This window comes from Apteryx mantelli, chromosome 19 (genome assembly GCF_036417845.1).
Source record: "Apteryx mantelli isolate bAptMan1 chromosome 19, bAptMan1.hap1, whole genome shotgun sequence".
In the NCBI taxonomy this organism is placed as follows: Eukaryota; Metazoa; Chordata; class Aves; order Apterygiformes; family Apterygidae; genus Apteryx; species Apteryx mantelli.
Window position 1 is genome coordinate 1,470,204 of NC_089996.1, and position 71,753 is coordinate 1,541,956.

Genomic DNA, 71,753 nt, shown 5'->3' on the forward strand with positions numbered 1-71,753 from the left:
CTGGGCATGCAGACACACCCTACAATATTTATGCTGATGGGGGGGGTTTTGGTGGGATCTGACTTACTGTCTTCCCTCTCCTTTTCTAGGACATGCAGAGTGTCCTGCAGAGGTGATGTACCCTATTCCTCTTCCTATTTGGGGGGAGGGGAGGGAGGGGATAGGGAAGGAGCCGTTAGTAGTTGAAGATGCAATTGCTTGGTAGGAGTGCTCCTTTCCTCTGGGATTAATGCCATGCCAGTGTTTCAGTGCAGTGCTAGGAGACTGGCTGCATTGCACTGTAATAGAATGATCCCCCTGGAAGATAAAACCTGATATATTGGTGGTCAGTTCCATCCTTTGCCTTTTCTCAGACCAGGATAGTTATACTGACTCTGGGCCAAATCCCAACATATATGAACTGTCAGCTTCTTCCCCTTAATTTTTTCCTGTCATGGTTTCTAAGTGGGAATATAGACTTTTGGTAAGCTTCCAGCATTTCAACCTTAGCATAGCAATAATTCCTAGAAACAGCTGCTGTGTTTTGTACTAGGGAATGGCATCTTCTAGACACTGTGATTGATTTGATTGCTAGATGAGGTCACTTCTTTCCTTAGGTATGAAACACTTAAGAACCTGGAGCTACCTTCTGTCCCTCTTGAGCTGAAGAAGGCAATGGCCTGTTTCCCTAGGCCATTATTTCAGCTTAAGAAGATGCTGTAAAAGTGCACTGGTAGTCAAGCTATATAGAGACCTAGGTCTGGGACTTGAGTCCAGTCCTTGGCTCTGAAAAGTGTCTTCTGTTTGGCAGTGAATTCACCTGTATGTCTAGGCCTGGTTTAAAATGTTGAAGTGACTAGACTTGACTCTTCTCATTTAAATGGTTATCTTGTTGGTGAACCCAATGAACGGGCTTGAGGGCTCATTTGTGGGCCCCTTTGTGGAGAAAGCCCATTATATCAGCGCATGTGCTCAACAGCACCCCTGTCACTCTGCCAAAGTGCAGAAGTGACCCCTGGTCCCAGTATTGTTGGTGCCTGCCTGAATAAGGGGTCTAGAGTGGGGCGCTTGAGAGATGAAACAGATGATAGTGCAGACTATCAGAGGAAAGTAAGCAACTTCAGGAGAAAGGTGGCATAGCATAGAGCTAAGACAATTTGGGGTAGGGACTCAGAGAAGGCGATTCAAGCGTGTGGTATGGTGAGGAGATGGGGCGTGGAGGGTTGACAGATGCCCAGCTGCCTTGTGGTCAATGGGCAAATGGCTGTGTAATTGCTCTTCTCTAGCTGATTCTTCTGGGGTGAGGTGTGTGAATCCATTGCTCCCTCCCCCTTGGTTTTCCCTGCTTTCTCATAGTCTCTGCTCTGCCAAAGGAGATGTGTCTCCGGACCCTCAGACAGCTCATGCCAGTGTGGTGCTCTCGGAGAATCTCAAGAGTGTTTATTTCACTGACATCCCCCAGGAGCTGCCACACAGCTCTCGGCGTTTCACCACTTACCCCTGTGTGCTGGGATCATCTGCCTACTCATCAGGCTGCCACTACTGGGAGGCTGAAGTAGGAGACAAAACCCACTGGGCCCTGGGTGTCTGTTATGAGTCTGCCAGCTGCCATGCAGAGGACCCCAAGCAGGAGACGGGCTACTGAGGGTGCGTCGATGGAATGAAAAATACGTGGCCATGACCACCCCCTTCACCCCACTGCTGCTTAGTGTCTGTGAGTGTCTCTTAGAACTGTTGGTAAGTACAGACATGGTCCCTTCAACAGCGGGGATGTAATATCTCTGAATATTGATTTCAATCTTCTTTCTCTATATTGTCAGGAGGCAGACACCTGTGGTGCAGGATGAGCACAGAAGTAGTGTGCCCCTCTCTACAATCAACTTAGATGTTGCAGATGAAGTTAAATGGGTATGATGTACAAGGCAGCAGCTGAAGCACTTCCTTGAAGCCATCAAGTTAAATTTGACAAAATTTAGGCTCTTGCTTAAAATGCAATCTGTTTCAAGTGTGAAGAGAAATACTTGAATGAGCAGCTGGAATGCATGGAGCTCTCCATGGGGACAGGTGAGGGACCAGCTGAGAGCTCATGGGTCAGGACTGGGGGGCAGACCAGCATGGGTGACCATGTAATGGGTGTCTGCTGTAGACAATCCCTTCAGGAAGAAGAAATAGGTGAGGCATTCTTCAGAGAACTGGAATAAAGCTTATGTCCACAGGCCCTGGTCCTATGAGCTTCAGCCACCCTGATATTGGCTGGCTGGACAACAGAGTAGGGCACAAGAAATCCAGGGAGTTTATGGAGTGCATTGATGACAACTTTCTAACACAGGTGATCAAGGAGCTGAGGAGGAGAGGCACTCTGGATCTCATACATACAAACAAGGAAGGACTGATTGGAGATGTGGAAGTCGGGGGCAGTCTTAGCTGCAGCTGCACAAAATGGTGAGTTGAGGATCCTGTGAGGAGGGAGCAGAGGACAAAAAGCAGGATCAATACCCTGGGCTTCAGGGAAGAGGGGTCCAAGACAGCTGGCTGATATTCAAGGATCACCTCCTCCAAGCTCAAGAGTGGTCCATTCCAACAAGCAGGAAATCAAGCAAAGGTAGCAAGAGGCCTATGTGGATGAACAAGGAGCTCCTGGCTGACCTCAAACCTAAAAAGGAAGTGTACAGGAGAGATTCCCAAGGACTGCAAGAGAGCAAACGCCCCTGCTACCTTCAAGAAGGGCAAGGAGGAGGATTCAGGGAACTACAAGCCAGTCAGCCTCACCTCAGTCCCTAGGATGGTGATGGAGCAACTAATCCTGGACATCATTTCCAGACATGTGAAGGAAAGGTGATAGGCTGGAGGTAGACGGGATGACTTTATGAGGGGAAAACTCTGCTTAACAAAGCTGCCAGCCTGCTGTGAGCCATTCCCCCTGGCGCCCAGCCACACACTTTTACATCTATACACTCATTATTATCACAATTTCCTGGCTGTTTTTTTTTTTCTTGTTCTAGTTTTTGAATCCTAGCTTTGGATCTCAAAGCAAATAGAAAGCTCGGAAGGAGAGGAAAAGTCTTTTTATGCATGCCATACTGCTGTTGAGATTTGTTTAGGCCTCTTCTTTGCACTGTGCATGCTACTGCATTGTGTAACCCTGCAGACTGGTGCTTCCACCGAGGGTCGTCGGCCTTATACCTGAGGAGCCGTCACCGTGGGGTTTATGTAGGCAGCAGAGGGGCAAGTGTTTGTCTGGAGAAGGGCTTTGTTCAGCCCTCTCATGCCACACCAGGACTATGTTCCTGGAGTAACGCGATCAAAGCAATCTGATTTTGACTAATAGTGGGATTAATGAGCTTTGTCAGGTCTTGAGCTGTCCAGCTAAGGATGCTCGTTATGAGCCCAGGCCAATTACAGACTTAGCTGCTGCCTTTAGACATGGGGCTGAGAACAATCCTTTTTTCTTTCATGGCCATTTGTGTTTCAGACATAGAGACAAGATGCTCTGAGGTAGTTCTGTTGCAAGGGAATAATCCCTCACTGCAGCTCACATTGCAGGTGGGCTCCATCCTCCCTGCTAGGCTCCCTCAGAATGTTCTTTATTCTAAAATTAAATTAAAAACTGGGTTTCTAATGAAAACTTTGTCCCCTACTTTCCAGGTTCTGCAAAGGAGATGGAGTAGCAAGAAGAAATCTACAGCGTAGGAGGCCTGGGACAGCAGAAGAAGACAGGGAAACTTGTGAATTGGCCTTATCTTTGCCAGAAACCATTTCTGAGTTTACTGCCTTTGCTATGTAGACCAAATTGGTCAGTCAGCTGTGTATCATCCCAGCAAAAAACAGAGTAGTTCAAAACCAGCTCAGTCCAGGCAGTTTTAAAGCTGCAGCCCCACTAGTGCAATGCAGGCAGCTCTGTTTGACCCATCATCTTTAAATGAAATAGATCAGACCAGGGTCTCTGTGGGTTTTTGGAGATACAGCAAAAGCATTGTAGAGATCCTGCCAGTTTTCACAGGCTGCTTTTCCTTCAAGGCGGTCTCTCACTGTCCCTAGATTAGAGCAATAATAAAGTCTGACTGTAAGATGAGAGAGCTGCTAATTTCAAGGAGTGAAAGAACTTGAGATTTTAATGATGCACACTGGAGCCAATTTAAACACACTCGCAAACTCACTTGCCAAGTTGCATCATTGCAATTTGTCAGGCACAAGTTTCTTAACTATACCTACGGAGACCTTACTAAAATCACCCTAAGTCATTTCCTGGAAAGACAACCAATTATATTAAATTGCTTGCCTTGAGTCCTTAGACACAGGCTCCTTAAAGCTGTAACCTACCTGGAATTTGCATTTGGCTTCCTTGTTAAAGTCAGAGTGATTAGTTCAAATCAATACATGTAATAATCTGCATAGGGTTTCCTCAGAGAAAAGCAAAGGAAATCACAGACATTTCCCCTGGAGGAAAGGTAAAGCTTAAAAAAAGAAACTAGGAAATTACAGTTTCACAATTACAGATGAAGCAATTAAAAAAAAAAAAATCTGAAATTCCACAGTTTTGTTCTTATGGCTATGTTAGCATCTGTCGAATATTACTAGTCATCAGTTAATAAGTTTCAGCCTGACGTGCCTGTTTTCCACAGTCTCTCCATTTTGCCTCACCAGCACAAAATGTCTTCTTAAAGGCATACATCTTAATGCTGAGAGAAATCAAACTGGCAACTGAGGAATCCAGTGCTGAAGTCCATCACTTCCACAATTTATGAAACAGGTTGCCCGTTCCGGAAAAAAAAAAAAAGAAAAGAACTTTAATAATAAAATAATAGAAATCTGACAGTATACATAATCCAGCCCAACTTGTTCTCTCTCCTGCCACCTCTCTCAGGTTATTAGGCAGAGCAGAGGGGTTGCCTTGAGCAGCAGATTAGTAATGGCAGCAAAATTGCCAAGACCCCAACAGAGCAGAATCCTGGAAAATTTCAGTGGGGCATAAATGGAGGTGGTCACTGAAGGAGTGGGGCAGGGAAGGAAGAACAGCCCCCTCCCCAACCTGGCAATTGTGTCCTTGTTTTTTGCTGTATCCTTAGCAGCGGGTAGTAAATTTCAGCTCTTCAGGGCTGTCCCTGCACAACTCTGTGGCCTCCTTTGCAAGGCCATGGCTGAAGAAGGTAGAGTCCAGGGGGTGGGGGAACCTGGATGTGTTGGTGGCCGGACAGGCTACAGCCGGCACCGAGGGGGTCTGTGAAGTAAGTGCCAAGGTCTGGCTGAGCTCCTGGAGCAAGGGACTCAGCTGAGGAAGACTCCAGGGGCTGTTTGGGGAAAGAATGGTCCCGCTGTGGTGGCCTGGTTAGGTTGTGCGTGAGGACGCTGACTCTGGATGAAGGGAAGGCAGAGGAAGGGAGGAGAGGACTAAAAGGAGACATGGCTCAGCCTAGCAGGAGGAGAAGAAATGAGTAATTGGAGCAAGTGACAGAAGCGAGCGTGAGAAGCGCAGTTTAGGGCACTACCTAGATAAGCTCAAGCAGCTGGAAGTCCAGACTGGCACTCAGCCTAGCCTCCACAGGCAATGACACAGACTGTGAATGCTCGTAATGGCAAAACTGAGCTGAGGCCAGGGTTTACCTTGTTTCAAGCAATGACAGGCTGTGAGGCGATCAGAAATTGCAAAAAAGTCATTTGCGCATCCTCTGCAGACATGTCCCTCGTTTGTAGCTGGCTAACTCTGCTCCTAAATTCACTGTTTCCACCATTCTGCTTTTTCTCCCTGAAGTCCAGCTGAGCCCCTTCAGTTTTGGGCCATAGCTACCTGCTGCTATTTCAGTCTGCCCTCACCCCCATGCATATCTGAAGACCTCTTTCCCAAAAGCTGTTCCTGCGAGGTAATTACATACTGAGTTATTTCCAGCTGATAAACCTCGTGTGCTTAGAGATGCATGCGATGGACACACATGCAGAATTACCACTACCTTAATAGCCCCGGTATTCCTCCACGCATCCCACAGTGCCTCCATCTTCCCACAGGTCCCCTTCCCGCTTCCAGCACAACATCTCCCAAGGAAAAATAAATAAATAAATAAATAAATAAATAAATCATCTCTGTAAGTGCTCCTATTCCCAGGTTTTTAGCACTTCCTTTTAAACCAACTGCCCAGCTAGTCAGCTGGTATAGTTTGACTTTGATCCGTTGTTACATTTGAGATGGAGAAGTATTTCCAGTTTCCAAAGCATTTTTCATACCTACTTTCTCCTCTAGCTTCATTTAATTCAAAACACACTCTGTTATTACATATTATATGACTGTATCACAATGTTTTATGATATACATTCTGAAATACCTAATAATTTCTTTATTGAAATTAAATGATTCAAAATGATCAAAATGAAGCATTTTGATTTTTCTCAATTGAAATTTAGCATAATTGACCCAGAAGACATTTCAGTGTTTCAACATTGCTCTCTCATGCAAAAGGAAGATTAGAGAAGTAGGAATTCACCATTGAAGAGAAACACTATTTGCCCAAAGATGGGAGATCTTTGGAGAGCAGCCTCCACCAGGACTATCAATGACTCCCCCACTGCTTCTGACCTTCCTTCTCTTTCTGCAGGTGTGGGAGTGAGGGCAAATTTAAGATAGCATTTAAAATACCAGCAGGAAATTAGTGGAAATGGAAAATGTCCCACGTCCCTGTAAGATAAGTTTGCAAGAGAGAGATGATGAATTATCTTCTTGAACGGCCTGTCTCCTTCCTTTACTACAAAGGCAGCTTAGACAACTAGATTAGATTTAGTCACCTAACTTTTAAATAGCTTAACTGCAGGGAGATGAATCCCATCTGCTGTATAGACATGTGGCATGTGCTCAAGATCCATGATGGGTCTGGATCTACTGCACAGCTATGTCCAGGAGATGCATTTCACATTCTCTGAAATATCACACTGAGCTGCACCGTGTGCTGTTCTGACTGTCTTTATGTGCACGGTAAACTATGCACATCCTGAAATCTGGGATGCATGGAGTCTAATCACCATGACATGGAGAAAGCATGTATGAAATTGCACGTGCATGTGTTTAAAAAAAAAAAAAAAATCCTGCCCCAGAAATCCACCAGCCTTACCCTCCCGAGCCTGCAGTTCTGCGCCATGCCATCACACCGTATTTCCATATCACAGCAATGCAGGAGGCCAGGCTCCATGATTACTCTTTCAAATGCTCATAGGTGTGAAACACTTGGGGAAAACATACAGGAAGACTTCCTTACTGAGCTTTAGCTGTATGCAAGTGACCTATTTAAAGCTAATCAGGCTTCCTCTGTGTTCATCAGAGAGAAAGAAGTTAGCATCTTCACAGAGCGCTTCTTCCTTAGGGTGGGTTGAATCATCTCCAGGAGCTGCCTGTCTCTCTCGGTTGAGTACAGAGGGGGTTTAGATGACTAGATTAGATTCAGACAAAGCTTTTACATGCTTCCTGGTAGATGACATGAGCGTTTTCACCCACAGTCCTCCCTGATTTCTCCCTTTTATCTCTACTAAGAGATCTCAAACCACCTAGGCACCAGCATGAGGTACTTCAGTAGGATGCCTGAATTTAGGTGAGATGAACTGAATCCTAAGAGTCAGTTAGTCTAACGCAAACAGATAATGTAACTCCCTGTATTTCTCTTGTTGGCAGATGTTGAACTTTTGACGTATTTGGTGACATAATTAATACGTTCATAATGGATAATTTGCTGAAGGAGCACAGTAACTTAATTACTGCAAGGTGGAAGTTTCACAGTTATTCAGTTCACCTCACAGAAGAAAATCCTCTTGTCTTCCCTTTACTCTGCTTCCCAAAATACTTGTGCTGCCTCCCCAGCTATAATACTGGATTGTGTCACTTCCTCCTTTACCTATGGATGTCCCCTTGTATGACTTTTCATAATTAACTTGTGCAGGAGAATTATGACAATTTTCAGAAAAGTTTTTTAAAATATAGCGCCCTACTATGGCTAAAGAAAATCCAACAAATAAAATAGCCATCTTCAACTTACCGGAAAACATCAGCACCAGTGAATACACATTTATATATACTCAGGTTTGTGCCTTCGCCATCTGGTGGCAAAGCACAATCATAGCGTGTCCACAGAGCTGAGAAAGTTTTTGGACCCTATCTATTTGTTTGAAAATGGGGATTCGAAATAAGTAAGATGGTTGAGAAAGTTTCCATTTTTCAACGTTTATTGATAATATCATCAGTTATATATATACATCATTTGGAGATCTTCTATTCTGTAAATTTGTGATACTTATTGTTTACTGCTGCTACTTGTTTTAATGTATTATCTTGTATTGTATTGTACTGACCAACATTGCATTGCATCATATCTGAGTGTTGTGGCACAAAAATATCCGACATGCTCTTTTCAGCTAGTTGACTATGCATCTAGTCATAGGCTTGAGCAAAAGGCTGTCCCGGCTTATTCCAGTCATAGGTGGGCACATCATTGATTTATCTTACCCAAATTTAAACCTCTGCAGCAGATTTGAGTCCATCTGACCTCACCAATCTAATCTTCCTTTAAGGTTAATTTAAAAAAAAAAAAAAAAAAAAAAAAGCACTTCTTGGGCACCGTTCATCTTTTCTTAGAAGAGACGTCTTCATAGCCCGGGATCCATGAATCTTCTTTGTAAACTATGAAGAACAGGAGATGCAGAGCTTAGGTGAAGGCCATTACTTCTGAGATCATATATCTTACATCATAGACAGCCAAAGCACAGACAGCAAAAACCTCACATCTTGTCCTTCCAACTGGAGAATCCAAGTCAGTGAGTGTAATTATAACCCGGTTACTTTCTCATGTATCCTGAAATATTGGAGCTGAGAAAGATATCTGAGCCATATTACATACTAAGATCAAATTTTAAAAAAAAAGTACTTCTCTTTTTCTTTTTTCTAACTCTTACATTGCATAGGAGGGAATTTACTAGTTGCACTGGATAGTATGAAATTTGCATTTTCCTGGCCTTAGAAATTAGTGGTTGAAAGATCTATTTCCCATCTCTAGTTTCTTTGCTATGAAGGATGGCCATTCATTTTCTTACACCCACTGCTTAATCCTGCCTGCTATAACACTGGATTTCAACACAGGTGGAGTTGCTTGCTTTCTCAACTGGGAAGTAACATCTGGGTTCACTTTGGACGGTCTTGTATGATCCAAGCATAAGTTGCTATGTAATTGCTTGCAAGTCTTTTTTTTTTTTTTTCCCCCCCCAGTAAGGACTGGATTATTTACCAGATTTGCTTATAGACCCTTGATCTCCAGATGTCTATACACACATATGGAAGCTCCATTGTTAACCAGATGAAAGCCTGTTCAGATCTCCTTATTTTTCAGAGTGCGGGGTATTACCAAGAGTGGAATAAATCCAAATCTTCTCAACATTTTGGAAAGAGACCATCTCTGTTATACAAAACAGAAATAACAGAGATAAAGTCTGTTTCTATTTAAAAGTAGACTGAAATTTAGCAAAACATCATTTCAGGACAATGTGGAACTAGAATGTTACAGTCTAGGAATCCTAGAATAGCCTCATTTTCACACGTGTTCTTTGTGGCTTGTATGTCCAATTTATTGATAGAATTGATACAGCAGCAGCAGATTGTAGTGATGTATTCTTCCGTGCAAACAAATTGCAGCTACTTACCTTTGGTTTAATAAAGACATGATAAGTGAAAATGGATATGAATTTAACTCTTTTCATAGTCGTGGAGTTTAAGTGCAGCTGACATCTACTCTGGAATATCATTGTAATCCCATGCAGACAAATGCATTTGAAACCTTATTCTCCCCAAAGATGCTGACCATCCATTTCTGTCTTCACAGGTAACTCTGTATATCCTGCACACCTTCAAAAGTCAGCTCATGAATTCATACGTCCATGTACCTACTAGTCAGACAGTCAGTTTGTTATGAGTGTGAATGGAGCTTGGTTTGGTGCAGGAATGAGCAGAATTAATCAAAGAGTGTTTTCTATCAGACATTTGTCTAGTAGAATGCTATCAAGTTGACTGGAAACAGTTGGAATCCAACCAGTGGACTTTAATATCCTTTTCTGAATTAAACAAATATTAGTATCACAGTTATAAATATGGCAGTGAAGGAATAGTTGGTTTATTTGTAATAAATCTGGAGTAGCTCTACATGCATATGCCTGCTTATGGAATTCATCTCACCTAGAGATATACCTTTAAGCATGCCTTCATTTCTGTCTTCCATCTTAGTTTCTTCTCAATAGGGAGGGGGAGGAAAAAAAAAGTAACAGGTATTTTTACAGAATGGTTCATGTGAGTATCTTAGACATCTGCTACATGATGAGATGAGTGATGCCATAGAAGTGCCCATTTTTTCCTTCCTTTTCCCTGTTCAGGATGTGTAGAATGATAAGCTCAGGAGGCTGCAGCCAGGGCCTGTCCCTCTGGCCCTGAGCCAGGTGGGCAGAGAAGACCTAGAGATGGTAGCCGAGTTCAACCAAGAGTCCGGATGACCAGGAGAGTTCATGGTGATGAAGCAGGTATGAGGTCAAGCTGAGAAGTCAGCCTGCGGGTCAGAGTCAGGATCAGGCCTGGTGAGGGTAACCAGGGACAGAGACAGTCCAGTGCCTACTGGGCAGGCCCAAAGTGACAAGATAGGTCCAGGGTCAAGCTGGGAAGTCAGTCCACAGGGCAGGGTCCAGAGCAATGGAGTCTGCACGCTGAGCTGAGCTGAGCTGAGCTGAGCTGAGCTGAGCTGGAGATCAGTGCTCCTCTAGGGTAGCTCAGAGAGATACTGAAGGCCCAGGGTTGAGCTTAAATGGGGCTCCTGGGCCCATGGGCAGGAGGTGCAAGTGGATGCTTCAGGCGAGGATGATCAGGCCCATTAAGGCCTATTAGTGCCCTCAGACCCTGGAAACAGTAGTAATTGAAATGCTCACTAGCATATGTAATTTTGATTTAAGAATTCAAAGAACTGGGAAATGTTACTACCTCTTTAAGATTTGTCAGAGACTATTTCTTCTGTTTCCAGTCCCATTTAGCCTACTTCCCACTAACAGCTCTTGCACATTGATACCTATGTATTTCCCATTATTAGACTGTGACTTAGTGGCATTCATAGTGCTCCAGCTTCACACTGGAACAATCTAGGTGGATAATGTATGTTACAGCTGGTTTGGGATAACACAGACAAGTGATTACATTTCAGAACGGCATGTTGGATGAAATCAGTATTGTCCTCGTTGACCAAAGGAAGTAAGCTGTTCACCGCTAGCGGGAGCATATGATCATGATCGGTTTTTGCCAGTTGTTCTCCAGAGCATATCAAGACAAGATTGCTTACCTAATGTGAACAAATATCTGAGCAAAATGGCAGGAGAAAATTACACCACAGTAGCTGAGTTCCTCCTCCTAGATCTAATCAACAAGGCAGAAGCACAGCCCACTCTCATTGTAATGCTTTTAATTATTTACCTGATGACTGTAGTTGGAAGTCTGGGCTTGACCGCATTAATAAGGATTGTCTCCCCAAACCACCCTCCCAAAGCTCATGAAGGCAAATAAAAGTCTGTTTGCCTCCATAGTTTTGGAAGAGAGATTGATCACACCTGTCTCTGTCTCCCTTGAAAGGTCTATATTTATATCTATGAATTACAGGAAGAGTGTAGAGTGACCAGCTCAGGTTTATGGGATTATTTCAAGTCCACGTTAATGCAGCTTAATGCTGCCCTGAGTTCTGGTTTTGGATCACATTCCATCTGACTCAGGGAGCTGGCTCGTAGAGAACAAAAAGCCACTGGCTTCAGTAGAGAAAGACTTCAGTCACATGGCCATGGAAGTAGCACAGAGAAGGAAACGGAACCTGCTGTAACACTGCCTCAATACACAGAGTTATTAGACAAATGGGTGTAAGACCATTTTTCCCTATCCTTAGGAAGGACTGCAAGTAAAGGTGCCATAAAAAGCTACACTCCCTCTCACTGGGGGTCATCACTCAGAGCAACCCATTCTGCCCATCCTGAACCACTTAGAGCCCTTAATGTGTAAACGTAGAGTCTGAGGAAGAAATATGTTCCACTCTTCCATATCCATAGCTTTATCATTAAGACTGACAGGTGTTATTAAACAATAACCAGTCAGTTCCCAGAGCAACTCTGGCAGCATCTAGAAGTACAAATTTTCTGCAAGCAAATGTTTTCATGCTTCCTAGAATACCGTGGAGGTTTCAGATATTCCTGACTAAACTGTGAGAGAGGACTACAGCAAAGAAAGATAAATAACCCAGACAAGCAATACCTGTTGATCCACTTTTAACCCGGCTATCTCCTGAACACCACGGCTTTCACGTAGTCTAGGCGAGAACTCCGGAAGCCATTACATTGCCAGTCTAATCCGGTCTGGAAGAGGACTCGGTCCAATGCAAATACATTGCAGACCTCATGGTGCAGCCCAAAGAGACGAGCTTCCCTCACTCATCATCTTACACATGGCACTGCACATTCATTGTCCCAGGAGTCGCCCCCACTCCACAACACGAGCAGCCACTGTAAGCACAGTCTAACTAAGGCTACGTTACCTGGGACATTTCTGCCTGCCTAAGCCCCACTGATGACTTTCCCTGCTAGGGACAGTCAGAGCAGATCACTCTTCAGCTGAGTAACCCAATTCAGCTCTCTGCTCTGAAGGCCAACAGTTTGTCAAACAACCTCTAAGCCCTCGAAGTAGCACAAGTAAGCTAGCTTTTCTGGCAGGTAGAGATGTCCTTAAACTCACGCCAGAATCAGGGGAAGGGTCTTTGTTCATATGTCTCAAAGGCTCCTCAGCTTCCCAGAACAGCTGTCTTCATCATCTTATCGTAAAGCAATTTCAATAAGTGTCCAGTGATATTGCAAGAACAGAGAGAGGTTAATGGCAAACTGTTTACTAAAGCACGATATCTATGTCAACATCTTCCAATAGACCATTATTTTTCTTTTCTTCAAAAGAGTTAATTATTCAAGGACCTTAGAAGAAAAATATATGTGGGATTGGGTGCAAGTGCAAAGGCAGTGTTAAGGCAGAGGCACCAGAACTCTAAGCAAATCACCAGCGATTACCTACTTGAAGAATTTTCTATCTGCATTTGAAGAAAAATCTATCCTGATGGATAGACACATAATCTGAGCCTGGATGGTCCACAGATGAACAGGTTATCACAGCAAAATATATGCTCCACAGATGAGCAGGCTGCCTGAAACTAGATGGTCCATGAGACAAAGAGGTTATCTAACAAAGGACACGAGTCCAAGGGTGGATGTGTTATTAGAGACAACAGGAGTCTTCTGTGGAAAAACCAGCTGTGTATCAGGACTGTGCATTTTAATTTAGAGGAAGAATTATCAAGTTTGATCATAATTAATAACAGAGGTGGATTCACATTCAGATGGCATACTTAAACTCCACGGAGTTGCACTGCAGTTCTTCAGAATCAGATAAGCAGAACTGATTCCTCTGATATCTTACACTGTACTGCTATTTACGTGAATATGGTCTTGTTATTATTAAAAGAATTTATATTAAAGTTTGCAGTCTAAAGCTTTGTTAAGCTTTGTTTGTGAGTTGATAGGGACAGACAGGTTCACTGAATTTGCTAGGATACTTATGTCATCAGTTTCACTAGTAAAAAGTAGTAAGGGCAGGGAATGAGATGGGCATGTCCTATAATCAATGACAACAAAGACACCCTTAGAGGATGATTCCTTCTGCTTATCACACTTATCTTAAGATGGGATGAATTGTCCTCTAAAGGTGATATTGCTTCCTTTGTCTATAGGGGGAGCCTAGAATAGATGTTGACTGGACCCCTAACCACGGGTAGGGGAAATTAATTCACAGAAAGATTCTTCATTACAGTGCATCTGCTGAGACTCCTAATTAAGGCCTGGTGTCTTGCAGGAGATCTAATTTACAGACATTAAACTGCATTGAGAGTCATAAATACACCAAGTACTTCAGTAACACCATTTTTCTGAAGAAAGAATTCCAAAGCGGCAAGCTGAGTGTTAGAATATCACATTTCATATTGAAGTTGTTTCTCAGCGTGTCACTCCACTAATGTTTCACAACGCCCAGGCTGCAGGTCAGCTGCAACATATAGGGAAAAGAAGGAGCTGTTGCTCCAAAGGCAGTACTGAATTGCGTAGTTCTGCAGACATCGAAGCAAATAACATTTATCTGGGCATTTATCCGGAGCAGGGAGGGGCTCTACTGCAAGTCTGAAGTCCTAAAGTTTTTCTATTTAGATAAATCTTCTGATTTGTTTCAGTAAGATGTTTTTGAAGTGAACAAGGAAGCTACTCACTATTACGAAGGTACATGAAATGTTTGTAGCTTTTGAAATAAGAGTTTATTTCTGGGATCAATATGGCATAAAATATCTCGCACCTTCATGCAAGGAAGGTAGGCCTATTTCTTCATTTTAGAGATAAAAGAGATCATTTTCAATCTGCAGATGGAATCATAGAATAATTTAGGTTGGGAAGGATTTCTGGAGGTCATCAAGTCCAACCTCCTCCTCAAAGTGCTGAGTTACGAGTGCTGAGGGAGCTGGTGGACGTTATTGCTAAGCCACTCTCCATCATCTTTGAAAGGTTATGGAGAACAGGAGAGGTGCCTGAAGACTGGAAGAAAGCCAATGTCACCCCAGTCTTCAAAAAGGGCCAGAAGGAGGACCCAGGGAACTGCAGGCCAGTCAGCCTCACCCGCATCCCTGGAAAGGTGATGGAGCAGCTCATGCTGGAGGCCATCTCCAAGCATGTGGAGGACAAGAAGGTGATCAGGAGTAGTCAGCATGGCTTCACCAAGGGGAAATCATGCTTAACCAATCTGATTGATAGCCTTCTGTGATGGAGTGACTGGCTGGGTAGATGAGGGGAGAGCAGTGGATGTTGTCTACCTTGACTTGAGGAAGGCTTTCAACGCTGTCTCCCATAGCATCCTCATAGACAAGCTCAGGAAGTGTGGGATGGATGAGTGGACAGGGAGGTGGATTGAGAACTGGCTGAATGGCAGAGCTCAGAGAGTTGTGATCAGTGGCACAGAGTCTAGTTGGAGGCCTGTAGCTAGCGGTGTCCCCCAGGGGTCAGTACTGGGTCCAGTCTTGTTCAACTTCTTCATCAATGACCTGGATGAAGGCACAGAGTGCACCCTCAGCAAGTCTGCTGACGATCCAAAACTGGGAGGAGTGGCCGATACACCGGAGGGCTGTGCTGCCATTCAGAGAGATCTGGACAGGCTGGAGAGGTGGGCGGAGAGGAACCTCCTGAAGTTCAACAAAGGCAAGTGCAGGGTCCTGCACCTAGGGAGGAATAACCCCATGCACCAGGACAGGTTGGGGGTTGACCTGCTGGAAAGCAGCTCTGCGGAGAAGGACCTGGGAGTGCTGGTGGACACCAAGTTAAGCATGAGGCAGCAATGTGCCCTTGTGGCCAAGAAGGCCAATGGGATCCTGGTGTGCATGAGGAAGAGTGTTGCCAGCAGGTGGAGGGAGGTGATCCTCCCCCTCTCCTCAGCCCTGCTGAGGCCACACCTGGAGTCCTGTGTCCAGTTCTGGGCTCCCCAGTGCAAGAGGGATGTGGCACTACTGGAGCGAGTCCAGTGAAGGGCTACAAAGGTGATGAGGGGACTGGAGCATCTCTCTTATGAGGAAAGGCTGAGAGAGCTGGGCCTGTTTAGCCTGGAGAAGAGAAGGCTGAGAGGAGATCTTATTAACGTGTACACATATCTTAAAGGAGGGTGTCAAGAGGATGGAGCCAGACTCTTTTCAGCAGTGCCCAGCAACAGGATGCGAGGCAAGGGGCACAAACTGAAACACAGGCAGGTCCATCTGAACATGAGGAGAAACTTCTTCCCTGTGAGGGTGACACAGAGCACTGGCACAGGTTGCCCAGGGAGATTGTGGAGTCTCCTTCTCTGGAGATACTCAAAACCCGCCTGGACGCGATCCTGTGCAAGGTGCTGTAGGTGACGCTGCTTGAGCAGGGGGTTGGACTAGATGATCTCCAGAGGTCCCTGCCAGCCTCAGCCATGCTATGCCTCTGTGATTCCGGGAAGGAGAGCTGCTCCAGGCCTAAATCGCAACCATTCAAAGTCCTTCCGCAGTGCAGTTCGCCAGGTCAGTTGATAATTTTCCCGAGCTCAGCTACCAGCGGCGCTGGGGCTGCGGCCGCTTTTCCCTGGGCGACGGCGCAAGTGGCCGGGAGCCGCCGCGGCGCTGCCCTGTCGCCGGCGCCTGTCAAACGCGCGCTGCTCGGGGAGGGCCCGGGCCGGGGGCGCCGGGGATCCCTGGGCGGGTCCGGCCCGGGGTGACGCCGCCCGGCTCCGGCTCCGGCTCCTGCCCGCGTGGGGGCTGCCCGGGCCCTGCAGTGCCCCCGCGGCCACCAGGCAGCGCCGCCGTGCGCGGGCGAGCGGCGCTGAGGGGCGGCAGGTGCGCGGCGGCCCCGGAGCCCGAAGCGGCACCGCCCGGCCGGGCAGCAGCGGCAGCAGGAGCAGGCAGCGGCGGGCAGCAGGGTCCCGCGGAGGGCTGGGGCCGGGGGGGGCAGCCGGGGCACTAGCTCTGCCGCGGGGGCACCGGGAGAACCGGGCCGGCCCGCGTCTGTGAGCGGGGCAGAGGAGCCGGAGGCCCAGGACGCCCCTGCCGGGAGCTGGGAGCCGCGGCCGCCGGGAGCCGCGGGCCGAGGCCGGGACGCGCTGGGAGGGAATGGGGGAGCCGCGGGGCAGCGGCGGGGACCGGCCGGGGAGGGCAGCACCGGGGCCCTGCCCCGGGGAGGGCAGCTGCGAGCACTCCCGGGACGCGTCTTCCCTTCCCTTCCTGCCGCGGGAGCCGGGTGCGGCGGGGCCGCAGCTGCCGCGCCGCACCGGGACCAGGACCGAGCCTGCCGGAGCCGCCGCCGGGAGCAAGAGCCGCAGGAGCCGCGGCCGCGCCGGAGCTGCCGCTCGGGCCGAGGCCCTGGGCCAAAGCTGCCGGCTGCTGCCCAGCGCCGCGGGCTGGGGCCGCTCCGGTGCGGGGCCCCCGCGGGAGCGACATGGCCAGGAACCAGCCGCTGCCCCGGGCACAGGGGTGGCGCCGCGTCCCGCTGGGGCAGCCCCGGGCCCGGCGGCGGGGAAGGGGGGTCCGGCACCGAGCCGGCCGCTCGTGGCTATTGCCTGGTGCCGACTCCTGAGCTCAGGGATTTGGGATCAGTGGGGAGCAATTAGCTCAGGCGCATTGGATCAGTGTTGACTAAGGAGCTCATAACTGTTCCATGAATGTTGACCAAGTTGCTGCTGGACATTGACTCAGGACTTAGGAGCTTCTGAAGACTGAATCCAGGCTGACTAAAGAGCTTATGAATACTGAATGCTGTTGACCAAGGAGCTGATGTCTATGGAATCCAGAGTGACTAACCAGCTACTACTGATTCAAGAATTAGAAGCTAATTGATTAATTGTTATGGAAAGTGTTGACAAGGCCACAGATCAGTCACTATCACAGCTTGGAGATTGAGGTCATCAGTTAATAGTGGAACAGTACTGAACAAAGAGCTGCTGTGCACTGCATCAACGTTGAACTAATTAGTTAAGATATTGTTTAGGAAGCACTGAAAGTCTTGGATGAATGCTGAATAAATACTGGCCCTGGAAAGTGGTGTCTCCTGGCGTTTCCTCCCCCCAAAACTGCTTTTGCACCAGAAGCTATCTCAGATGGGAGGATCAGCCTGGTGCATGCCAGCCTCCCTGCCCTGGGGGCACTCATGGATGGACCCCCCTTTGGGGAGGGACCACACACCCTGCCCCTCCCCACTCCTTTGCCTCCCCCCCCACCCCATAAAAGGGCCCCCTCAGCCTCTGCTTTGGGGCTGGAAACAGCTGAACTCACCTCTGTTTCCAAGTCCCCAAAATGCAGCACTTGGTCTCTGTTTTCAACCCCCAAAACAGCCCCCTGAGCCTCCATTCCTGGCCCCAACAAGGCAGCACTTAATCCCTGCTTGGAGCTCAGACACGCAGGGCTCAGGCTCCCCGAGTAACAAAAGCTGCCCCCTAAGCCGCCATTTGTGGAGCCAGAAACGCAGCGCTTGGCCTCCGTTTTCCACCCCAAAAAGCAGCACTTGGCCTCTGATTCTGAGCTCAAAAACCCAGGACTGAGCTGTTTGGAGGGGCTGAAAACAGAGACCGACAAAGCCGCTGTTCTGGACCCCAAAAGGCAGCACTCACTCTTCGTTTCTGAGCACAAAAGCGCAGGGCTGCTTCTCCCTTTTCAGCCACAAACCAGCCCCCTCAGCCTCCGCTTCTGGCCCCTAAATGCAGGCCTAAGCCTCTGTCCCCAACCCCCAAGCAGCCCCCGAAGCCTCTGGGTGTGACCCCAAACCCAGGGCTTCAGCCTGCTGCTGAGCTCAGAAACACAGGCCTTGGGTACCTGCTCTGGGGCTCGAAGCCAGAGCCTGCGGCCCCACTGCCGGCCCCAAAACTCAGCCCCCCGGCTGCCTCCCCGAGGCTCCCGGTGCCCCCGGCCCCCCGCAGCCCCCACTTGCCCCTCAGCCCCTCCGCTCCCCCCAGGGTCCTTGGGGCCCCTCTCGTGCCCAGTCCCACCCCAGCGCCCCACTCCCCCCAGTGACCCTGCTATTCCCTGGTGTTCCCAGGCACCTCCCAGTGCCCCCAGGCACCTCCCAGTGGCCCCCACTCACCCCGGTCTCTCCCCTCCCCCCTGTCCCCGCTCCCCCAGGCCGCGTCCCCGGGCAGGGCAGGGCCGGGGGGCACCAAGGCCATGTCCTGGGGGGGGCAGGGCTGGGCCGGCGCAAGACCCCCCCAGAGCCCAGACACAGCTGGCACCCCCAGCCCAGGGAGCCCCCGTTTGCACCCAGCGTCCCCCTTGCCACCCTGCTGACGGCAAGGCGAGGAGCGCGGCCCTAGCGCAGCCCCACGTCAGCCTCTGCTCGGCTCCCCACGCTCCTCGAGCCCCGTGCACCTCTCCCCGGCGGCTCTCGGCTTCGGGCTGCACTCAGAGCGCAGGAAAGGCCGTCTCACCTCCGCAGGCGCTCCGCTGGCCACGTTGCCCACGCCTCTCACGGCCGTTTGCCCCACGCTCCTGACAGGGTCGCACGATCTCTCTGTTAAGGCCTCTAAGAGGGGCTTCAGGAGCTCGCTCTGCTCCACCACTTGCTCCTTCATCAGCTGCAATAAAGCCACGGGGCTGCCAGCATCCCGACGCCGTTCACGCCAGGCAAGACGCAGCACTAGCCGTGGCCCGGCGCTCCAGGGTCGAGAAGCCCCTCAGCCCCCGACGGGTTCCCCCACAGCCGGGGGCTTTCCCTCCGGGCCGGCCCGGCTGCAGCTGCAGGGCCGGGCAGCTGCCAAAAGCAGAGCCGCGCAGCGCCCGGGGAGGCCTCGCGCACGGCCCGCGCGGGGCGGCACCTCTTGGCAGGAAGCTGCACTTGGGCCCGGGGCCCCGCAGCTCTGCCGCGGCCCCCCGAGCTCAGCAGCGCATCCCGCCTGGGCTTGGGGTGCCTGGCAAAGGCGGCACCCAGCAAACACCCCTCCACCTGCCCTCCCCAGCAGCACCAGGCACGAGGGCCACGATGGGCTCGGCGGCACCAGCGACAAGCGCCAGCACGGGCCACTTGGCAGCGGCAAGAAGGGCCCTGGCAGAGCTCTGGCAAGGGCTCTGCAGGGGCTGGCGGGTGCCGCTCCCCAGAGGCTTCCTACAGAGCAGGAGCCAGTCGAGGCGCTCCAGCAACACTCGCTGCTGCCACCTTCCCCCAGAAAGGGACGCCCCGAGCAGCCGCTTCTTAGGGAACCCTCCGAGCCCTCCCTGCCCTGCTGCTGCCTCCCCTCAGCAGAGAAAGCCGTGGCCGCGAGCCGCAGGTTTGCCGAGCACCACTCCAGCCACGGGAAGAGGCTCTCCGCTAGGTGCTGCGGGACCAGCTCCGCGCCGAGCAGCACGCTGCGCACAAAGCACCAGCGGGCTTGTGACGTGCAGTCACGCAGGACGGCCACAGGCTGCGACTCCCAAATCCCCCCGCTCTGACGCAGACGCTGCTCTGCACCTCAGCAGAGCTCCCGGGCACGCAGCGAGCTCCCAGCAGCCCTTTCCCCGCGCACAGCCCCCGAGACAGGGCACGCCGCATCCCGGCGCTCTCACCTCGCCAGCAGACGCACAGTGTGCCGGCGGTGTGAGCCCGGGGCTCTGCCAGTGATGCCCACGCTCCCTGCTCCCGGAGCAGCCGCAGCCACCGCTCCTCCAGGCACTTCGCCAGCACCAGCTCTGAAGCCTCCGCAAAAAGCCTGGTGGAAAAGAAAAACCAGAGAAGTTGCCAGGCGCACAACTTTGGGGGAACATTTATCTCTAGCGAAGCTAAAACAGCTCAGCCGCTTGGCGAGGCGCTCGTTCACGCAGCCTAAACCCCGCTGAGGGAGAGGCAAAGTACCCCTGAAATGACACTCCGCAGTCGCCAAGGCTCAAGCTAACAGAAAACCGGCCCCTGCCGCTCCTCACCTGCCCGGCGTCTCCTTGCTCCCTGGCTCCCCGAGGGACAGCGCCATCTCCTCCCCCAGCGTCTCCCTGATCTGCCCCAGCAGGCAGGGAAGCAGGAAGGGAAGCAGGCGCTGCACCAGCGCCTCACTCCGCACCGCCGACACCACCTCACAGAGGGCCTGGGTGATCTACAAAGAAATTCAACCGAGAAGCACCGGGTGAAACAAGGCCTTTGCTCACCATCCACGTCCCCCCACCGGCCTGCGAGGCTTTCACTGGCTCCAGGTCTCACTGCGGCCACAGCCTTGCGGCCCGCCAGCAGCAAACTGTCCTGCCTCCCCACACCGCTAACGCTGCCGCTGCCCCGGCACAGCACCCTGCGAGGCTCCCCGGGCGCTCGCAAAGGGCACCAAACTCCCTCGCGCTCAAGCCCAAGCTGGAAAGCAGATGTGAAGCAGCACCAACGCCTCCGCCGCTGGCCGTATCACGCAAGGCTCCCGCGCTGCCCAGCTCCCAAGCACAGCACTCGCTCCTCTGGCTGCTCTTTCCAGCTGCCCTGAACTTTTCAGGTAAGTGCACCAGCGTGCAGCCCCCCAGGGCGCTGCTCCCCAGGTTCCTCCGCAGCTCCGCTGTGTCGCTGCAAGGGAACAGATGCTCGCCCGGGAGCCCGCATCCTCGTGCACCTGCGACGTCCTCGCGAGAGGCCAAACGCTCTCCTCGTCTGCAGCAACAGGGTTGCTGAGGCCCGGGCGGGCACGGGGACACGAGCCCCCGAGCCGGCAGCGCTCAGCCTTTCCTGGGGAAAACCCACCTGCTGCCCAGCGGGACCCCCCCCACGCAGGGGTGCCCTGGGGCCGGCTCTCGCTGCTGAGGGAAGGGCCAGTGCGCAGACCTGTCCGCGCGCAGGCGCTTCTCGAGGAGGCTGTCAAGCACCAGCCGTTGGCGAGAGCGGGCCAGGAGCAACAACGCCCGCAGCACAACCCGCCACGGGGGGCTCTGCCGGGTGCTCCGCAGGCACGTGGAAAGGATGCTCACCATTTCGGGCACCTGGAAGGAGGAAGGCAACAAAGAACGGCTTGCTGCATCCCTTCCCTGTCCTTCTTCGGGGCCAACAGCCAACAACAGAGAACAACCAAAGGCAAATGGAGAAAACGCCTCTCTCACCTCCGCCTGCAGTAGTTGCTCTCCGCACTCCCCCAGGAACGGGAGCATCCACCGCCCAGCGACCCGCGCACACACGGGCCTGGCACACAGCAGGCTCTCCGCAGTGGGCCTCAGGAAGTCTGTGGCCTGGCCTCGGGGGGAATGTTTGCAAACAAGCTGGGGAGAAAGCAGAAATGGAAGAGACCACGTCACAGGTTGCTCAGAAGCAGAACTCACGTCCTGACAACAGCGCTCACACACGCGCGCAAATCACGGCATCTGCTCCTTTTGCCGTGGGCCAAAAGGACAGACTTGTCTCCAGCTCCCTGCTCCGTGCTCACGTCACGCATCCCCATGCGACAGCTCACTTGCAGAACTGCGCGAGACCCTGCAGGGAGCAGGGAGACGGGCAGGAGCCCTGCACCGGGCCCCCACCCCGCTTTGCAGGGCCCAGTTACCTTTGCGATGCTGGCACAGGTCACCGGCAGAGACTCGGCGGTGGCAGCATTCAGCCGCTCGTGCAGGGACCCAATCCCTTCAGCTGCCGCTTCCGTGGTCTCGGCTGCAGCTAGCAGAGAGGGGAGTCATGTTCACAGGCAGCAAACCTCCGGCCCCGCGCGCAGATAAAGCGGGACCCGAGGGAGGGCGGCGAAGGCCACGGCAAAGCCAGGGCCGCCCAACACGGCGCAGCGGGTTTGCGAGCCAGGCGAGGGGCCGGCCGTGGAGGGCGCTGGTCCCTGCCACCGGGGACCACATCCTGCCCTCAGGCAGCAGCGGGCACCGGCCCTGCATGCTCTCCTCACCTCCAAATTGCAGCAGGCGGCCGAGGCAGGTCGCTGCCTGCCGGCGGGACGCGGCTGGCACGGCGCTTGTCAGAGGCCCCAGCAGCGCTGCCAGGGAGCCCAACTGCTCGCGGGCATGGCCTCGCTGTGGGAGCAAGAGGCAGCCAAAAAGGTTACTAGCAGCCCCTGCAGCCGCTTGCCCTCTCCTGGCTGCACCCCCCACCCCGAGCCGCAGCCAGGCAGGGGGCAAACAAGGGGCTGCCCCGCAGCCCAGGACACCCCAAACCCAGCGCTCGCCCGGGCGCAGCTCCCTGCTGGGGCCACGGCCAGCGCGGAGGGGGCCAGGCAACGCGGGCGCCCTGCTCACCCTGCGCTCGCAGGCCTCTTCGTGAGCACCCAGCAGCTGGACGCACACCCACCCGCAGGGCCCTCTCCCGCTCGCACGCCTGCACCGAGGCGAGCCAGCACCGCAGCACCCGGCCACGGGCGCACCTGCCTCACCACGGGCCTCTTTCTGCCCGGCGCCCCTCGCCAGCCCCCTCCCTTCCCGGCCCTGCCGCCTCCACAGCCCCAGGCTCTCCAGGCCCCCCAGCCCTGGCCCAGGAGCCCTTCCCCACGGGCACCTCCCCGCTCGGGGCTCTCGCCGCGGCGCCCTGCACTTGGGCAGTGCCCCTCGCTCACGGCTGCGCCTACGCAGAAGCTGCGGTGCGTCCAGGCAGCTCCGCACGACACTGTGAGCTGCCTGCAAGGAAGCTGCTGCCCATGGGAAAAGCTTGGCTGCAAAACTAGGGCGAGGGCACCTCAAACTGGCACCCTTTCACTCGCTGCCAATTTGGGGTGTTGCACCTGCTTACAGGGAAGCTCCTCTCCTCGGAGCAGCCCCGCGGGCAGGATCCCCACGGCTCTGGCCGCCCCGCTCGGGCAGCGGCGACGCTTTCCCTGCCGCCCCACGGACGCTCGCCTGCACCGTGTCCTCGAAGCAGGCAGGGGCTGCCTCTGCCTGCAGAAGGGCTCTCAGGAGCTGGCGCAGCGCTCGCAGGGACGGCGCCTGCACACCCTGACACCAGAAAGGGCGACTGAGGCCGGGCACCCCGCGGAGATGCCAACGCAGCCAGCCGCTGCCAGAGCGCGGGGCGCCCGGAGCTGGGCCCCCACCGAGGGGCAGCTGAGAAGGGCTGGCAGGTACCCGCGTGCGTGCGGCAGCCACCACCACATCCCCTTCCTCTTCCCTCTGCTCCGGGTGACGAAGGCACACAACGCCCTCGCAGCACTGAGCCAGGAGGCTGCGCTTTTCCTCCCTGCTCACACGGGGCTGCAGCTTGCTGCCAGCAGAAAAAAGGGACGGAAACCACAAAGAGGCCTTACTAGCGCTCTCCAGAGCGACTCAAAGGACCACTGCCGTTGTCCCCATCCACAGCCCCAAATCCAGTGCCCACAGCCCCAGCCACACCAGCCAGCTGCGCTGGGACTCGCAGCGACTCCCACAGCCCCACACAGACCCTACCTCAACTGCTCCACGGCCACCACGGCCTGGGGGCGCACCAGGGACTCTGGGGGCTCCTCCTCAATCACCTCCTGCAAGTCACAGGGACGCAGGCACAAAGCGGGCAGCGCGCAGGGCTGCGGGAGAGCCCTCCCACCTGACCCAGCCACGCGCTCTGCTGCCAGGTCCCACCGGCACCACCACCCCCACGGCTCCCACCAAGGCCCCGCAGGACGAGGCGGCACCTCCCTGGCGCCCGGACGCACCGCGCTCACCCGCCACGGCCCTGAGCACCAGCACCCAAGTGCCCTGCCAGCTAGGGAGGCAGCTCAGGGTGCTCGGGACCTCGCGCACGGCCCCACGACACCAGCGCGCCCCTGCGCAAACCCGCCCCAGGCACAGCCCAAAGCTCCCCTGCGCAGTGGCCCTGGCTCCGGGCGCTCACCAGCACCGTCTGCAGCAGCTCCACTCGCAGCTCAGCTCAAACCCGGAGCAGGTGGCCACAGCCCGGACGGCCAGGCTGAGCTCAGCGATGCTCTGCACCACGGAGAGCTTCAGCTCTGTGTCCTGAGGCCAGGGGACAAAAACATGCTTGGAGCTCGGCCAAGGGCGGAAAGAGCAGCGCGGCTGGGGGCAATCTGCCTCCAAGCACAGCACCAGCAGCACACTGCGCCCTCCAGCAACCCAGCGCACCCCAGCTCGGCACCTGCGCCCCAGCCAGCAAACCTCCTCTCCCCTCCCGCAAAGGAGCCTCCCGCGGCCAGGGAAGCAGCTGCCCCGGCTGCCGCCCGGAAAGACCCCGCCGACCCCGGCCCAGGGCAGCAGGGTGAGCAGCGCTGGCACGGCTGCAACAGCAAAGGGGTGCACGGGAAGGGCGAGGAGAGGCTGGAGCTGGCAGCACCTGGCCCGCTCTGCCCCACGCCCCAGCACCCGCCCAGCAGCCCTCTCAGCACAGCCGCAGGACGCTCCCCACCACATGGCTCTCAACAGGGGCAAGCAGCTGCTCCCTGGCGGCGCGCAGCGCCATCCTGCTCTAGACACCCACGAGCGCAGCCCGAGTCCTCGCCGGGTCGCTCTGCTGCGCATTTGCCGGAGAAGCACCAAGACGCCACCCCATGGCCCCGCTGCGCCCGGCACCCCCTGCGCTCCCCAGGCGGGAGCTGCCCCGCACCCCACCGGCGCCTCAGCTCCCCGTGCACCTCCCAGCACCTCCCCACGGCGCTGCTCGAGCTCCCGGCAGCTCGGCGCCGGCGGCCGGCACCCACCCCACAGGCGCGGAGCTCGCGCAGGCACGGGCCGAGGGCAGAGCCTCCCTCGCCCCCACCGCTGGCGCTTCACCAACACGGCGGCGGGCAAGCGAGCGCTGCAGCTGCCCCGGCTGGGCAGCTCCCACCCACCAGGCGCCAACCCCCTCCCGCCCTAAAACACCCCACGCGCCCCACCCCCGCCACGGCCCCTTTCAAGCACAGCGCTCAGGCGCTTCTTAACACGGGCGCAAACAAAACGCAGCAGCTGCCACCAGGCTGCCGCTGGGGCACAAGTGACAAGAGGCCAGAAGGAAAACAAACAGCGACACCCCAGGCCCTTTACCTGCTGCTGCTGCTGCTGCAAAGTCTCCGTGAACCCCTCGACCGAGGACAACGCCAGCTGGAAGCGGCTCTCAGCACAGCGAGACGCAACACAAGTCAGTGCCTGCGACGCACCAGAAAGGGGCAGTCGCTGCGGCCCCAACGCCCAGCCCTGGCCAGCTCCACTGCCCACGCAGGGAGCAAACCTTCTCCCAGGACAGGCGGGGAGAGCTGCCCAGCTGCCGCCTCAGCTCCCACCTCAGGCCCACGGTCCAGGCCTCGCTCTCGATGAGCTCCAGCGACGTTCGTGGGAACTAGGGCCAAGTGAGACGTGAAGCAAATGCTCCCCTGCCCTTGGCCAGGGCCGTCTGCGCATCCACACGGCCCCACAGACTGTCGGCGCAGAGCTCCCCTTTGTGGCAGCCCCTCTCCCCGCTCGCCCCTCTTGCAACCCGCCTCTCGCTCTTCCCCTAATGCAAAGCCCGAGGAAGCAAAAGCCCTCGCTCTCAGCCCAGCGAGTGCCACGGCAGGGCCCGGGCGTCTCCTTTGTGCTCCGACGCCCCAAAGCCTCAGGCCATCGCGCTGACAAGCGCTCGCCAACCTGCCACCATCGCCCTCCGCCAGCCTGGGCGGCTGAAGGCATCTTGCTGCCCCCTCCGCCCCCAGCCTCTCCCCCCCGCCGCCACTTCACCTGCCAGGTGCAGCAGCAGCAGGGGGATCTCTGCAGCCCACCTCGCCCCCATGGCTCCGGGGATCATGCCGGGCACTGGCCTCGGCACCAGCTCTCCCAGCCTCTCCCCTCGCCCTGGCCACAAAAGCTCTGTCCCCGGGGCCCCGCTACTCACCAGCAGGCGAGCCAGCAGCGCCTGGGCAGCGGGCAGAGCGCCCGCGGGCAGAAGGAAAGGCTGCGTGAGATGCTCAGCCCCACCGGACCCTGCCCGTGCCATGGCCCACGGCCCCACGCGGGGCTCAAGGGCACTCCAGCCGCACCGCCTCCGCACCAGCCCTGCCGGGCTCCTGTGGCTCAACAGCCGCCGCCGAAGGCAGCCCCGGCACAGCAGCAACCAGCCCCCGGGCCCCTGGCAAGAGCCGGGTGCAGCTCTGCCCCGCGCTGGCCCGGGCCTCCTGTGCAGGGTTGGCAGGGGACACAGGGACACACGTGGCCCCACTCCCACCCAGCCCCACACAGCACGCCGGCACTTTCTGCTCACCACCTTGCTCCTCAGACTCCAGGGTCTCGGGCACCTCCTCCTCTTCCTCGTGCTCTGCTCTCTCCTGTCTCTCAGCCAGCGCGCACAGACAGCGTGTGACAGTGTGCTCCTTCCCCCCCCCACTGATGTGCTCTCTCCCCCTCAACCTGACCTCCCTGTAAGCAGCACCTATGTAGGGGCTAGTTGAGTGTGCGCCAATTAAGGCCCATCTAGCATGCAAATACGACTGTGAGTCAATCATCCCCCCCCCCCCCCCATAAATAGGGGGCAGCCCAGAGCCCATGGAGCTCTCCTGAACAGCAGTGGGCTGCACTGCAGAACCTCCTCTTGAGCAGGGACACCTCTCACGGTCACTCCTCGAGGCTGAGAGATTCCTTACCCGCCACAGATCCTCGGGAAGTGATTAATAGCGTGCTGAACTTTTGCGAACTTTGTGAAACTTTGCTGAGTTATATCTCAGATTAATTGCACACATAACCCCTTAGACATAAACCGTTGACCAAGTCTGGGACTAGGACTGGATCCAGCTGCACCTAGGCTCCTCTCCAAAGGAGTTTAGAAAGCAAGGGGCTCCAGTCTGAACCTCGTGACTTGACGGCAGGGTCTCTGTTGTTGCACGCGCATCTGACCCTGTCCTTCATGCAGTAAATAACTGAGTGAACCTTGCCAATTGAACCTCGTTAAATCATTCTTATTTACGATTGAACTTTGTTAAGTCGCTGTCTTACTGCAATAAACGTAGTGCTGCTTCCCTCTTACGAGTGAAGTGCATCACTCCTTTCACAACACCGTCCCAGCCAGGCCACAAAACCGGGCACACGGGAAGCAGAGAGACCTGGGCCAGAGCCTGAAGAAAAATCCAGCGCGCTCCCACTAGCGCACAGGGGCCATTGCTCCAGCACAGAGGCCCCGCGAGCCAGGAGCGGCTCGCGCCACTGCTCACACCAGCGCCAGGGCATTCGGCCGCCTAGAAAGCCTCGCTGGCACCCAGGGGCCCCATGGCAGCAGCACAAAAGCTGCCAGGTCACACAGGCTGCCAAACTGCCCTCCAGCTCCCCGGCCAGCCCACAACACAACCCTTTCTCAAATGTAGCAGGACTAATTCATCCCGATGCCATGGAAGAAAAGCCGGGGCCAGAGGCAAGGCAACATCATCGCCTTTCTCTTCCGCATTTCGGAGCTGCGTTTCTGGAGGCCCCAGAAGCCCTTCTGATAGACCCGGGGTCCCTGGGCTCAGCCCTGCACAAAGGCAAAGCAAAGCTGGGCCCTGGCCCACCCTGCTGCAGCCTCCGCACACATGGGGAGACGCAGGAGGATGCGCACACCGAGCACGGGGCTCCCTGGAGACCCCAACGCGGGAAGGCCGTGCATGGCGCTGCTTGGGACCAGACAGCCATGGAGCTGCTTTCCAGGGATGGGGGGGTTTCCCTGGGAACGTGGTCCTGCGGGAATCGCCACTGCAGGCAGAGCGGGGCTGGCCACAAGCAGCCGCTGGGGACGGACGGCGGCAGGCCAAGCTGCCAGCGAGGGCTGCAGCTTCTGCCCAAATCAGGCTGCCCGGGGACCCCATCACCTGACCCTTTTGCCTGTCGCCACCCAGCAATGCAGCCCACAGCGCCGCTGGCCCAGGCGCCTTTCTGAGCAACCTCCTGGGGGCTCCCAGACACGGACCTGCTCGGGGACTCATGCCACCCCCATCAAGGGACTCTTTTGGCTTTAAATGGATGAGGCAGCATGGCTTTGACACCATCTGCCTGCTCGCTGGCTTCACTCAGGGGGCTCCCAAAGCGGCACACGGGGCAGGCAGACCTACAAGCACAGGCAGGGGCAGTTCTCAGGGCCTCGACAAGCAGCCTCAAAAGAGGACAAGCTGACAAGGACTAAGCTGCTCTCAAGCTTTTTGCGCTGGGAGCAGGAAGAGCTGGGAGTTCATCTCTGAAACTAAACACGCAGCCAAACCAGGAGATCGCAGTGGTGCACGTGCCACATGGAAAATCCAGTTAAGGGGCATCTTTGGAGGTCCCAAATCGCATGGCAGAGGTATACTGCAAGAGCACTGATGAAGCGACCCAAAGAAGGGGCAGGGGGCAGATGCGCTTCACACACAGCAGGCTTGCTGCGGGATTTGGACCCTCACCACCACCAGCTTTACTCGAGCCTCTAGCTAGGACCCATCCCAAGCAAAGCAGGCTCCAGTCTCATTGCCCACGTCCACCCACAACTCAGGCTAAAACCAGCGCCCCTGCAGCGCCAGCCCCAAACCCAGCCACAGCCAGCGCAGTCGCAGCTCTGCAGCTAGCGCCCTTGGCTGCTGCACTGCACAGCTGTCACACTGCCTTGATGCTGGCTAAGAACTCGTACAGAGGGGAACTGGAGGGAAGAGACACCCCCACTGGGCAGCCCTTTCAGGGGACCGAGCCCTCCTTTGGGCTTTCCTAGTTACAAAGCATGCAGTGGTTGGAGACAAAATCCACTGCTGGTCGGCTGAGGGCGTCTGCTTGGACAATGAGATTTTGAACAGGAAGGCATCGGCCACTTTAGGCCCTCTCCTAAGAATAGCCTTGCCCAGCCCAAAAGGGCCCCTCTTCTCAACTGGGTCCCTCTTCCAAAGAGCTTCAAGCAAACCATCAGCGACCCAGCAACTGCCAGCTCCCACCTCACCCCCGCAGCAAACACGGCTGCGCACAAAAGCCCTAAACACAAATGGCAAAGGAGAACAGGGCAGGGAAAGCGCACGAGGGACCCAACTCAGAGCAAGGTCCTTCCCAGCACGGCAAAATTGAAGATGCTTCCGTCCTCCGGAGCACCGTAGGCAGAAATGGCAGCAGACCTGCTTCTGTGCAGCCGGATTAAATCCTTCAAGCAGCAACCTGGGGAGAAGGCTGGGCCTCGAGTGTCAGACCCACACTAAGCAGGGGGGGCTCCGCTTTGGGAAGCCACAGGGCCTAACGCAGGATTGTTGCCGCTCCGTCACCGGACACAGCCCCTCTGCCCCCCATTTCCTTCCTTTAGGGGTACACGCACAGAAGAAAGGCCCTTTCTTTTACTCCCACAAGTCACATGAAAGCAAGCCTTGGGTTTTACAGCAAGGCCCAAGCAAGGCATGAAGAGGAAGGGACTTCTCAAATAAAAGGGCAACTCCCTGTCTCCAGGTCGGCAGAAACGCCTGCGAGCACTAACAGCCTGATCAAGGAGGGCAAGCAGGCGCCTCGGGACCGAGCGAGCAAGGAAACGCAACGCTTCCCTTGCCTTGACGCTCAAGCTCGCCGAGGAGGAAGGAGGGAGGCCAGACCCCACGGCGTCCAGCTGACCACGGCACAGCGCCAAAAGGGGCTGCAGGAAGAAAGCTTTGGGCAGGGCAGCACCCTGGCACACCGCACATATCCTGCCCTGCATGGCACTGCCCACCACTTCTCCACAGCCATTGCCGCACAGTTATAGTTAAGGACAAAGCTGCGGGGCTGCCTGCTCCCCCCGTATGCACCAGCCACCCAGCCATCAACACGTGGCAAGCACTGCTCTCCAGGCTCGCTCCTGGCAGCGGGGAAGCGCAGCCGGAGCGCGTTACCTTGGGACACCATCACTCCCCAGGGCACACTCTTCCCTGCAGGGCACCTGACCCCAAACTAGCTCTGCAGTGAGCGCAGACGCTGCGGCTGGGGCAGCACTCATGCTGCAGCAGAGTTTTGTGGCTCTGGCACGGACGTGGCTCTGCTCAGCACCCGGACACCGCCGGGCAGGACTCACACAGCGCAAGTGGCTGGGCACAGAGCTCCTCGCCGGCTGCAGCCCCACACAAAGTGCCCCGGCCTCAGACCACCCCACAACAGACCCCTCAGCGCTGGGCTCCTCACAGCGCCTGATCCCAGACCCGCAGCCTGGGGCCCCAGGGAAGAGGCCCTGCTCTGCCCACTTAGGCTGCCTGCGCTTGCACCGGCTCATTACTACTTTCAAATGCCCGGCCCATCACCAGCTGTTAAAGCAACTTGCCCAAAACCTCTGTGCAGCCTAAACTAGACACTGCTTTGGGGAAAACTCCTTGGGCCTGGCTTAGAGAGGCTGCCTTTATTCCAGCAGCTGATCCTGGGCGCTACCTACACAAGCCCTCACCCTTTCCACTGCGCTTGCAGCTTCTTCAGCCTTTCAGCCTTCTCAACCCTTTTTTGCCCTTTCCACTGAGAAGCCCCTAATGGAATCACGCTATAGCAAGAGGACTCACTCTGCGCAGAGAGCAAGAAGGGTTTGTCCTTGATTCCAACAGTCAAGAAACCTTTTCCTCAAAAGCTGCGCATCCACTGCAAAGGAGATTCACGGGGCCCCAAACTACGGTCAGGAAGTGCTGCTGTATCCAAGTGACTTTCCTTACTACCATCCACACCCAGCTCCGTTTGCTTTAAGGTTATCACTGCCCCTGCAGCAATTTAGTGATCTAGAGGGAAGGCATTGAGTTACGGGTAATCTGAAGGTTGGGCATTCTGCAGTGAATTTATTGTGGGTTTTGTGGTTTTTTTTTTAATTTCAAGTTTTATATGCCAGACATGCACAGAATCTCCCTTTAGGCTCAAGCAGATACAAAACAGCTCTGTTGCAGTTTTCACAGTGCCAAGCTCATACATTCCTCCCATAGCATGACCAAATCAAGAGTTGTCCTTTAAGAGAGAGAGAGAAAGAGAGAGAGAGAAATGAATCACTCCCCTATTCAGAACCAGGAGGAGGTAAAAAAAAATACCCCAAAGCTTGGGGGGAGGGGGGACAAAACCCCACCCAGCCCACGAAGATATTCTGGTACTAACCCTGCTGGGGCAGCTGCTAACGCAACTGCTTGCCAACCAAAGGGCATTAGCCCAACCAGCGTGTCAGCACAGTTGACCCAGGAAGGCTCGTGCATGCACAGCATGGCGCGCGCAGTGATTCCCTTTGCCTGTATTGACCTGACAGGGGGTTGGTAACTCTGCTTTGCCTCAACTGCTGCAAAAACAACAAACCTTTTCCGAAAGCCAGGCGGAGAGCTGATGGCATTGGAGCAGCTCAGTCTCAGGGGAGAAATCCAGCAATACCTGACCAAAAGAAAACTGGAAGCACAGGCTCAGTGTCGCTGCCCACATCCCCCCTTCAAAATGCACCTCCCCCTCCCTACCCCCGGCTGTATCCATTCCTGCCCTCCCATGCCACCCCCATCCTCATCCCACCCACATCCACCCACTAGTCTTCCCCTAAAAGGGGGAAAAAACAAACACAAACACACACACTGCTTGCTGGTTCACACAACCTCAGGTTTCTCAGGAGGCCTGACACAAACTGGACAAGGCAGCAAGGCTGAGCTCTTCCCAAGCACTGTCTGACCTTGGGGACTCAGCAGGACCAAGCCTTTGGGGGGGACCTTGCAGCAGCAGCAAGGACAGGGGAAAAACACTCGAGCGTCTTGGACAAGGAGGAGTTTGAGACCTACACAGGACAGTTACAGCCTAATATTCCTCACTCTAACTTGTAAGGGAGGGAAACAAGCCTTTGCTTTGAAGAAGAGAGGAAGAACCAGACTTGGCGCTTGCTCTGCAGCTCTGCAGGGGATGGGCTGAGCCTGTCCCTGCAGAGCACAGGGCTGGGAGCAGGCTGTGCAGCCAAGACATTCAGAGGCCTGTCTCCTCCCTGCTGCTGCCTGAGCCGTCCGTGGTGGCTGCTCTCACCCGGCTGCCCTCGTCCTTGCTCTGCGCCAGGGCCATGGAGGTGAGGAGCTCTCTGGCACAGGCCTTCTCTCTCGCGAGGTGTTACGGCGCCCGGCACAAAGGGGCCCTGGATTTCACTACAGCCTCTTTGAGCAAAGGCAGGAAATGTTAGTGTGTCCTTTCTTTCCTTTCCTCTCTCCCAGGCTTTTTAAGGTCTTCCCATCCTCAGTGAGGGCTTTTACACACAGTCATTCACCCCTCAGGCTGTCAGCTCAGGGTTTTGGGGCGCTGAAAAAGTCAGAGGTTTCAAAGGGAGAGGAAAAGCCAGGGCAGTGAGCCCTTTTGGGTTTCTTCCTCCCCTGGGCTCAGGCTGGGCAGCTGATGGGTAGGACTTGACCAGGTTCCCCTCCAGGGGAGGGGAAAGGTGCCTGCTGAGTTGGAAGGCAACTCAGCCAGGCTTCTGGGGACCATCTTCTCAGCAAGGGAGAGGAATTGCTCATGGTGTTTCTACAGTCTCTTGTAGCTGAGCTGAAGAGCAGCTCAAAGGAGAAGCTCTTCATTCAGAGCAACATAGCCCCAACCTTCTCTGTACAATCTTGTCTGATCTGCTTTTTTATGGGAAAAGCAACTTCGTGACAGAGCAATACTCCAAGTTCATCAGGTTGTACCTTGAGACAGCTTTTCCTGGGTTCTTTTCTGTTCATCTTTGGACTTCTCCAGTTGCTTTTACTTTCATGGTCTTATCAACTTCTCAGTAGACAGATGTACACAGCACTTTGAACAGCAGTTCTTGAACTGATTTTCTATTGGGCAGCCTTCTTCAACATAATCACTACCTCCTTTTATACCCTCTTATTTGATTTATGGAAGCAGAGTACATAAAGCATATTTGGACACCTTGCACTTGCTTGGAGAACCTTTCCTTCAGCCAACAACATCAATGGTGAGGACCAGGATGCAAGATGGGGGGCAGTCCTGTGAGCCCATCATTGGGTGAAATGTGACCCATTGTGCCTGGAGTGATTTTTGGAGCAGGCATTCATGCCAGCTCTTCTCACAGTGGTTCTATTTTTCAAGTGCTTCTTGGTGTTTCTCCTGTTAATGGGAGAAGGATTTGCAGGAGCACAGAGAAGAGCCTGCTCTCCAGCAGGCAACTGAACTGCTCTGTGACCTTGCCTTCTTCACGGTCATATTTGGCCCTTGAGCAGCTGCCTCATAAATCTGTCTGCAGAGAACTTGCATCCTGTCCCCAGGCAGCCTTTGCGGCAGTGGAGGGGGAGGATATGTTCCCTTTGCACGGGTGCCACCAAAGGTCTGAATTCTTCACCCACCTGAGGGGCACTTTAAAGAGGGCCCGAGGTGACCGCGGGTTATGGTATTTGGCCTGCTCAGAGGGTGCGTGATTATTGGCAGTGGTGGCATCTGCCTGCTCCTTTGCGGGTTTAGCATCTGCCCCTGATTTACTGCCTTGTCCTCTCCTGCTTTTCCCCACTGCTGCCTGTGTCCTTGACCTCTGCCCAAGGGAGGCATGTGGCCGCTGCTTGCAATGCATGCTGGGACACCTCATCAGGGGGCTGCTAAGGTCCTACAGAGGCACATGCTCACCCAGAGGGGCCTCCCCTTGCTCTCTGCCTTCTTCAGGCCACTCCGCAAGCGCTCGTGCCCATCGCAGCCACAGTCCCTGGCACTGCAGTCTCAAGGCTGCCAAATGTCACCCCACTGCACTGCAGTTGCAGTTGTCTTTCAGTCAGTGGCAAGTCAAGGGCCACGGAGGACTGGTCAGGGCTGCTCCAACTCTGGGGGGTATCTAGGGTTAAGGCCAGCTCTGCGGCATGCTCCTCTTGCAAGGTTCTTGCACTCTGCTCCTGGGCAAGCCGGCGCATCCGTTGCTCCTGGGGGCAGGAGGCAGCCCTGCCTAGGTGGTTCTCAGCCTTCTTCTGAGGCCTCGTAGGGACAAGGTTACATGTCCACGTGCTCTGCAAATTGCTTGTGCATCCAATGAGCCCTTATCCCAGGCAGGTACATATTCAAGGATCCTGGCAGGGACACCAACCCATAAAGAGAATAGAGTTTGGTCAGTTGGACTCACCTGGAGAGTTGACCATGCAGGATGATGTGCACGCTTCATCTTGATGGCTCTGATCGAAATCCAGCCCAGGAAGCTGTTGCTCTCCGATACGTGACAGTGCATGCAGAAGGCTCTCGGACAGCATGTAGAGGGATGCCACGCAGGAACCTAGAGAAGGAGAGCACAGAAGCTAGCAGCATCCTCATGAGCACACAGAAACAACTCCAAGCTCCTCCAGAAGCACCAGCGTTCTAGGCCACTTTCTGCACGGCTCCCAAAATCCCAGGGGCAAGCCACCGCAGAAGGGCTAAAGGGCTAGTGCAAAGCAGCACAGCACCAGCTCCTGTTACTGCCATTGGTGGGAAACCACACTGGGGCACAGCAAAGGTGCCTCAGGCTGGCCTTGCCTGCAGCTGCGCTATCTAGGGCCTGGCAAAGCTCACTTACCAGCATGCCTTGCAGATCAACCACCTTGTAGATGAGTGGAAGGGCCCCACAAGCCCAGACACATTTTCCTACCTGCTCCTACTTCAGCTGGGCTTTTGCAGCTACTCCTCTCCTACTTCTCCACAGAAGCAACTCCCCTAACACTTCCAGCTATCACTCCCAAGAAGGAAAAACCCACATCCTATTTTTGACCTCTGCCAGGGGGTTCCCACAAGTTACTGGCTCAGAGGTCCCACTACAGTTAGTGCAGTCTTTGGCTTTCCTCCTAGCAAAGAGGAACAATTCTGAGCGGTAAACTTGTAGCGAATGAAGGCACAGACTCAAGAAGTGGTGCATCTTGAGACATTTATTGTTTGCTTCTGAGCATATTTATACTAAGTAGTTAGCTGCTTCAGCGGTTTTACAGATACACTTTGCTAAGCCAGTCATCAGGCTGATCATGTCACAGGTAGCCAGTCATTACACCGATCACGCACACGGCGATCATGCCTTGTACTTTGCTACTTGCTTCTCCTTTCCCACAGCTTGCTACTTGCAACTTTCCTCCCTTGTACCTTGTTACTTGCTTCTCTTTTCCCATACGCTTTGCTGCTTGTAACTTTCCACCAGTTTAACCCTGTCATGACCCTCCACATCTCCCCCTTCCTTTAATAATTGAAAGGCTAAGGCGGTATGAACTTGCAGGGTCATGACTTGCTTCATGCTCTGGTCAATCATTCTTTGTACACAATTCAATAAGCATGGCACACACATTAGTATTGCAACAAATACAAAAGCTATAATAAGTCCTAGAATCAGGATGCGTTTTAACCAAGGTCCTACAGCAAGCATATTCAACCAAACATTCCCCATACGTTTTTCCCATCGTCTTCTTGCAATTGTTTTGTTAACGCCTTCAATCTTGCAATGCTCATATGTGTTGACTCAGAATGATCACTCAGATTCATACAACACATTCCCTCAAAATCCTGACAGCCATGGCCTTGGGCCAATAGCAAAAAACCGATCGCAGCCCCATTCTGCAAGGTGGCATGTCTAACTGAATCTATGTCTGTTAACAGGGCGTTCAAAGCAGTACTAGTAGCATTTGCTTCCTCTGCAAGCCAGCATCCTAATTTGTTAAGTTGTGATAAAGCGGGAGCAGTTCCTACTCCTGCGAAAATACTACTCAAGACATGCTTAGTTGGGTCCCACAATTCTATGTCGCTACTACAGTCTGATGTAAAGCTGTGGGTGGACCGTTTTGTCCGAACACGGGCAGTTCCATCAATTAACAACTTTTCGGGATGGAACAACGTCAGAAGCCCAAAGGTACATGGGCCTCCCACTTAATAGGATACTGTTTTTGTCCTACCAGTTTAGCTCCAGATTTTAGAACAACCTTCACTGGTTTCGCCAATTTAGACCTACCTGGAATTCTGCTAGCCCATACAACTGGTAGTACTGCATCCTATTAAAAGCTATCCAGGCCACTTCTAACATTTTCCCCAGATCTCTCAAATCTGCTCCTTCTAATTTTTGAAGTTTCCTTCTTATGTCTGGAGCCGATTGTCCCATAAAAATTGAAGCTAGCTGCTGGGCTTCCTCTGGTTTCTCAGGATCCAGGTTGGTAGATTTTCTGGCAGTAACTTCTAATCATTCCATAAAAGCAGATGGGGATTCAGTCGGTTCTTGTCTGACCTCATTTATTTTGGACCAATTAACTGCTTTTGGCATACCATGTTTTACACTATACAATATCCATTTCTGATATCTTATTAGAAGTCCCTGGGGTCCTGGCAGGTTAGGATCCCACCCCGGGGGGTCTGTAGCAAGAAAATTCTGATCTAGTGTTCCCTGTAAATCCCCACCAGCAAGTGCTCCTTCCACTTGCTTCCGAGCAGTGTTTAATAACATCTTCTTTTCAGTATCATCTAGCAGGGTGTCTAATATTACCTGTAAATCATTCCAGTCTGGATCCTGAGTCCTAATTAGAGTTTCAAACACTTCTGCCACTTTCCCCAGATCTTCTCTATAGTTCCCTGCTATTTCCTTCCAGGACCTTAACTCCATTATACAGAAAGGCACTTGAACTGTTACAGGTCCGGTATTTCCAACCGCCTGCCAAAGGGCAGCCTGTAAAACTTCCCCCGCTTCCCCTTGTCGTCCTCTTGTTCTCCTCTCAATCGGGCTAAATCCTTCTGCCTCTTCAGCCTCCCCAACAACATCCTTGACATCTCCCCCACACTTATGTCGGGGGGGGCCACCAACAGCTCCAAATCCTCCGCCTCCTCCCGTTTACACTTTAAACACCTCTTTCCGATACTACAAGCAGAACAACACCTTTTCAACTTTTGACCCTTTCCCTCCTTCTCTAGTGCTAGTATCATCGGATCCCTTGGAATCATCCCACAATCTTTCTGCCATTCAGGGTGGTTTCTTAATGTGAAAAACAAATCTACATACATTACTTCATCCCATTTCCCCTCCCTCCAGCAAAACAACATTAATTGTAATATGGTATTGTAGTTCACACTTCCATTCTTAGGCCATTTTTCCTGATCTTCTAAACTATACATGATTACGATGATTACAGTATTCAATTAATTGTTCTCTTGGTAAGTGTACCTCCCGGCGGACCTGCCGCCTCTCTCCAATGCTTCAAAATACCTCCCAGGGGTGAATTCTTCCAAATCGCCCCCTCTTTCGACGCTTGGTTACCCATAACCACAAAATCCACAAAACAAAGTCCAATAACGTTCCAAATGTCAAATTGCCACACAAATCAAGCAATGCAGGACTCTAACCCGACCTTTTCAAGAAAGGAATGCCTTTACCTTTCCCAGGGGTCTTGTTCAGAGCTCTTCGGTCCGGGTATCGGAGGTTCTCCCCGAGAATCCCTCGGTGCCGGCTGGAGGTCCTGCAATCCCACAGATGCGTTGAGATTCAGAAGCAGGGTCCCATCTGGGGTGCCAAAGCTGTCACCGAAATCGGGAGGAAAAACTCCTTAACACCAATGTAGCATTAAGAAGCAGGCATTCTCTTTATTACGGCGCCGGGTACACGGGGGATAGCTCCACCCAACGTGCACACCGTGTGTCGCATCATCTAAAGTTTATATTGCTCTATCCTATGCATATGCATTAAATTTCCAGGAACGATTATACATATTCATTCTATTTCCTAGAACTAATTACTACATTTACATAATCATTATGCATGCGGTCTGAGTCTCTGGGGGTCTTCTGTGGGGGTCTCTGGTGGTGTCAGAAGAGGTGTCACTCAGTGTCTTGCCATGAACTTTGCTCTACTTTTCCATACATGGTCTCAACTTGGCCTGCTTCCTTGTTTGAGGAAAACTGTTTCAGTCCTAATCTTGCCTCCAACTGGCTTCTGCTGGTTTATCTGTACTTTCTCAGGATGTATCAGTCCCAGTGCACTGGTGTCCTTGGGCATGTTTGTCTGCGCCTCCTGTTGAGACTCCTTCTTGTCCGAGCTGGTAACAGTTCCCCTATGTAGCCAAATGCTTACAAACCGCGACATCTCCAGTCCCCACTTCCTCATATAGTCTCTGACCTACTTTCGCCCATTCATCGAGTTGAAACGTCCCATTAGCAGGGAAGTCAGGTACATTTCTCGTAATCCAGTCCAGGAGTGTTAGTAACTTTACCTCTGAAATGTCCCGATTGTGCCTGTCCAAAGTAGTCTACAATGCGTCAAGACTTTGTTTCTGTTCTAGGGATAACCTTCCCCCCATGATTCCCAACTGCTCACCTTCATTGAGGTGATGGATGCGCGCTCCTTGTAAGGCTTGGAGCCCTGGTTCAGTCTTGTTGTCCCGGTTCAGTCGGGTTTCGCTACCGGATCGACGTCGCCTTATTATGCAGAGCTGAGTCCCTATTCGGGCGCCATTTGGAGCAAATGAAGGCACAGACTCAAGAAGTGGTGCATCTTGAGACATTTATTGTTTGCTTCTGAGCATATTTATACTAAGTTAGCTGCTTCAGCGGTTTTACAGATACACTTTGCTAAGCCAGTCATCATGCTGACTACATCACAGGTAGCCAGTTATTACACTGATCACGCACGCACAATCATGCCTTGTACCTCGCTCCTTGCTTCTCCTTTCCCCTACGCTTTGCTACCTGTAACTCCTTGTACCTCGCTCCTTGCTTCTCCTTTCCCATACGCTTTGCTACCTGTAACTCCTTGTACCTCACTCCTTGCTTCTCCTCTCCCATACGCTTTGCTACCTGTAACTCCTTGTACCTCGCTCCTTGCTTCTCCTTTCCCATACGCTTTGCTGCTTGTAACTTTCCACCAGTTGAACCCTGTCATGACCCTCCCCAAAACTGAAGGGAAATACACTGCCTCCACAGAGCTGGCCCAGCAGCAGCAAAAACACTCCTTGTCAAGGGCCTGCAATACAGCTTGCACTCCAGCCTGGGCAATTCCTGCAGCACACCACTGAGGCTGCAAGGACTCCAGGCTGCACCTCCAAAGACCCGAGAGGAAGGAGGGCACTGCCAAAAAAGAGAAACTGCAAGCCTCTTGTCATGCCTAGAGGATTGCCCAGGGCTCAAACAGCTGAGGCTTTTCAGGGTACCTTTGGCACACAGCATTATAAATTGCCTCTCACTGCAGAGATTGCAAAGGGCTCCAACTCTGCAAAACTGCATCAACACCAGGAAGCTGCAGCAGTCCTGGCTCTGCTGAGCACCTTTCCCTCTTGCCATTATCCTGTGCCCTGCAGACACCACTTTGCCACCGCTGCGTATGACAAAGCACAGAACGCCCCCAGAAGCGACCAACACAGCAAAGCCATTGCCACCAAAGAGAAGGCAGGGCACAACCGAGGGCCCACGCGCTCTGCCACAGCAGTCTCAGGCTTTGGGTCCCAGCAAGCTGAGGCCTTTTACTAAGGAACACTTGCCATCAGTACAAACTGCATCTCTGGGCGCTGCCCCTCCTGGGCCTGAAAAGCAGAGCTGAGGCACATGCCCCCACCCTCCGAGATATCCCCAACTTCTTCAGAGCAGTCCTCTCTTGGCAAACACTGACCAGAAGTGGCCAAGCCCCAGGGAAAAGCTGCCGGGCAGCACCAAAGAAGTGTGCGGGACCATCTCCCAAGGGCTTTGGCCAAAGCAGCTAACCCCCTCTGGCACAAAGAGTCAGGGTCCATGCAGAGGACAAAAGGGAACCTTCAAAGAGAGAAGCACATCCCACGCAGGGGCAGGCGCGTCCCCCAAAGCACCAAAAGGCAGTCCTGCGAAAGAAGGACTCATTTCTGCTCGCCGATGCGCCGACAAAGCCGCCGATGCGCCGACAAAGCCGCCGTTCTTTCTCCTTCTGGAGGCAGAGAACCAAGATAGCTACGTAAGCAAATGACGAGGGCACTGCTCCGAGGCTGATTCTCACAATTGCATGCAGCTCCGTTTGCCCCACTGCACAGACATCACCCTCCCTTGCCAAGCTTCTGATCCCTCGGAGCTGCTGGGAAGGGGCCAGTTTGGAAGTGAGACTAAGTCCCAGTGCCCTGGGGTTTCTTCCTCCCCTGGGCTCAGGCTGGGCAGCTGATGGGTAGGGCTTGACTAGGTTCCCCTCTAGGGAAGGGGAAAGGTTCCTGCTGAGTTGAAAGGCAACTCAGCTGGCCTTTTGGGGACCATCTTCTCAGCAAGGGAGAGGAATTGCTGATGGTGCCTCAGCAGCCTTTTGTAGCTGAGCTGGGGAGCAGCTCAAAGGACAAGCTCTTCATTCAAAGCAACGTAGCCCCAACCTTCTCTGAAGGATTTTCAGGAGCACAGAGAAGAGCCTGCTCTCCAGCAGGCAACTGAACTGCTCTGTGACCTTGCCTTCTTCACGGTCATATTTGGCCCTTGAGCAGCTGCCTCATAAATCTGTCTGCAGAGAACTTGCATCCTGTCCCCAGGCAGCCTTTGCGGCAGTGGAGGGGGAGGATATGTTCCCTTTGCACGGGTGCCACCAAAGGTCTGAATTCTTCACCCACCTGAGGGGCACTTTAAAGAGGGCCCGAGGTGACCGCGGGTTATGGTATTTGGCCTGCTCAGAGGGTGCGTGATTATTGGCAGTGGTGGCATCTGCCTGCTCCTTTGCGGGTTTAGCATCTGCCCCTGATTTACTGCCTTGTCCTCTCCTGCTTTTCCCCACTGCTGCCTGTGTCCTTGACCTCTGCCCAAGGGAGGCATGTGGCCGCTGCTTGCAATGCATGCTGGGACACCTCATCAGGGGGCTGCTAAGGTCCTACAGAGGCACATGCTCACCCAGAGGGGCCTCCCCTTGCTCTCTGCCTTCTTCAGGCCACTCCGCAAGCGCTCGTGCCCATCGCAGCCACAGTCCCTGGCACTGCAGTCTCAAGGCTGCCAAATGTCACCCCACTGCACTGCAGTTGCAGTTGTCTTTCAGTCACTGGCAAGTCAAGGGCCACGGAGGACTGGTCAGGGCTGCTCCAACTCTGGGGGGTATCTAGGGTTAAGGCCAGCTCTGCGGCATGCTCCTCTTGCAAGGTTCTTGCACTCTGCTCCTGGGCAAGCCGGCGCATCCGTTGCTCCTGGGGGCAGGAGGCAGCCCTGCCTAGGTGGTTCTCAGCCTTCTTCTGAGGCCTCGTAGGGACAAGGTTACATGTCCACGTGCTCTGCAAATTGCTTGTGCATCCAATGAGCCCTTATCCCAGGCAGGTACATATTCAAGGATCCTGGCAGGGACACCAACCCATAAAGAGAATAGAGTTTGGTCAGTTGGACTCACCTGGAGAGTTGACCATGCAGGATGATGTGCACGCTTCATCTTGATGGCTCTGATCGAAATCCAGCCCAGGAAGCTGTTGCTCTCCGATACGTGACAGTGCATGCAGAAGGCTCTCGGACAGCACGTAGAGGGATGCCACACAGGAACCTAGAGAAGGAGAGCACAGAAGCTAGCAGCATCCTCATAAGCACACAGAAACAACTCCAAGCTCCTCCAAAAGCATGCTTTGCTACCTGTAACTCCTTGTACCTCGCTCCTTGCTTCTCCTTTCCCATGCGCTTTGCTACCTGTAACTCCTTGTACCTGCTCCTTGCTTCTCCTTTCCCATACGCTTTGCTACCTTTAACTCTTTGTACCTCGCTCCTTGCTTCTCCTTTCCCCTACGCTTTGCTACCTGTAACTCCTTGTACCTCGCTCCTTGCTTCTCCTTTCCCATACGCTTTGCTACCTGTAACTCCTTGTACCTCACTCCTTGCTTCTCCTCTCCCATACGCTTTGCTACCTGTAACTCCTTGTACCTCGCTCCTTGCTTCTCCTTTCCCATACGCTTTGCTGCTTGTAACTTTCCACCAGTTGAACCCTGTCATGACCCTCCCCAAAACTGAAGGGAAATACACTGCCTCCACAGAGCTGGCCCAGCAGCAGCAAAAACACTCCTTGTCAAGGGCCTGCAATACAGCTTGCACTCCAGCCTGGGCAATTCCTGCAGCACACCACTGAGGCTGCAAGGACTCCAGGCTGCACCTCCAAAGACCCGAGAGGAAGGAGGGCACTGCCAAAAAAGAGAAACTGCAAGCCTCTTGTCATGCCTAGAGGATTGCCCAGGGCTCAAACAGCTGAGGCTTTTCAGGGTACCTTTGGCACACAGCATTATAAATTGCCTCTCACTGCAGAGATTGCAAAGGGCTCCAACTCTGCAAAACTGCATCAACACCAGGAAGCTGCAGCAGTCCTGGCTCTGCTGAGCACCTTTCCCTCTTGCCATTATCCTGTGCCCTGCAGACACCACTTTGCCACCGCTGCGTATGACAAAGCACAGAACGCCCCCAGAAGCGACCAACACAGCAAAGCCATTGCCACCAAAGAGAAGGCAGGGCACAACCGAGGGCCCACGCGCTCTGCCACAGCAGTCTCAGGCTTTGGGTCCCAGCAAGCTGAGGCCTTTTACTAAGGAACACTTGCCATCAGTACAAACTGCATCTCTGGGCGCTGCCCCTCCTGGGCCTGAAAAGCAGAGCTGAGGCACATGCCCCCACCCTCCGAGATATCCCCAACTTCTTCAGAGCAGTCCTCTCTTGGCAAACACTGACCAGAAGTGGCCAAGCCCCAGGGAAAAGCTGCCGGGCAGCACCAAAGAAGTGTGCGGGACCATCTCCCAAGGGCTTTGGCCAAAGCAGCTAACCCCCTCTGGCACAAAGAGTCAGGGTCCATGCAGAGGACAAAAGGGAACCTTCAAAGAGAGAAGCACATCCCACGCAGGGGCAGGCGCGTCCCCCAAAGCACCAAAAGGCAGTCCTGCGAAAGAAGGACTCATTTCTGCTCGCCGATGCGCCGACAAAGCCGCCGATGCGCCGACAAAGCCGCCGTTCTTTCTCCTTCTGGAGGCAGAGAACCAAGATAGCTACGTAAGCAAATGACGAGGGCACTGCTCCGAGGCTGATTCTCACAATTGCATGCAGCTCCGTTTGCCCCACTGCACAGACATCACCCTCCCTTGCCAAGCTTCTGATCCCTCGGAGCTGCTGGGAAGGGGCCAGTTTGGAAGTGAGACTAAGTCCCAGTGCCCTGGGGTTTCTTCCTCCCCTGGGCTCAGGCTGGGCAGCTGATGGGTAGGGCTTGACTAGGTTCCCCTCTAGGGAAGGGGAAAGGTTCCTGCTGAGTTGAAAGGCAACTCAGCTGGCCTTTTGGGGACCATCTTCTCAGCAAGGGAGAGGAATTGCTGATGGTGCCTCAGCAGCCTTTTGTAGCTGAGCTGGGGAGCAGCTCAAAGGACAAGCTCTTCATTCAAAGCAACGTAGCCCCAACCTTCTCTGAAGGATTTTCAGGAGCACAGAGAAGAGCCTGCTCTCCAGCAGGCAACTGAACTGCTCTGTGACCTTGCCTTCTTCACGGTCATATTTGGCCCTTGAGCAGCTGCCTCATAAATCTGTCTGCAGAGAACTTGCATCCTGTCCCCAGGCAGCCTTTGCGGCAGTGGAGGGGGAGGATATGTTCCCTTTGCACGGGTGCCACCAAAGGTCTGAATTCTTCACCCACCTGAGGGGCACTTTAAAGAGGGCCCGAGGTGACCGCGGGTTATGGTATTTGGCCTGCTCAGAGGGTGCGTGATTATTGGCAGTGGTGGCATCTGCCTGCTCCTTTGCGGGTTTAGCATCTGCCCCTGATTTACTGCCTTGTCCTCTCCTGCTTTTCCCCACTGCTGCCTGTGTCCTTGACCTCTGCCCAAGGGAGGCATGTGGCCGCTGCTTGCAATGCATGCTGGGACACCTCATCAGGGGGCTGCTAAGGTCCTACAGAGGCACATGCTCACCCAGAGGGGCCTCCCCTTGCTCTCTGCCTTCTTCAGGCCACTCCGCAAGCGCTCGTGCCCATCGCAGCCACAGTCCCTGGCACTGCAGTCTCAAGGCTGCCAAATGTCACCCCACTGCACTGCAGTTGCAGTTGTCTTTCAGTCACTGGCAAGTCAAGGGCCACGGAGGACTGGTCAGGGCTGCTCCAACTCTGGGGGGTATCTAGGGTTAAGGCCAGCTCTGCGGCATGCTCCTCTTGCAAGGTTCTTGCACTCTGCTCCTGGGCAAGCCGGCGCATCCGTTGCTCCTGGGGGCAGGAGGCAGCCCTGCCTAGGTGGTTCTCAGCCTTCTTCTGAGGCCTCGTAGGGACAAGGTTACATGTCCACGTGCTCTGCAAATTGCTTGTGCATCCAATGAGCCCTTATCCCAGGCAGGTACATATTCAAGGATCCTGGCAGGGACACCAACCCATAAAGAGAATAGAGTTTGGTCAGTTGGACTCACCTGGAGAGTTGACCATGCAGGATGATGTGCACGCTTCATCTTGATGGCTCTGATCGAAATCCAGCCCAGGAAGCTGTTGCTCTCCGATACGTGACAGTGCATGCAGAAGGCTCTCGGACAGCACGTAGAGGGATGCCACACAGGAACCTAGAGAAGGAGAGCACAGAAGCTAGCAGCATCCTCATAAGCACACAGAAACAACTCCAAGCTCCTCCAAAAGCATGCTTTGCTACCTGTAACTCCTTGTACCTCGCTCCTTGCTTCTCCTTTCCCATGCGCTTTGCTACCTGTAACTCCTTGTACCTGCTCCTTGCTTCTCCTTTCCCATACGCTTTGCTACCTTTAACTCTTTGTACCTCGCTCCTTGCTTCTCCTTTCCCCTACGCTTTGCTACCTGTAACTCCTTGTACCTCGCTCCTTGCTTCTCCTTTCCCATACGCTTTGCTACCTGTAACTCCTTGTACCTCACTCCTTGCTTCTCCTCTCCCATACGCTTTGCTACCTGTAACTCCTTGTACCTCGCTCCTTGCTTCTCCTTTCCCATACGCTTTGCTGCTTGTAACTTTCCACCAGTTGAACCCTGTCATGACCCTCCCCAAAACTGAAGGGAAATACACTGCCTCCACAGAGCTGGCCCAGCAGCAGCAAAAACACTCCTTGTCAAGGGCCTGCAATACAGCTTGCACTCCAGCCTGGGCAATTCCTGCAGCACACCACTGAGGCTGCAAGGACTCCAGGCTGCACCTCCAAAGACCCGAGAGGAAGGAGGGCACTGCCAAAAAAGAGAAACTGCAAGCCTCTTGTCATGCCTAGAGGATTGCCCAGGGCTCAAACAGCTGAGGCTTTTCAGGGTACCTTTGGCACACAGCATTATAAATTGCCTCTCACTGCAGAGATTGCAAAGGGCTCCAACTCTGCAAAACTGCATCAACACCAGGAAGCTGCAGCAGTCCTGGCTCTGCTGAGCACCTTTCCCTCTTGCCATTATCCTGTGCCCTGCAGACACCACTTTGCCACCGCTGCGTATGACAAAGCACAGAACGCCCCCAGAAGCGACCAACACAGCAAAGCCATTGCCACCAAAGAGAAGGCAGGGCACAACCGAGGGCCCACGCGCTCTGCCACAGCAGTCTCAGGCTTTGGGTCCCAGCAAGCTGAGGCCTTTTACTAAGGAACACTTGCCATCAGTACAAACTGCATCTCTGGGCGCTGCCCCTCCTGGGCCTGAAAAGCAGAGCTGAGGCACATGCCCCCACCCTCCGAGATATCCCCAACTTCTTCAGAGCAGTCCTCTCTTGGCAAACACTGACCAGAAGTGGCCAAGCCCCAGGGAAAAGCTGCCGGGCAGCACCAAAGAAGTGTGCGGGACCATCTCCCAAGGGCTTTGGCCAAAGCAGCTAACCCCCTCTGGCACAAAGAGTCAGGGTCCATGCAGAGGACAAAAGGGAACCTTCAAAGAGAGAAGCACATCCCACGCAGGGGCAGGCGCGTCCCCCAAAGCACCAAAAGGCAGTCCTGCGAAAGAAGGACTCATTTCTGCTCACCCAGGCAACACCTCTCTGCCAGACCATCCCACTGCTCCATGCTCACACCTACCACCCTCCTTCCTTCCTGCTTTAGAGCCACTAAACACCCAGCCCTACTTGCTCCTCCAAACAAAAGGCACCTCCAGCTCTCCACTCAACACCTGCACACACACCACTCACTCACACATGAAACACAGCAGCTCCCCTGCACAGCATGCTCAAGTGGGCAGCTCCCACACCCACAACCCTGGGCATTGGCAACCTGCACTAGGCCCCAAGTACACAGCCAGCTGCTGGAATTGTTCCAGACAACCAGCCCCAAACTTCTCTCCACAACATCCTCTTCTCTTCAAAGGAAACTGCTGCCCCTCCACTTGGCAAAGCAGCTGCAGCTTTGGGCAGAAGGGCACAGACTGGACCACTAGAGCTTAGCTCTACTGACACCTGGGCAGGGGAGAAGCCAAAGAGCCCTTGCTGCACTTGGCACCTGACAGCAATTCAGCCCAGGCAGCTTGGGAAAACTGCACACAAAAGCCATGCTCCCCAAAACACTGGGCTCACACTTGGGAGCCCTCTGTCCTCTCTGACCCTGGCGAGCCCCTTGGCACACCCCTACAGCTCCCCTGGCTGCTCCCACCTCACGGCAGGCTCTCCCTCACAAAGCCACACTGCAACTTCAGCCTGACATGCTCTGGGGAGTCCTCAACTCCTCTGCCCTGCCCCACCAGCCCCCACACATCCACTCTCCACCAGTGCCCCAGGCAGGCCTGAGCACCCTCCCTCCCACACCTTTAGGGCACACTACCTTCAGCTGTCCCACCTCAGCTGCTGTGGGGGTCAAACAGGCAAGACAGGCTGACACAGCAGGACAACAAGCCCAGCACATGTTAGCCTGCCTGCCTGCAGCAAGCTTGCTCTCACACTGCCCCATTTGCACTAAATGGCTTCCATGCACGGGCTCCTTGCCAAGCTTCTTTCTTGCCCTCCCTGGCTGCTCTCCCCTCTCCTCTAGCCTGCTCTTCTACCTTTTCCCCAAACAAACACCAGCACTCAAAAATCACAGCAGCCCTGCTCTCAAGCTCAAGGTGCTCCCAACACTTTTCTCCTCCTGCCTCCACCTGACAGGCGGGGCCCCAAGGAACCATCCCCTTTACTGGGACATGGTCAACTCACTTGACTCCAGCAGGCAATACATACTGCCACTTCTCCCTGGCATAGGCCACTCCACCTGCTCCACATGCTTTTCACTTCCACATTAATGCCCCAAGGACCACCTGCCTCCCACCTAGGGGGCTAGGCCTCCAAGCTTCTGAAGCCTTTTAAGGCTTCTTCTTTCCTCAACTCCAAGACCTGTGTACAAGTACAGCAACCAGCCCTGCTAGCCTTCATTTTCCAGGCACAAAAGCACCTGCCACCCCCCACCTTTGCTCCAGCCACCAAGCCACCCTTGCAGCCCTCTCTGCAACTGTACTTTACAACAGGGCTATCACCCCCCCACACACACACACCCTCCTCCCTCAGCAGCACCAGGCTCTGACAACAGTGTCACTCAACAGGCTGCCAAACCCCTCCTTGTCTCCACAACTCTGCCCAGAGGAGATATGCCAAAGAGGTGGCTTCAAGGACTTTAGTCTATTCCCTCCCCCTCCACCACCCATTTGGCAGCTCCAAGTTACAGGAGCGCTCCTCATTTTCCAGAGAAACCCCTCTTGTAAAGGGCAACCTACTGGCACAAAGCACATCTGCTTGGGGGCCAGGGGCCCTGCCTGCAGGCACTAGCTGCCACCTGGCATCCTGGGCAGCACCAGCAGCACTCCTTCTCCCCCACCTCTTTGGCTTCTCAGCTGGGCATGCCACATGCCAGGGCTGCCCTGGGGGCAAGGCACCCCAGCAACACATGTCACACCTGCAGCTGCCTCAGCTCATCAGCTGCTGACAATCTTAAGCATCTGCCTTTGGGCAAGCCACCTGCACTACTTGGGCTCCCTGGCCTTGCTGGGACACTCCCTTGCATGGACAGCACTACCCCCAAATCCCCACCAGGCAACACCCGCCCCCACCTCAACAGCACAGACAAAAGCCCTCCCCATCTGCCCCTGGCAAAATGAGAGCGGCCCAACTTCTTAACATCATGCCACCCCCTTTCACTTCCAAAGGCTTTCCTCAGCTCCCAAGAAGGAGCAGCCCTCCACTCCACTCCTGCCATCACTGATCCCCTGACCAGCAGCAAGGCTTGCTTGGGCACACACAAGCCACACCTCTGCTCACTCTAACCCCCAGCCTTCTCCCTGCTTTCATACAGCATCAGCTCTGTTCATCTCGCCACCACCATAAACATAACCTGCCCTCCCAGAACTCTTCCCTTCTGGCCAGCTGTCCCTGCAGAGCAGCCAGCAGCTCACTCTCAGCTGAGCTCACCTCCTATTTCCAGGCATCTTAAGAGCAGCTTTTAAGCTCTATCTACTTTGTCAGTCTGGGCAGCAAGGCTGAGCTTCAAAAAAGTTACCCAGATAGAAGCAGAATTACCCTGGCACACCTGCAGTCCTGCTCCAGCCTCAGGTGGGCACCAACTCCTTGTCAGTGCAGCCATACTCCAGCCAGCAAGAGCAGCTCATCCCTGCAGATCACCACCACAAACACCACAATGCTGAAAGACAGATTATCAGACACGTACAGCAGTCTCAAGCTCCTGGCAGAACTCGCTGAGCAGCACAGGCACATCCTCTTCAAGAGGAGGCAAGCGCAGAGCAGACCACGGAAGGAAAGAGAAGCTGCTGCAGTTTCTTGGCTTCGGCCAAGAAACCACCACTGGGAAAAGGGAACCCTCTGCCTGCCAGCTGCTTCCATCTCCAACACAGATCTGACCAAGTCAACTGCTCCCTACCCACAGGGGGCAATGTGGCCCCAGAGGCATTCTTCTCCCAGCGACACATTAGAGTCCTAGGCCCAAACCAGAACTAAAACCATTGCCAGTGGGGGTACTTCTGGCCTGGCATCCAGCTCCTTTCACTCACTGCACCAGGCCCAGGCATGCTCTGTCCCTTACCAAACCACCTAGCACCCCTTCCTTTTGTAACCTAAAAAAAGAAAAAAAAACACGGTTAGACGCTTTAACGGTTAGACGCTTTAACGGTTAGACGCTTTAACGGTTAGACGCTTTAACAAGCAAATTTACAAATAATTCAGCAACACTCACTCCCAGGTCCTGGCTTAACTCGAGTGTAATGAACCCAAGCTTTGATCCCTTCCACCTTGAGTGCAGTGCAAGTAGGTAGGAGTACCCGGAAAGGTCCTTTCCACCTCTCTTGTAAAGGTTTGGAGTTCCACCTTTTTAATGTATACGAAATCTCTCGGTTGATACTGATGGACAGGAGTGTCCAACACGAGCAGTCCTGTCAAAATAATATGCCATCAGAGAGCTGCAAGGACTTCCCCTAAAGAAATCAGATAGAACTTTAATCTGTTTTTCCTTTTACAGGGATCTCCCCTGGAATCAGCGGCGCTTGGTATGGTTTCCCCATATAATACCTCATAAGGACTAATCTTACTCCTAGACCTTGGCTGTATTCTGATTCTTAAAAGAGCCAGTGGAAGGGTCTGGGGCCATCTTAAAGAAGTTTCTGGACATATCTTACTAATCTGTTGCTTTCAAGTTTGATTCATTCTTTCTACCTTCCCACTCGACTGAGGCCTCCGCGGGGTATGTAAATCCCACTTGATACCAAGAATTTTACTTAGCTGTTGGACTATCTGCCACAAAATGTGGGCCCCCATCAGAGGACACTCCTATTGGTACCCCAAATCTTGGTATTATGTCTTTGAGCAATATTTCAGTTACTTGCCTAGCTTTATTGGTGCAACAGGGAAAAAAGCTTCCGGCCATCCCGAGAAGGTGTCAGCTAATACCAGGAGATATCTAGAACTGTCTTGCCTTGGTAATTCAGAGAAATCAATTTGCCAATAATCTCCGGGGGATCTTCCGGGCTTAGTGGTCCCCAGGGGCAGTCTTCTCCTGTTCATAGGATTAATTTTTAAACAAACAGGGCACTTTGCCATCACAGACTTTACTATTCCACTCATTCCTACACATATAATCGAGTTTTGAAGACTAGAAATCAGAGCCTCACTACCCCAGTGTGTTTCTTCGTGTCTCTTTTTTACAATTTCGGTCATTATCTGCGGTGGAACAATGACCTGTTTTGTAGGCGTTATTAACCAACCCTCTCCCTTTGGGGGTGCTTTTAACAGTGATGCTAATTTTTGATCTGCCTCACTGTAATTAGGTTTCAGAATTGTCAGCTTCACCTCTTTTACTGGTACCAATACAAGGATGCCTCATTCGGCCACCTCTAGCGGTTTTATCGGCTAATCGATTACCCACATTTACTGTGGCTTGTCCAAATTGGTGTGCCTTGCAACGCATTATTGCCACTTCCCCAGGTTTTTGAATATTCTCTACAAGTCGGAAAATTTCTTCCTTGTATTTAATAGGTGATCCTTGAGCAGTCAGCAATCCTCTCTCCTTCCAGGTAGCCCCATGTGCACGGACTACCCCAAATGCATACTTTGAGTCAGTCCTTATATTTACCTTTTTCCCTTCAGCTATCTTCAAGGCTTGTCTCAATGCTATCAATTCTGCCTTCTGGGCTGACACGTTAATGGCTAGGGACCCAGCCTCTATTACCCATGTAGCTGTGACCACTGGGTATCCGGCCACCCATTTCCCATCTTGTACAAAGCTGCTACCATCTGTAAACAGTTCCAAATCAGGATTAGTTAGCAGTTCATCTCTCAGATCCTGTCCGCTTGAATATACGTGTTCAATGCTTTGCAGACAATCATGGTGCAAGGGCTCGGGGTCCCTTACTTCTGAGTTCAAAAACATCGCCGGGTTGATTGCTGCGGTGGTTTTGAGTTCCACATCACCCTGTTCCAACAGGATAACTTGATATCTGAGCATACGGCTTGGAGACAGCCAATGTCCCCCCTCTTGTTCCCATATGTGGAACATACACTATGATTCTTTGTCCTATTGTGAATTTTCCAGCTTCTTGGATCAAAAGAACAGTTGCGGCTACAGCACGCAAACACCCTGGCCATCCTTTACTCACACTGCCCAATTGTCTGCAGAAATAGCCCACAGCTCTTCTCCACGTTCCCAGTTTCTGAGTCAGCACGCCCAGGGCAAGATGTTGGCGTTCATGTACAAATAGCTCAAAGGGTTTAGACAAATTGGGCAGTCCCAATGCAGGTGCTGACAGAGCCTTTTTTAAGTCTTTAAAAGCTATTTGGCATTCAGGGGTCCATAGTAGGTAGCTCTTGTTTGACCCCTTCAAAATTTCATAAAGGGGTTTTACTAATAGCCCATAGCTGGGAATCCACAGTCTGCACCATCCGGCCATACCCAAGAATGCCCTCAGCTCTCGTGCAGTTCTTGGTTCTGCAGTTTGGCAGATCGCTTCTTTTCTGTCAGCTCCCGGTCTCCGTTGTCCTTGTGAAATCTCGAGACCTAAATCAGTCACAGTCTTTTTCCCTACCTGAGCCTTACTTTGTTACACAATGGCCTCTTTGTCCTAGAAAATTCAACAGGCTTATGCTCATCTGTAGACACTCTCCCCTAGTCTCCGCAGAGGACAACAAAATGTCATCTACATACTGCAGTATTGTTCCTTCCAGGTTTTCCCTTTTCCATGATTCCAGCTCCTTGGCCAATTGCTTGCCAAATATTGTTGCTCTGGTTTTGAACCCCTGAGGGAACACCGTCCAAGTAAGTTGTGTTTTGCATCCGGTGGTGGGGCTTTCCCATTCAAAGGCCAATATCGCCTGACTGTCTTGGTCTAGAGGTATGCAGAAAAAGGCATCCCCGAGATCAAGTACAGTAAACCATTTATGGTCCTCCTTCAGGGATGTCAGCAAGGTAGATGGCTTAGCCGCTACTGGGTGAATATCTTGAACAATCTGATTCACGGCTCTTAAATCCTGAGCCAACCTCTATTCCTTGCCATTTTGTTTCTTTACTGATAATACTGAGGTGTTATATTCTGATTCACACTATCAGTAACCCATAATTCAAAAGTTTACTTATTAATTCTTCCAACCCCTTTCTAGCCTCCCACCTAATAGGATACTGCTTTTGTCTTACCGGTTTAGTCACAGATTTTAGAACAACCTCCTGGTTTCGCCACTTTAGACCGACCTGGAATTCCACTAGCCCATACCAAGGGTACTACTGCATCTTCTACATCAGCAGGAATCTCCTCCTCCGCTTTCTGCGTGCTGCTCTGTAACATAAAAATTCTTGTTTCCACAGCTTTTGATTCAGGTATTAGTGGCTGCACCTCTCCATTCTTAAAGGTTATCCGCGTGTTCAACTTATCCAATAAATCCCTACCCATCAAGGGCATCGGACATTCAGGCATATATAAAAATTGATGAGTCACCCATTGGTTTCCCAATTTAAAATTTAAGGGCTGCAAAAAGGGCCCATTCTCTCCTTTCCCTGTAGCACCAACAACGCTTACACTTTCATGGCTAAAGCTTCCTTTACAAGTATTAAGTACAGAGTAAGTGGCTCCTGGAGCAACTACAAATTCTACTTCTTCATTTCCCAGCCTTAGTGTAACCAGGGGTTCGGCTGCGGATGATTCCCCAGCTCCCCTTCAGGATTCATCCTTTAAGGTCATTAGCTTAATGGCTTGCAGGGCTGGGGCTAAGTTCCCAGCCTGAGGACATTCCCTTTGCCAGTGCCCCCTTTCTTTGCAGATTGCGCACACTGATCTGCTAGATGAGGTTGCACAAAAGGAGGTCATGTTCCCTTTCTCTTACTCCCTTTCACACCTCGGTAACCCCCTCCTGGGCCTTCCCTTTCTCTATAGGCTCCTCCAGGAGCCCTGCTTAAAGCAGCAATCAATCTCCCTTCTCTTAGGTACTCCCTTCGAATATGTCGCATTTCTTTTTCCTTTTCCCTATTATTAAAAGCCGTCCAGGCCACTTCTAACATTTTCCCCAGATCTCTCAAATCTGCCCCCTCTAATTTTTGAAGTTTCCTTCTTATGTCTGGGGCCAATTGTCCCATAAAAGTTGAAGCTAACTGCTGGGCTTCCTCTGGTTTCTCAGGATCCAGGTTGGTAGATTTCCTGGCAGTAGCCTTTAATCATTCCACAAAAGCAGATGGGGATTCAGTTGGTTCTTGTTTGACCTCATATAGCTTAGACCAATTAACTGCTTTTGGCAGGGCGTGTCTTATGCCAAACATTATCCATCTCTGATATCTTGTTAAGAGTCCCCGGGGTCCTGGCTGGTTAGGATCCCACCCTGGCTCTGCAGCAGGAAAATTCTGATCTAGCATCCCCTGCAAATCCCCACCAGCAAGTGCTCCTTCCACTTGCTTCCGAGCAGTGTTTAATACCATCTTCTTTTCAGTATCATCTAGCAGGGTGTCTTATATTACCTGTAAATCATTCCAGTCTGGATCCTGAGTCCTAATTAGAGTTTCAAACACTTTAGCCACTCTCTCTGGATCCTCTCTATAGTTCCCTGCTATTTCCTTCCAGGACCTTAACTCCATTATACAGAAAGGTACTTTAACTGTTACTGGTCCATTATTTCCAACCACCTGCAGAAGGGAAGCCTGTAAACCACCTGCCCCTCCCCCCCCCTCCCCCCCCCGCTTCCCCTTGTCATCCTCTTGTTCTCCCTGCAATCGGGCTAAATCCTTCTGCCCCTTCAGCCCCACACATAGCCTCAATATCCTCCCCCAACCTCTGTCGGGGAACAACCATCAACTCCAAATCTTCTTCCTCCTCCTGTTCATACTTTAAACACCTTTTTCCAATACTACAAGCAGAACAACACCTTTTCAACTTTTGACCCTTTCCCTCCTTCTCTAGTGCTAGTATCATCGGATCCCTTGGAATCATCCCACAATCTTTCTGCCATTCAGGGTGGTTTCTTAATGCAAAAAACAAATCTACCTACATTACTTCATCCCATTTCCCCTCCCTCCAGCAAAACAACATTAATTGTAATATGGTATTGTAGTTCACACTTCCATTCTTAGGCCATTTTTCCTGATCTTCTAAACTATACATGATTACGATGATTACAGTATTCAATTAATTGTTCTCTTGGTAAGTGTACCTCCCGGCGGACCTGCCGCCTCTCTCCAATGCTTCAAAATACCTCCCAGGGGTGAATTCTTCCAAATCGCCCCCTCTTTCGACGCTTGGTTACCCATAACCACAAAATCCACAAAACAAAGTCCAATAACATTCCAAATGTCAAATTGCCACATAAACACACAATTGTGCACAAATAACTTTACCTTCCTCCCCCTGAGGGACCTCCAGAGCCCAACCTGACCTCCCTGCATGGCTTTCGCCACACCTTACAGGCGGGCAACCCCACCTTTTCCACCCTTTTAACCCAACTCTGCAAGGCTCACTGCATCTGACCAGCGGGCAACCTGACCTGTTAAGGAAAGGAATGCCTTTACCTTCCCAGGGGGCTTACTCAGAGCTCTTTGGTCTGGAGATCAGAGGTTCTCCCTGAGAATCCCTCGGTGCTGGCTGGAGGTCCTGCAATCCCACAGATGCGTTGAGATTCAGAAGCAGGGTCCCATCTGGGGTGCCAAAGCTGTCACCGAAATCGGGAGGAAAAACTCCTTAACACCAATGTAGTATTAAGAAGCAGGCATTCTCTTTATTACAGCGCCGGATGCACGAGGGATAGCTCCACCCAACGTGCACACCATGTCTCACATCATCCAAAGTTTCTATTGCTCTCTCACATATGTACTGAATTTCCCAGAATGATTATACATATTCATTCTATTCCCTGGAACTATCATATTGACAGAATCATTACGCATGCGGTCCTGGTAACAGTCTTAGCTAAAGCTCCTGCACATCTTCCCAGGCAGGTGATCCACAGCCAAGGAAGACAAGCATCTCGAATAAAACAAACCCCACAAGGAGGCTGCAGAGCTTCCCACCACAAGGCACTGCTGAGAAGGAGCCCGCCCGCCCTCAAGGACAACTGCACATTCAGGCCAGGATAAAGCAGCCACTACTGATACCACACAAGCCACACACTCAAACAGCCAGCCACACAACACCAGCTGCCTTCAGCCTCGGGGCTAGCTACTCACTGAGAACATTCAGGCAAGTTCCCACCTGCTCTCCAAGGCAGCACAAGGCTGCCAGGAAAGGACCATAAAAAGCCTGCCCCAGAAGCACATTTCCACACCACAGGACACCAGCACCCTGCCTGCCTAAGACCACTGCCCACACCCACCTTGCCATTCCCCTGCAGCTAGCACAAGCTCAGCAGCTGTCTCTCCCACCTACAGCAACTCCTTTGCAGCCCATTCACAGCAGCAAGGTCCCACCCTGTGGTGCTTAACACAAAGGGACACACTCAATGACCACCCAGGGGCAATGGAGCCCTTGGAGCTCACTTCCTTTGGCTTTTCCCTCCTCAACACAGGCCACACGGCCACACTTCTAAGCAAGCCAGGGCCAGACAGCCAGAAGCAGCCTAACACCTAGCCAAAGGGAAAAGCAGCTCTGCAGGGATGCACCTCAAAGGCCAAGCAACTCCACCAGGGCACCGCTGCTTATGTGGATACCAGCAGCACCTGATCAAGGCTCCTTGGCTTTGGTTGCTTCCCTTTTTGCTTTCTCATTTATACTTCTGAAGCTGACGACAAGCAGTCAGGACTGACTGGGGTCTCCTTTCAGAGACGCTTTCACAACTGACCCAACGCCTGAAAGTCACACCTCGCCTGTAACTCCCCAGGATAAACACCACTCCTTAAGGGACTCGGAAGGCAGCCTCAGGAAGCAACTGCCACCCAAGTCTACAAATCCTTCTACTCTCCACTGTGAGAGCAGACCCAGACCCACCAGCTTTCAACAAGCCACAGCTTTACTGCAAGGCAAATTCACACCACCCACACAAGTGCTAGAGTCTGCTTTAAGAGGCCACTGGCCTTCAAGAAGGCACTCCCACACATTGCTAGCATTTAAAACACACACTTCAGAGGTGCCCTGAGCACAGCTGAAGCAGGGCATGACCAAAGAGCTGCTGCACACAGCTGCTTGCCTTCACTAGGGAACCCCCAGGCTGCACTGCACTAGCCTCCTTGCCTGCACTGGGACAGGCTGCACTAGGAAGCACTTTCAGGGCTTTGGAAACACAAACAAGGGCACTTCCAGGGGAGCGTCTGGGGGGCAACAGGCTGCAGACATTATGCTGCAGCAGAAATGCCTCTCAACCGAGGGAAGAGCCACGAGTGCAGAGGCAAAGCTACCAAGGGGACACCAACGCAGCCCAAAATGGCTTTAAAACCCAGGCACGCTCAGGGGTCACCTCACCACTCTCACAGGCTTCCCCAGCGCATGGCACAGGCAGCTGGGCAGCCCCACCGCTGGCTGCCACACAGCCCCACTCACCCCCAGCAGCTATAGCCCCTGCAAGGCCGCTTTGGTGCCACCGCCACCTCCTCCCCACTCCCTGGGGACTGCGGGGCAGCAGCAATTTGCCTCCGTCTGGGTTTTGGCACCCGGGCACCAGCCTACAGCTGCCTTCCCCCACAAGGCTGAGAACCAGCCCTTCTCCAGGACTGACACTTTCTCTCGGCAGGACACCTCACCAAAACCCTCAACCCCCACCACACACGCCCCATCACAGCACCCAACAGCCACCCCCCACCGCAGCCCACTCACTTTAACGGCGGCCGCCGCCGCGCGCCCCGCCCCTGCGCCCCGCCCTAACGGCCGCCGCGCGCTCCCCGCCCAGGCTGCCGTAACAGTCGCTGGCCGTTCTGCCTCGTTGTCGCCCTAACGGTCGCCGCGCGCCTCCCCCTCCCCCCCCAACGGTCGCCGCGCGCCTCCCCCTCCCCCCCCCCCGCCTCGCCCTAGTGGTTGTTGTGCGCGGCAGGTACTTGCTGTAACGGGAAATCCGGCGAAAGCTGCGCCAAAACATCGTCCCAAGACACTGCTGAAATCAGCACTAGACATTCAAGCTAGAACTTTGTGGGTATTTTAGTAATTCAAGTGGAAAAATCTGACTGATGATTGAATTATTAGCAAGAGCTTTATTCAGCCTGACTTGCATAAATCTCTGTTGGTTTTCATTAGTGTACTCCACTTTCTCTGTCACGTAAACCTATGTGCTCGAGGTATTAGGTTTATATTTATTTATGCAATAGGGAAAATATGGTAAGTGTGCTACTGATTTCATTGATTGGAAAAATGTGACTAGTACAACAAAGACTATGGAATGGATATCAGCTGCCCAGAGGCTTCTGCAGTTAGATAAAGGATTAAGACATGAAAAGGGAAGTCATTTGAATGAGGTAACTGTATCAGGCTGCATAAATGCTTGTGTTCCTGCACACTCACAAATTGAAATGCAATGCTTGACGATTACGTAGGGATGTGTGAAGAAAAAGATTCTTACAAGAAACTCTACCCGGGCCATTTGCATTGATCCATAAAGAAAGAAAGAGAACAGCAAAGCACAGAGAGTCCCAGCCCACACATGTAGTGGGAAAAATGCAGCAATATGAACTAATTTTTCTTAACCAGGTGTGCAAAACAGCAGGAGGCCAAACCCAGGCTCTCTGCAGTTTGAGAGGGGTAGGAAAGTATCAGCAGGCAAAGTTTCATTGCAGCAAGGCACTCTGCTTCAAATTATTTTTGTGGAGAAAAAGCAAATGCATGTACCCTGTCAGCTGCGGGAGACTTCTTTTTATTGTAAGCTGTGTATGACAAGTAGCGTGTATGGGTTGTTATGGCTTTTGTGGTTACTTTTTTTAATACCTGAAAATCTTTGAAAACTGTTGGAAAATCTCCCAAAACTGAGGTATCCAGGCATTCAGCCCAGCATTCCTGCAGAGCAGTGGCCTGCAAACCTAGAAGGAACTTTTCCCTTCTCCAAAAGGTCAGTCTGTTAGGCACAAAATAATAGATGTTGAAAGGAAGTAATTTCAAAATGTAAGATTAAGGTTGGCATCAGGGAGAGATGAGTTACCAGAATATGTCTTTGTTTTGCTGCCTCTTGAAGCCTCAGTTTCTTCTAATGGAAGACTTCCGTGTTTGGCTCATGTGCAGGTATATATGCGTGCTGCATTTAAGTTGCTGTGGAGCTGCAGCAACAGAAGGCTCAGGATGAAAAACTGCCTGAGAAGCAGGTCCAGAAGCAGTTACCCTATGGTGAGCTCTGCCCCGCTGGGGTTTTAGTACCAGTGGTACAAGAAATGGTGATTTCTGAGGTAAGTCAGTGGAAGCTGCAATCGCTCTAAGAGTTCAGAGAGATATAGCCACACAGGAAGAAGCGATGGGGATTTGGCCCCTGGAATTTCCCAGATCTGGTTGTTTTGTCTGCATGTGAGCACTTCAGTCCCAGTCTAACAGGAGCTGCTCTGGCTTCTCCTGAGGAGCTTCACTTTGTTTCTGGTACAGCCTAGTTGCTCTAGGGTTGAAATTACTGCATAGAGACCCCTGTGCATGTGCAAAGTCTAAGCAAATGAAGCAGAGATTAAATTAATAGGGGTCTTTGGAACTGACCTCAAAAGGCAAAAATGAAGAGAGAATTAAAGAGCAGATGCATGATTTCTTATTGAACTTACAGGGAGGTGCAAAAACTCTAGAATTGCTTTGTAACAAGTTATACAGAATCCTTTTTAATTATTACACACATATACAAAGAAATAAGCAGAATTTTGTAAATAAAGTAGTCATAGAAGGAGAGTAATTAAAATGTTAATTCTAATTGTATGCTATGATCCTGCACTGATTTGTTTTTAAGCTCACTTTATCCATTAATTAGTTAATGCCTGTAAAAGTGCTTTGAAAACAGAAAATGCTATTGTTACTATCATTATCCACCAGTTTTAATTAGTTCTCTTACATTTTAATTGGATTATTGAGATGTAGACTTAGGAAAAGTGATTTGGGAGCAATTGCTATCCTCAGAATCCCAGTGAAGTGAACAGCTGCCACTGTCCATACAAAGAAATAAGACTGGCTTGTCCTCTACGTGTATTGATGGATAAATCTTCATATGTGTCCTACATGAATGGGTGCAGATGATGGCTTTCCTCTCTCAAAATTATCTTGTCTAAGACCAGGATAGGACATATTCAGCCTGGTCTCGTGACAGCTTTTCTACAGAAAGATGTGTCACGGTGCTAAGCTGTGATTTATGACCCTGGAAGACTAGAAACAAGAAGATGGTAGCACAAAGATGGGGAGATTCCTAATTTCTGTGTGGGACCAACACGTTTCTCTCACTGTTTCAAGAAGGGATACTGGCTTTAAACCGATAATCTCTTTAATAGTATCTGGTTGTGGTTGTGCTTTTTCATGTCTTCAGTAGTGAGGAAACTTGCCCAACTAGTCCTTCATTCTTGCCTGTGGTTGAGAAGAACATATAGGAATAACCGTTTCTATTCAGACTTTCTTTTCCTTCTTTTTTTTCCCCCTGAAATAACTGCTTCTGAGGTGAGCTTCAACATCTGATCCTCTTGGGAGATTGTCTGGGGGAATTTGCTTTCCAATTTGGTCCAAGAATACCTCCCTTTCCCCTCCCCCCCCCCAAACCAAGACCAGGGACTTTCTGAATTTGTGTAAATTTGTGGATGGTGTGGTTCCAGAATCTGTTTTATTTCCAAAACAATAACTGGGGAGCCAGCAAATCTTCCCGTGTGTGCTTGCCATTAGAGACTCTATTTCATGCATTTTTATAACGTTTTGTTTTTAGTGCTGATAAGGCTCCCTGCTTAAAAATCCCACAGAAAAGCATTCTAGTGGCGAAAGGAGTATATTTGCTCTTATTATAAAAGACATTTATCAAAGTTAAATCAGTTGGGGTTTTCTAGCGCATGGCTGACTTGCAAAAATCTTTAACAATCTTGCATTTTTGGTAATATAAGGAAGTTCTTACCATTTGGAGTACTGGAACTGTAAGGGGATGCCAGCTGTCAAGAGCAAAAAGAGGTGATTTCAGGGGTTTTTTTGAGCTTTTTTTTTTATTAGCTATATCCATCTTCTACTTTTTTCTGTCATTTTCTGTGTACAAATGGTAGCCTGCTTCTAATAAGAGATCAGGAATAAAGCTGACAGGTAAGTGATTGAGCAATACTTGATCCAGTGCTCCCCACAAATAATGGAAAGTTGCCTATTGAAGCCAGTGAGTTTTGGGACAAAGTCCTAAGACATCTGACAGCTGCCTACTTCCGTAGCGTTTGAGTACCTGATAAAAAAAATAGTTGAGGTACGTTCTTTTTAATCATAGCTTTTCAAGAGTCTCTTCTGGGGTCTTATGTAAAGGCATCTTATCTCCAGTTCTTCAGGCTTTGTAGTATTGAACCCAATTGTCTCTGGTTTCAGGTATTAGGAGGTTAAAATCTTATATCTAAATCTTTGATGAATGTTTGTTATGTTAGCCTAGAAAATTAGATTTCTGGATTAGATCTACTTCTATATCACATGATGCTGCAGTTGCAAGAATTCCCTATGCAGTGATCTTGCTTTGTGTGCATTATTTATGTGATGTTACAAATAGGGAAAATACTAGTCCCCTGAAGAACATATTTTTGTTTGGCCTCTAATATTTCCTTGTCAGAAGTAATTGTTTGTACTGCAGCCTTTCATTTTATCTTCAGAAGCACTTGCCCTTGGCAATTGTCCTACGTCAGTTGTGACAAAATGCACAGCAGTTTGGTTCTCTTTCCTTTCTGCTCCCCGTATATTCCAAAAGTTATCATGTGTGTCATTCCTAATTGCTGGGAATTGACTGAGGATGGCAATGTTTTGCTGGCAATTCTGAAGCAGTGGCTTGTGCTCTACTTAGGTTAAATACTATTTCTTGGAAACTTTTCCAAGTTGTCTGCTGGGACAATGATGGTGGGCCATGAGGGGCACATTCTCCAGGTGCAACTGCCTTCTCCCAGAGCCAGCCCTCCTTGTGACCTGACACACCACAACCTCACGATTTACCGATGTGATTTACAAGAGAAAAGTGGAGATGTTAAGAACTTTAAACTTTCCTCTTAAGAATCAGAAATCTTCTTTAATGCCAAGTAATTATAAAATTGCAAAATTAAAGGTGGTAAGGGCCTGTTAATATGGCACCCTGCTCCGTCTGCAGGGGATTGTTCTGGGGGAACTAGGTGGTTTAAAAATGGGCATTCAATCAGTCATTTACTTAATAATTTCTGTTCATCGACTTCTGTCATTGAGATATAATGTATCATCTTTTTTCATGAGCAACAAGAATAGATTAATTTCATTCTCAAATCATCTGCAAGGCAGATTTATATAGAGCCTTTGTATCTCTACGCAAATTGGAAAATGTAAGCCTTCCACAACGCACTTGCTAAATATTTTCAAAGAAGAAATATGAATATCCCAATCTTAATTACTTTTTCATGGTATGCTACCTTCAGCTTGAGTAAAGAGTTGGAGTACGGGACTGCATCTAGTTTTGTCTGGAAAGAATTAGGTCTATAAAGTTTAAATATTCCCATTGTAAATGAAAGATGAGGTGAAAGCTGCTGCGGTGCTGGCTTTTGGCAATCAACTGCGACTCGCAAACTGCCCTGTGAGAGGTACCAGAAGTTCTGTGAAGTTGAATGTGTTTGTACATTTATTTCCAGAAATAAAATTGCTTACTTAAGCGTCACTTAAACCACGTGAGGGAAATGTGAGGCTTGTGTAGGCCTTAGGAGAGCGCTGATGCTCTGTTTAGGTGTGCTTTGAGCTAGGTGGGGGGCACAAAAGCAAATCTCTCCCTTTGGGCTTTCTGTGAGCGTTTTTTATGGGCTTCCATGAAGCTGCCCTGCCCCTTCGGGAGGTGTGTGGGGGGGGGAGGACCAGCAGAGGGTAAGCGAAAGCAAACGGCTGTGCCCACCCCTCGCGCGGCAGCTCCGGGGTACCCGGCCCGCGTGTCCCGCCCGGGCCGCCGCGGCGAGCAGCCTCCGCAGGTGCCGCGCGGCCGCCGGTGCCGCCTCCCCGCCTCCCTCCCCCGCGCCGCGCGGGCTCCCACGTGGTGCGCGCCCCGCTCAAAAGCCGCGCGCCGCCCCGCGCCCGCTCCTCGGCGCCGGCAGCGTCTGCCGGCGCCTCTGGCTGCTGCCGCCGCGCCGCCGCCCTGCGGGCACATGCCAAGGCGCGGGGCGGCCGCGCCGGCCCCCGCCTGCGCCCCTTCCCCTGGCCGCCGCCCGCGCACGGGGGCACAAAGCCGGCGGGAAGAGGCGGCTTCGGAGGAGCGCTTGCGGTCTCCCTGCGCGGATTCCCGCTTCTGCCCGCCCGTCCGCCCGTGCACGATGGGGCTTCGGCTCGGGACTTTGCGTTCATCTGTTGCGTGGCTTCATCTGCCACCCGAAGAGAAATCGATTGCCACAGCAGCCCTCGTTAGACAGCACGGCTTCAAGGGATGAGCAGCTCTTAAGGAGCAGGGAGGACGAGACGCGCGCTGCTACCGTTGACTTGTTGAAAGACCTGGGTTTTTGGGGTTTTTTCTTCCTCCTTTGGAAGGGGGACGTTTGCTCCCCAGACTCTAGCCCGGCTTCCTCCACACCCTTTCCTTCTTCTCTTCCTCTCTTTTTCCAGGATCCGCTGCTTGGGGCCGGAGGTGATTCCCTTCGCATTTCCCCCCCCCCCCCCCCCAATCCTATACCGGCACAGGAGGCACGAACTAGGCGGGCGGAGCGCTGCCTGCCCTCGCTGGAAGCGGGGCGGCCCCCCCCCCCCTCCCTCCGGGAAGAGCTGCCCACGGCGCTCCGGGCCCTTCCCCTTGCCCTCGCCGGCGCCGCGAGGCGGGCGGGGGCCGCGGAGGGGGGTGTGCGCCGGCCGGGCGCAGGGGCCGCAGCCCCTCGGCTGGGGCGGTGTTGCGGGGCTGCCTCCGCGGGGCGCCCGGGGCGTGAGGAGCCCGCCGGGCTCGGGCTCGGGCCCTTTAGCCGCCACCACGTCGAAAGCGGCGGCGGCGGCCGAGGACTTGTGCAAGGTGTCCGACGAGGAGCTGCTCACGTGGAGCAAGGAGGAGCTGATCCGCAGCCTCCGCCGGGCCGAGGCCGAGCAGAGGAGCGCGATGCTGGACCACAGCAGCCTCATGCGCGAGGTGAACCGCCGCCTCCAGCTCCACCTCGGCGAGATCCGCGGCTTGAAGGTAGCGGGCGGCGGGGCGGGGGGGCGAGTTTCTCCGGTGCGTCCCCAGCGCATCGCGGCGGCGAGAAAGGGAGCCCGCCCGTGCCGGAGCGGCGGGCACGGAGCGGTGCCGGGGAGCAGGGCCGAAGCTGCGCCCGGCGGAGCTGCCGGCACGCGTGGGGCGTGGGCCGGCGGCCCCGAGCTGCGACGGTGCCCCGGGGCCGAGGTGGGGGGCGCGGGGGCTGGCGACCTTCCCGCGGTGCGGGGTCCTTGCGCGGAAAACTTCCCTGCACGTAGGTACCGGGCACACGACTGCATCTCCCGCGAGTGGCGTCGCCCAGCCCTCGTCAGGTGAATGTGCTGGCGGTTCTTGCCGAGAATGGCGTGAAAAGCGAATAGGATTTGAGCCTGCTTGAAATGAAGTGCCCGGTTGACGGGCGAGTGAAGAGTTAACAGGACTGAAGTTTGTCAATTGATATGCAGAAGAACTGATAGCACAAGAGCTGAAGTGCACAAAGCTGCTGAACAGAGGACTTAACAGGACTAAAGAAGTCTACCAACCGATATGCGCAAGGACTGATATGCGCAAGGCTGCGGAATGATTAACAAGACTGGAGAAGTGAAGTCTGCCACCTGGAATCTGCACGGACCCCCGGGGAGGGAAGAAACAATACGGAGGTGTTGTGGTCTTGCCTCGCTAGCAGTGTCCTCCCAAGCAGACAAACAGACAGTCCTGTGACTGCGAAACTCGCAAAAGTCAGCAAAAGCAGTGTTTGCCCAGAGCCCCAGCCGTATAAAAAGAGACTTGGGAGCTAGGAGAGTTGGAGCAGGGACGGGAACGTGACCTGATCATCCTCTCCGGCTGGACCGTGAGTATCCCCCCCCTCCCCTTTTCCTGGGACGCTGGGTTAAGGTAACTCCTCGAGGTTGAGAGCCCTCTCACTAGGAGAGTGAACAAGAAAGCTTTCAAGTAGGGATAAGCAGTCCTTCCAATTAATAACGCAGTAATCGACGGTTTCAGGTTATCCTTTCTAAATCAGTAACTGATGGTTTTGTGTTATCCTTCCTAAATTAGTAATCGCATTATTTTAATGGATGTTACTAATCCAAGAACTTGTGTGAGGAAATAAACATCTTTTTTATTATTATTATATTACTGTCTCAGTCGTTGCTATCGAACCTTCATAGCATGACAGCGTGACAGTTTTTGGCGTAGTCGGCAGGATAGGATAAGGATAGGATAGGATACAGACTTAGTGGATACATAAGCTGGGGTAACCAGATAGAAATATTTTTGAACTATGTCGCTGCGTGAGTTATTGAGAAGGCACGGAAGCGGACCCTCAAGCCCTGGGATTGACTGGGCAAATGATAATTGGGAAAATGAAGCCTCTGTCGTGTGTAGGATAGAGGAAGTCAGAGGTAACCAAAGAGATGGGAAAGGAAAAGGCGGTATATGTGCCATCTTAGGGGCCTGTTTACTGGTGGCCCAACAAGCCAATCGGACCCATCAAAAAACTAAGGAACAGTTACAAGAAAAGGTGCAGGAGTGTGTAGATCTTGAAAGAAAATTGAAATTAGAGAAAGAGCGAAATCAGAAATTACAAAACAAGTTAGAACTCGTCCTTTCAACAGCAAGGAAGCCCCCCACAGCAGCTCAGATTAGAAAAATGTTGGTGGAGGACCCGGACGATTGGGACGGAGATATATGGGGAAACAGCAGTAGTTCAGAGGACGATGGTGATTTGTACCCTCCAGAACCCTCACCTCTGGATGTGCGGCCAGTTGTAAAAACCGAAACCGCAACAGGACCCCATGGGGGTAATGCTAGAACCACAGTTAGAACTACCCCTTACTCAGGAGACGAGATGGGAAAACTGCAAGAGAAATACTGCAGGCAACCTACAGAAACAGAAACTGAGTATTTGTGGCGGGTATCCTTAACAGGAGGTGATCGCATAATACTAAGTGAAGAGGAGGCATCAGGATATTGGGGACCAGGAGTTTTCCTGACGGGTAGAGTTGGGAATTGCTCCCTCACCTCCCGAGTAGCCTACTGGGCAGGAGGACAAGACCCGAGGAACAGAGGAGAACCTTTGAGAATAGGTATAAATACCCACAGTGAGCTTACAGAAGCCATACAAAAGGCGGCTTGCGTACAGCAGATATATGAAAGGGGAGCCTATGACGTCCCCATGCAAGCCCCGGTAAGCCCAAACAGCCTAACGCCTTTAATACGGGGATTGCCTACAGTGTTAAAGCTGAAGCTACAAGCAATACGAGATCGCATTGTAGCTGCAGAGGCACACAATCATAATAACCTCAATGCCCCCCCCATGCCAATACCGACATGGGCGGATACCTTGTTAGAAGTGCATCGAACTGCGCAAGAGATGGGGATGGATACCAAACCACGGGAAAAGCGCATTAGACAGGCTACTGCCTCATATGCCCCGAGGAGAGGACATTCCCCCCCCAGGCGGCACAATAAGGAAATGGGAACTAAACAAGAAGACAGGGAGAAACGAAATAGACTGTGGCGACATGCCCTGGCATTAGGTGTTCCACGATCCATGCTGCATAATCAGAAAACAGAAGACATAGAACAGATAGTGAGCAAACTGGAACAAGTGAAAAGGGTGACTCTGCCATCCGCCCCACCTGGCTCACAAGATAGTAAACAAGAATCTAAGCCTAGTAACCCTTTCTCAGAGTTACGAGAAGAGTTGCATGATCTAAAAAACTAGGTAGCGCTGGTCGAAAATCAGGCCAACCGACCTGAGTACTATCAATAGCGCAGCGGCCTGAAAGTTTAGAACCCCGGATTGTGATTCCAGTAGGACCTAGAAAACACAAAGTTTCTTTTTTAATTGATACTGGTGCACAGATAAGTGTTTTGGACAAACAGACAGCCAATAGGTTAAATATCAAACCATCTAGACGATCAGTTTTTATAAAGGGAGTTACAGGAATTGCTGAATCTTGTCCTTTGGCAAAACTTTGTGCCTGGCTCCCGGGAGACAAACGTCTTACCAAATTTGAGGTAGTAATAAACCCAAAGGGAAATGACAACATTTTAGGGTTTGATGTATTACGAGGAAGAAACTGGATACTCCCAAACGGTACCCGGTGGAGCTTTGGAACAGCCAACATCAAGCTTTTGCAAACCTCCCCCGCGCTGCCGCCTAGTAAGATAACTAATGCTAAACAATATCCTTTAGCATCTGCTGCACGATCCGGGATAAGCAAAGTCATTAGAGACCTAGAAGAGCAAGGGATTATAGAACGCACCCACTCCCCCTATAACTCTCTGGTGTGGCCTGTCAAAAAACCAAATGGAGAATGGCGATTAACAGTAGATTATCACCGATTGAATGCTAATACCGCTCCCCTCACGGCTGCGGTCCCCAATATAGCGGAACTGGTGAGTCAGCTTAGGACTGCAGCCCACCCCTGGATGGCCACACTAGATGTAAAAGATATGTTCTTCATGGTCCCGCTAATAAAAGAAGATAAAGACAAATTTGCTTTCACCTGGGAAGGCATTCAATATACCTTCACTCGGCTGCCCCAGGGATACAAACACTCCCCCACCATCGCTCATAATGCATTAGCAAAAGTCTTAGATTCGCTTGGTACAACCCCTGGAGTAAAAGTCTATCAATATATAGATGATATACTAATAGGGGGACCTGAAAAGGAGGCAGTGCGACAAGAAGCCCACTTAATTTGGGAAAAACTGACTGAGATAGGGCTAAAGATACCACAAGAGAAATGTCAAGGACCTGCCCAAACAGTGACCTTCCTAGGCGCCAAATGGATAGCAGGAGCAGAAGCAATCCCTGAAAGGGTGCTCGAGACTTTAGAAAAATCCAAAAACCCAACTTGTAAAAAGGAGTTGCAACAAATTATGGGTACGTTGGGATATTGGAGAAAGCATGTCCCAGGATTCTCGATAATCGCCAGACCTCTTTATAACCTTATGCGAAAGAATAGCAAATGGGAATGGGACAACACCCATGAACAAGCATTAATGCAAATAATGCAAGCAATGAATCAGTATCAAAGACTAGGTCCCGTGCATCCCAGGAACCCTCTTGATGTAGAGTGGGGGTTTAGCACACATGCAACTTATTGTGCCATCTTCCAATCACCAACAAGTGAACCTAAACGGCCAATTTTATTTGAATCCACTGCTTTCAAGGAGGCAGAACAAAGATATAGTGAATGGGAAAAAGGAATCTTAGCCATGGTAAGGGCTGTGAAGGCCACCGAAAAAATAGCGACCCAACAGAAAGTAATCTTAAGAGGGCCCTTCCACATTTTAGATGCTGTGAAACGAGGAACACCACCCCCTGAAGGTATAGCCAAGAGACAAACAGTTCGTAAATGGTATGCATATCTATCAGGAATCCAAGATAGCCTGGAAATAGAGGAGGGACCAGTAAAGATAACCAAATACCAATTACCCCTAACTAGCCTTGTACCAGAAACAGTACCAAGCTACCCAAGATCTCCCATTGCAGTAGCTGAACCACTCACTGAAAAGTCTGACCTAAATGGGGTATGGTTCACCGATGCCTCTTCACATAGGATAGCCACGGGGTGGCAATACAAAGCAGTTGCCTTAGAAATAAGCACAGGCCATACGATAATAGAAGAAGGCAATGGCAGCGCCCAAGTAGGAGAACTCAAGGCTGTCCGACTTGCCATAAGAAATGGAGCAACAACAGTGTATACCGATTCATATGCAGTATTCAAGGGGGCCACAGACTGGATAGGATTCTGGGAATGTAATAAATGGCAAATAAATAGGTGCCCAGTATGGCAGCAAGCAGACTGGGAAGAGTTGTTGGAAGAAGGAAGGAAATAGTCTATTGCAATAGGGTGGGTGAAAGCCCACAGCTCAGACGGAAGTCTGGCAGCTAAATGGAACGGGATAGTTGACAAGTTGTCGAGGGTAAGAGGAGTAACAGTAAGCGAAGTAGAGTGGGACAGAATAGGAGAATGGCTACATATACAGCGAGGACATTCAGGGGAAAAGGATTTAGTAAAAGAAAGTATAGCTCGAGGATGGCCCATAGATATAACAACTGCACGACGAATCATAACAGCCTGTCCTCAGTGCCAACTAAGATTAAAAAGGGATCATCCAGAACAGCAAGCTCCACTACATATCAGTAATAAAAAACAATTATGGCAAACCTGGCAGATTGATTATATAGGGCCTCTTAAACCATCAAGTGGGAGAAAATATATATTAGTGGGAGTCGAGGTGGTCTCCCGTCTCCTCCGAGCGACAGCCGTCAGAACTGCGAATGGAGAAACTACCATTAAGGTATTACAAGAATGGTTCAGTGTATTACCGGTACCAAAGGAAATACAAAGCGATAATGGGACTCACTTTACAGCCCGCGTAGTACAGGACTGGGCGACACAAGAAGGGATTAGTTGGACATTCCACACCCCCTACTATCCCCAAGCAAACGGGATGGTGGAAAGGGCCAATGGCTTACTTAAAAGATATGCTCAAGTAGAAAAAGCGAGTTGGGACCTACGCATTAACCATGCTGTGCATCTACTTAATAATCGATGGGGAACATTTGGTAGTCCCAGAACCCAGGCCTTTTGCCCTATCGATACGGGCATCGTTAAGGATAATCCTGACATTGATCCTGCACGTGGTAAACCAGGACAGCCTGTGATGGTAAAACTACCACAAATTGGAGTAGTCCCGTTAACATTGTCTAAACCCCGAGGACCCCTTGCATGGGAAGCACTTGATGCCACAGAAAAAACCCATCGAATCAGTTCTCGGTGGATAATTCCTGATTATTAACCACTTATTCCGAGGCACCCTGCCTCGAGGAAAACCTAAATGTGTTCTCTTACAGGATACCATGTGGAGACTTGTGTTCCTACTCCAGACGGCCCTGGTGACAACATTGATCTCAAACCCATGGGGCAGCAATGTCAATATTTGGGAAAAGTTAGCTAGAGAAATACTAAATACCACTCACTTTTGTCTAGAAGGAGGAACTTCGGCGGCCCAAATTTACACCACTTGCACTATTGGGTTCCCTACACCCCTAGAGACAGTGCAAAACAAGGCAATACTAGCAAATTTCAAAGTAACTAATACGTTTAATCAGATGTCTTGATGGGGTTCCGCCACAACACAGTATAACAAAGCAATGATAGAAATTAAGGTGAAAGGAATGTTTCCTGCGGTTGAGTGTGCTATGATGGTAAATTGTACCAGCAAAACCCGACCGTGCCACAATTTTACGGAAGATGGGCCTCCTCTTAAATGTCATCAAACAACCAATGTAACCTTTAACTATGCACATATTGTGCTCCCTACAGGAATGTTTTGGCTATGCGGGGTAAAAGCTTACTCCTACATTCCAGCCAATGCTACTGGTGGCCCCTGTACCATAGGTCGCTTGAGCATCTATATGCCAAGCAAACAAGAGATAGAGGAAATAGCTGGGAATCAAACACGAAAGAGGAGGGAGGCCTCATCCCTCAACCCTGAATGTAATTCAGAAGTAATCTTATTCTCAGCATCACAAATCTCAGCTGCAGCATTCCTTACACCTGGGGTGGGAGTTGCTATGAACTATCAAGCTATAAAAAAGATTGCATGTTCTTTAGCTAAAACTATCAACACCACTTCTGCTGCCTTATCAGCAATGCTTAGAGATGTGCAAGCCTTGCGTGCCGGTGTATTAGAAAACAGAGCGGCAGTTGACTATCTTCTTTTACGACACAACCATGGATGTGAAGAATTCAAAGGCATGTGCTGCTTCAATCTGAGTGACCATTCGACCCTGATTGAAGGGGAGATCACAAACCTTAAACACCTAGCTTTGGACATTAAACAGCATAATGATAACGGGTTTAATTGGCTGCAAAAATTGTTCCAAAATTTCGGACTGTCTGTATCAGCTTGGCTCGCGTCGGGCTTACAAACTGTCATAATAATTGTACTCATGATAATCATTATATGTATTGCTTTTGTCTGCTTGAAAGCTTTAATATTACGCACAATCTTTGCTAAGGTAAATGCTTTAAAAACAGGCTACTTGCCTTTGCAACAACAAGATCAAACCCATGATTGTCCTTGAGGGGCAAAAAAGGGGGGGTGTACGGCTGTGACTCTGGTCACGGGGTGGACTGACGGGCGAGTGAAGAGTTAACAGGACTGAAGTTTGTCAATTGATATGCAGAAGAACTGATAGCACAAGAGCTGAAGTGCACAAAGCTGCTGAACAGAGGACTTAACAGGACTAAAGAAGTCTACCAACCGATATGCGCAAGGACTGATATGCGCAAGGCTGCGGAATGATTAACAAGACTGGAGAAGTGAAGTCTGCCACCTGGAATCTGCACGGACCCCCGGGGAGGGAAGAAACAATACGGAGGTGTTGTGGTCTTGCCTCGCTAGCAGTGTCCTCCCAAGCAGACAAACAGACAGTCCTGTGACTGCGAAACTCGCAAAAGTCAGCAAAAGCAGTGTTTGCCCAGAGCCCCAGCCGTATAAAAAGAGACTTGGGAGCTAGGAGAGTTGGAGCAGGGACGGGAACGTGACCTGATCATCCTCTCCGGCTGGACCGTGAGTATCCCCCCCCTCCCCTTTTCCTGGGACGCTGGGTTAAGGTAACTCCTCGAGGTTGAGAGCCCTCTCACTAGGAGAGTGAACAAGAAAGCTTTCAAGTAGGGATAAGCAGTCCTTCCAATTAATAACGCAGTAATCGACGGTTTCAGGTTATCCTTTCTAAATCAGTAACTGATGGTTTTGTGTTATCCTTCCTAAATTAGTAATCGCATTATTTTAATGGATGTTACTAATCCAAGAACTTGTGTGAGGAAATAAACATCTTTTTTATTATTATTATATTACTGTCTCAGTCGTTGCTATCGAACCTTCATAGCATGACATCGTGACACCGGTTAAAAGCGGTGAGAAACTATTCCGCGGTGTGTGGAGCACAGCTGTTCTATAATGTGTCCCACTGCGCTTTGGGTTGATGGGAACATCTAATTCTTGTCACCTTTGCAGTAGACTTCGTTGGTTTCTGGTAAGATTCAGTGTTTCTATCTGAAATACATGTGAAAGAATACAATGTGCGGAGCTGTAGAGATTCAAAAGGCTTTGTTTTGCCTATGCTGTTTTTTGTCATGTTTTTTTAAGATGACTTACTAGGCTCTGCCTTGGAGTGATGAGAATCATTCTCTAGTTTCCTTGTCTGGAAAGGACATCTGAGGATGCATCTCTAAGGAAGTCCCTTTCAATGGTGTACTTCCACAGACTGCACTGAGAGGCAGACCAAGTCTGTGATGATTTATGCCTTCTTAATTTAACTCTTGCTAGGTGGGAAGCGTAGTCCCTAATGTTTCCTTCCCTGCTTCTGAGAATTGGGAAGACAGTGTGTCGCGTGAAAGGGAGGGACGGAAGGCCCTTCCTTATCTTTATAATTTACGTTTGCCTGCCA